The sequence below is a fragment of the Meriones unguiculatus genome, chromosome 15, assembly GCF_030254825.1.
Source record: "Meriones unguiculatus strain TT.TT164.6M chromosome 15, Bangor_MerUng_6.1, whole genome shotgun sequence".
In the NCBI taxonomy this organism is placed as follows: domain Eukaryota; kingdom Metazoa; phylum Chordata; class Mammalia; order Rodentia; family Muridae; genus Meriones; species Meriones unguiculatus.
The window spans coordinates 77,604,184-77,674,223 of NC_083362.1; the positions used below are offsets into that span (position 1 = coordinate 77,604,184).

Here is a 70,040-nt window from a genome sequence, read left to right on the forward strand (position 1 = left end):
CCCTTGGAGGTGGTGTGACAGGATCCTTTAAATCCCCAAAGGTGGAATGGACCAGCTCAGAGAGCTGGCAGAGATCATGCTTCATGCCATGAGCATGTCCCAAACATGGGTGGGCTTCAGTGCTTGTGTTTGTCAGGACATAGGCCTGGGATACACTCTCACCAAATCTCTACCACCTCCACACTGGCAGGAATCCCTCACAGCTCAAGGAAACAGAGTCTGCACATAGATTGTGGCTGTTCACCAGATTGGGAGCCAGAGCCACCGAGGTGAGGTCAAGAGTCCTGCAGGGGACGCTGGTACAGACTAAGCCTGGAGAGAGCTGTTTCTCTACATGAGTCCAGCCTAGAGATGACCAGATCACCTACCCCAGCTTCTGGGAGGTCAGCAGGTTCTCTTGTCCATTCTATGATCAGTGAGTATGATGGAAGGGCAGGATGGCATTTGGGGATGTCTTTAAGAATGGCACTGTTCAGGGGTGTCCCTGCAGAAGGAGGGCAAGCAACTCAGAGTCAAGTGTGGGGACACTGATATTGCTGTCTGCACCTGACAGTCACTCAGCTCAGAAACCCTCTCTGTATCCTCAGAGCCCAGCCCAGGCTTCTGCACAGACAAGTCTCCGCACCTCACCAGGAATTCATAAGTCAGACAAAATGTCTCCTTTGGTGTCACAGTGATCCAGGAGTTCCAGGCCTCCTGGGTTGTGGACAGAGTGTCAGTGATATACTTCATGGGACATAGGAATTTATAGGTGAGGACTGTCCCCACCCATGGCTACATCAGTCCACAGAAATGGAAGCCTCTCAGCAGTACCCTCACAAGGGTTTGTGCTGGTGGGGTTTGGGGGAGGCACAGAGACCCAGGCCCTGCTCTTTGCTGTCTTCCTGGTCCTGTATGTGGTGTCCATCCTGGGAAATCTCACCATGATTGTGCTCATCACCCTGGATGCCCGCCTGCACTGCCCCATGTACTTCTTCCTCAAGAACCTGTCCTTTGTTGACCTCTGCTACTCTTCTGTCATTGCCCCCCAAGCCATGGCCAACTTCTATTCTTCCAAAGCCATTGATGTTGCTGGTTGTGCTGCACAGTTGTTTTTCTTCTCCTTTCTGGGTACTAGTGAAGCTTTACTTCTGGCCGTGATGGCCTATGATCGCTTCATGGCCATCTGTAGTCCCCTGAGGTACCCTGTGACCATGTCCCCCGCCGTCTGTGCTTGCCTTGTGCTAGCTGCCTACTGCGGGGGTTGCCTTAACTCCATTGTGGAGACCAGCCTCACCTTTCAGCTTCCCTTCTGTAGCTCCAAGCACATTGACCATTTCTTCTGTGACGTGCCCCCACTGCTCCAGCTTGCCTGCACCAACACGTCTGTCAATGAGTTGGTGATGTTTGTCCTCTGTGGTTTCATTCTAATGGGGGCAACACTGCTCATCTTGATTTCCTATGGCTACATCGCCATGACCATCCTCAGCATGCGCTCAGGGACCGGGCGACACAAGGTCTTCTCCACCTGTGGCTCCCACCTGACAGCCGTGTCCTTGTTTTATGGAACTGGCATTGCTATCTATGGCCAGCCAGGTGGTTTGGCATCAAAAGAGCAGGGGAAGGTGGTCTCTATCTTCTACACCCTGGTCATCCCCATGCTCAACCCCCTCATCTACAGTCTGCGGAACAAGGATGTGAAGGACGCACTGAGGAGGCTGGGACAGAGACGTGCATCCATGTGAAGAAAGGTGGCCTTGGGGTGGGAGGATTGTGTGAAGACACACCTCATCACTGGGACAGTTTGTGCGTGTTTTGAATTTTATTTTATTTATTTATTTATTTATTTATTTATTTACTTATTTATTTATTTATTGCTGGCTTCGGGGTAGCTTCCTGCACATTTTCCTCTTTAAGGCGTTTGTGATTGTCTTCTTCTGTCACCTTGTATTCCAGGAACAACACAGTCTCATGGGGTAGACGCCACTGTTAGGACATTTACCCATGAGGAGGAGTATGCTCCTTGGAGCAGAAATAATCCCCTCCTGACAAAAAGCTTTTTCTTCAAACAGCAAGGGGTTTCTTTCTTTCTTTTTCTTTCTTCTTCTTTTTTTTTTTTTTACTTTTTAAAAATTCGTTATTAATTACACTTTATTCACTTTGTATCCCCCCTGTGGTTCCCTCCCATCCCAATCCCTCCCTCCCTCCACCCTCTGCATGCATGCCCCTCCCCAAGTCCACTGATAGGGGAGGTCTTCTTTTCCTTCCTTCTGATCCTAGTCAATTAGGTCTCATCAGGAGTGGCTGCGTTGTCCTCTGTGGCCTGGCATGCTGCTTCCCCCTCAGGGGCAGATGATCAAAGAGCAGGCCACTCTGTAGAACTAGAGCAGACCCATCACTAGACCCTAAATTTCCCTGTGATGAGCATGACCAGCCACACTGCACCACCAGTCCCTGCCTCAATTCTCATCCCATTTCAACTTAAAAATCATGTCAGTACCCACTAACACATTCATGTCCTCACTGGACCTTGCTCTTCACTCTCCACAGTGTAACTGCAATAATTAAACTTCTCTTCACTCCAGCTCTCACCTGACTCTGTAAGTGGCATATTGGGACAGGTGAGTAAGCCTATTACCTGGGGCTTTTGCCTTAAGACACCTGTTACATTATGAGCTAAAAAAAGAGGGGGGCTAATTTTATGTAAACTTTCACTCTTCCATCGATTTGAAGAAGGGTTTATTATGTAAACACCAGATCGCACATACCCACGGACGGCATCAGGGAACACACGCATTTGCAGGAACCTTTGAGTAGGACCCTTGGACACCACACTAACAGAGCAAAGCAGATTTTCCAACATCTGGAGGAACATTGAACCTAGGCCAATGACAGAGCAGAGTGAATTAGGATCAATTACTTATTTGTTTCGGTTCATTTGAAAACTCTTTGCTGTTGCTGCTGCACAACCTAAATAAAGCTTACTGATGTAAGATGTTTAAATATTGTCTTTCACATTTGCTTAATCCCAAGCCAGAATAAAACTGATTCTTGCATCCTAGGTAACTGTACTTTACCTAGCATGGGTTTGAGATGGCAATGTTAAATAGCTGGTTTTCTTAGAATAAACAGAAGAAAGGGAAAGGGAAAAAAAAAAACCCAGATAATTAGCCTGATGGGGGAAATCAAAACTCGGTATTAGTATCACACAGAAACATATATAAACAAGAACAGCAATTCAGAGACAAATACCAATAGCTAAATCAAATGGCATTTAAGGATCACATGAGACTTCACCCAAACTTCCCCTGCCCACCCTATCCTTGGCACCCACAGGTAAAGAGTCTCTGTGTCCAATCACTAGACCCAAAATTTCCCGGTCTGCCCAGCTCCCAGTGCTGTGAGAAAAGGAGCCCTCACATCCCACCACTGGGCCCAAACTTTGCTGTCTGCACAGTACCTGGTGCCAATGTGTAGGGGGTCCCAGGGGTTCTCCTCTAGACTTGCACAGTCCTAGCTCCTCTGCTGACCATCAGCTTCAGGCCCACAATTCTACTCAGTCAGCCAATCCCAGAGATTCAACTTCCAGTACAAAATAAGAAACAACTCCAAAATCTAAGACAACATGTCTCCTCCAATAATGACTAATCCTATAATAATGGACTTCGATGAGCATGTCTCAAAGGTCTTCCTGGCAGAGTTCAAAAGAACAATGACAACTACATTCAAACAACTCAAAGAAGACATGGCTCCACCCCAGGGAGACAGAACCGAAGGTGAGTGAAATAAGAAAGCCAATAAACATACGAAAACAAAGTTCAGCAAAGAGGTAGAGTTTCTGAAGAAAACACAAACTGAAGTGGTAGAAAAGTTGTGGCTGTTGCTGTTTTGTCTTGGGTTTTTGTTTGTTCTAAGAGAGAGAAAAACCATGAGGTTGAATGGATAGGGAAGGTCATGAGGATCTGGAAGGAGTTGGGAGAGGGGAAATAATATGATCAAAATATATTGTGTGAAATTCTCAATCAAACATAATATATGCTTTAAAAACAATTTTAAAATAAAAATTTACCCAGATATATATTTCAAGAGCTATTTTCTCAAGATGGGCAATACATGAAGGGTACTCCTCCATCTGCCTAGGAGCCTTTGAGCCCTGGAGCTTCAAGATATATTGTTTTATCAAAAAAGGGAACATGGTCAGGATGGCAAAACTGAGGCAAGTGATGGTTATGACCTTAGGCTCTTCCTCAAGGAGCCTTGAGGAAAACTGCCCAATATGGGGAACACTGTGTCAAGCAGAGGTTTCCCTCATGTTGAGTTCAGATATTCCATTACCATCATAGGAGTCATGGCAGAGCCTGGTTAACCCAGGATCTCTCTAAGCGCTGGAGTCAAGGACACAGCATTTCATGAGGAAAGGAGTTCTCAGAAACAGAAATGCGCACAACTGAGACACAGTGACAGGTGCGTCCCCGGGAGGTGAACACAAGTGCACCTTGTCTGCCAGACATGCTGCATGAAGGTGATGGAGAACATCCTTGTTTTGAGTGATGAGAAACCCAAGCATTTATGTACCATGCAGAGACATGCTCCATGTTTCAGCAGGATGACAGGAAACAGCACCCCTGTTGCTGACTGTTATATAATAGAAGATGCTCTCATAAGACATAAACGGCAGAAACACAGCAGAAGTGCATATGATCTATTCCTGAGGCCTTCCAGGCCAGCGTGGAAAGGATAAATCCCACCTGACTGTTGCTACAGGGACAAACAGACAGTACCCTTGTGACCCACAAAGAGAAGCTTGACAGAGGCATCAAACCCAGGTACCCGCCGAGAAATGACTTGTGGAGAACACTCCAAGATGTGGACATCGGCAAGAACTTCCTCAGGAAGATTCCAGCCCTTCAGGAGACAACATCGACAGTCAACAAATAGGACCTCATGAAATTAGAACAAATGGACAAAACAAAACCTGTACACCAAAGGGACACTGTTGATTAAATTAAGAGACAGGCACAGATTGGAGAAAATATTCTCGTTATAAATATAACAGAGGATTTACCTAGAATATAAGAAAAACTAAATCAAAAATCAAAGCATAAAACCTGAGCAATACTCCAGTAGATGGTCCCATACCCATGCACATACAGGCAGCACTAACTGGACTGAGTGAACGAGAGAGAGAGAGAAAGAGAGAGAGAGGTGGCAATTTGGAAATTTGAAAAATTGATAAATTGGAAACTCAAAGTGAAGGTAGGGATAGGGATAAGGACAGGGGAGCAGTTGGAGTGTAGATTTGATCAAAACACATTTTATTCATGTATGAAATTCCCAAACAATGAAAAAAGAAAATGTGTTTCAACAAAATCAAATAACCCAGACAATAAATGAAACAGTCATTTCCCAAAAGATCAAACACAAATGGCCAATAAACAAGAGGAAATTGGCTCTAATGGGAGCAGCAGACGTCATAAAGCTAGCACAGCTGCTTGACAACAATCCAGCGAAGCCGAGCTGCATGATGCAATCGCCACCGTGCCATCTTTTACTTTGGTCTTGATCACATGTTGCATGCTTCAGGGGCTTTTACTACTATTTGTACAGCTTAGGGATATTTGATTGATGGGAAATTTCTTATGAATCATTTATGCCTTCTCCCAAGAGTACTGTTTCTAAGCGTCTCCAGGAATGTCCTGAGCATGGCATCCCTCCCACTTTTAGGGAGATTTCCTTATCTGGCTTTGCTTGAAAGTCTTCCTTACTCCCTGGAGTTGTGACTCACATAAAGACACCAGAGATCTCTTTATGTGGTTCTGGCTCCAAGACACTCCTGGAGCATCTGTCCCTGTACTTACTCAAGAACAAGATAATCAGAACAAAGTAAACTTAGGGCAAACAAGACTCAGTGGGTTGAGAAAGCTGGCAGCAGATCAGATTAAAAACCTCTTTCTACTACACACTCAGGCAATTGTGTGGCCTATAAGATTGGGACAGCCTGTGTTATGCCCCTCAAGGAAAGGATACAGCCACAAAGTTCAATTGGCTGGAGTTATCTCTGCCCTACATAGGGGCTTATACTGATGGACAAAGAATGGTGTGGATAAATGATAAGAGAATGAAGTATTAAAACCCTCCCCCCTTTCCTAGAAAAGTTAGCTCATGTAGGGCCACTGTGGAGTCATAGGACCAAGGAACAAAAGAATACCATAGACATATAAATAAATTCTACAAAGATATCAACTATAAACATTGTATTATGCCAGAAATTGAATAGTAACTGCAGCAACTTTGGCCAAGACTTTTCTTGGGCATAATGACAATTGGCACTGTGATTATTGAAACTGATAATTCACTGCTTGGGACATGACAATCTTCTCAGGCTAGCTTGGAGATTTTTTTTTTCTGTCTAGTGAAGTTGAAACTGTAAGAGCTACCAGCCTGAGAACAGGCTGCCATGTATGGGCAAAGTATTTCTCTAGATTCCTAAAAGTTGGGTTGTGGGGTTGATGATGAAAAAAATGTAAGAGATAACTCTGTTCTGTCACAGTTTACCAATAGTGACCAAATTTATGACCAAGAGTAAGTTAAAACATGTTCAGGGACAAAAAAAAAAATGATATCATCTGTTTTAGAGCAACATGAATATATTCCTGCCTACTGAATTCTGTATAAATAAGCACTCTGACTGCCAGTCAGTCAGGCTGCAAGATTCCTCCTGGCCCAGCATGACTCATTCCTCCCTCGCAGATTCTCTGTCTCCTCTGTGGGACCTGGCCAGTGATGGGGCAGGAAATGTTCAGTTTCACTAGCCATGAGAGAGATGCAAACTAAGACTACAGGGGAGGGTTAGAGATGGTTCAGTGGTTAAAAACCCTTGAAATTCTCGCAGAGAAACCAGCACCACAGGCAGCTCGCTTGCTGCCGTCTGTAACTCCAGTTCCAGATGTAACACCTTCTCCCAGCTCTACGGGGCCTGCATACATGTGGTGCCCATACATACAGGCAAACAAATGCACTGAAATATAAATCTTAAATCTCAAGCTGGGGGGGGGGCATGGCTTAAATCACAGCATTTGAGAGGCAGAGGCAGTGGGATCTCTGAGTTTGAGGTCAGATTGGTCTAGAGAGTGAGTCATGGGACACCCAGGGCTACACAGAGAAATCCTGTCTCAGAAAAACTAACTAAACAAACAAATATTAAAAGAAAAAAAAACACTGAAATTTGATCTTCAGATTATGACAGTTTTGTTAGTGAAATGAAACTGTCTTAATGACAATCATTAAGAAAAAAACCACAACATTAAATGTTGGTGAGGACGTGGACCTAAGGGAACCACTCCACTCTGCTGGTGGGAATGTAAACTGGTCACCATGGAAGTCAGTGTGGAGGGTCAAAAATCAGCAGGTCCCTGGAGGAGCCAGAAGAAGCTCTTCTGTGTGTTCAAGGGCTCCAAGTCACCGCACCACAGAGACACCTGCACATCAGTCTTTGCTGCGGCGCCGTTTACAACAGCCGAGTCGCGCCATCAACCTGGGCGTCCGGCCACAGAGGGTGAGTAAAATGTAGCACGCACACACAATGGGCTTTTTGCCGACTACACGAAGAATCAAGTCATTTCATCTTCATGTTAACTTAACAGTGCCATGTTCTCTCTTATCTGTGGATCCTAGATCTTATAGAGATTTTTTTAAACCACAAAAAACATGTGTACATATGTCATGAAGGAGAAGTAAAACTTTCTGGGGCAAAGAGAAGCAACAAGGGAGTGAGTTAAATAAAGGATGGGTTTAGCGATGGGTTGAGTTAAATAAAGGATGGGTAAAGGATGGGTGAACATATGTTCAACATGTATGTGGCTTGAAAATTAAATTATTAAAAAAGCTGTGAACACTGAAACGTTATCAGGGAGAGTGTCAAGTGCATGACTAGTCAGTACTGTGACCCATTTGTATGGAGATGTCAACCAAAGCCAGAGGTATGCGGTCACCTGAGGGACACACGGTTAGCAGCCGGGGGCGGCCAGGGGTCACAGAGTCCGGAAGAAGCTCTTTCCCTTCACTTGGATGGCTGTTACCACTACTGGCTTGGATTTTTGAATCCCTTACAGTGGGAATTATATCGCTTAAAGGAAGTGAATTCTTTAAGCAAACAAGAACGGCAGAAGAAGGGCTGTGGCTGGGAGGGGAGGGGTGGCAAACTGCTCCTCCTAGGAGACTCTTCTAATGAGGGGCATTGGTCCTTCTGAGATGACTCTGCCATACTCCTGATGGTCCTTCCCCAAGTCTCTGAGGACCAAAGCTTTCTGCCAATAGAGCAAGAGAGGATGTGATGAGAAAGAGATTGGTCAGAGCCAATGCTACACCTCTAGAGCCCAGGGTTGGGGGCGAAGTTCCAGCAACACAGAGGACAGTGTCTTTCTAATTGGACACTAGAGGCCAAGAGTCCCAGCCCTGCCAGATGCAGAGAATCCTCCCAATCAAACACACACTGCCCATCTGAGATGAACCAGAGAGGAGCCAAGGCGAGGCAGGCAGGTGCCTTCCCTCGTTACAGGGCTCAGAGCCTAACACAGCAAGAACGTGCAGACCAGACCCTCACAGACACCCAGGTGCCCACTTCTGTCCATACTCACTTCACTCAACTCCATGAACAAGAAAGCCGTAAATGATCTTAAGAACAGACAGGAGCAACTGATGCCCATCTTCAAAAAAACGATCAGGCTTGCCAGCCTGAGGATGCTGGGATGTAGGTGCTGGCTGTGTGACCTTGCTGCAGACAGGACTTTCACTTAGATATGGTAAGTGTATCACCTGTCAGGACTACAAGTACAGGAGACTCAGCAGCTAAAGGGCAGCGGGGCTGGTATTCAGCAGGAAGAGATAGCTTGTCTTAGCAGCAGGAACTCTCCTGTCCTGAATAGACCTAGTCTTGGCCCTGTTCAGAGCTGGTAGGACTGGGGCCTCCACCCTAGGCTCAGCTTGTTAAACAGAAGCTGATTTGGCAGGCATGTGGCACAAAGCTCTGTGTCCGGCCAGCTCACAACAGGCAGTGATGGGGCAGGCTCAGGAGGGGCAGGGCTGAGGTGAGCATGCCCAGTTGCTCTTTCTGCTGATTCTGTGAGCACCCTGCACCCTTAGCAAACTGGAGAGATCGGGCTTGTCCTTGATCCAGCAGGGAGCAAAGGTCCAGATATGGCATGGGCAGTTTCATCACATTTACCACAAAGGAAACCTGTGTGGTCAGTACTGAGACCCCTGGTGGGTGTGTCAAAAGTGAGCACGAAGCCCCGTCTACCCTAAGACGAAGAGAAAATGACCATTTGAGCTTTCATTAGGAAATTGGGCTACATAGAAAATGATGGGCTCAATTGGGATCTTCCAGGATCCATGTCCCCTCTGTATGTGGTATGTGGAGGACAGCAGTGGTGAGCTTTGCAACAAGCGAGCCACCCCCCATTCAGAACTTCCTTGAGCCATGGGGTGATGTAGATGCCCACCACCATCTAGCCAACCTCCCAACTCCACTGTCTCTTGCATCCATCAGGGACCTACAGAGTGGTGGCCCATGGCCAGTCCCAAAAGGGTGCTCCTAGCCTACTGTTGTGGCCCCTAGAATGAAGAGAAAGTGACTGTGAATGTGCAGACGGCTTGAGGCAGAGGCCAGATGATCTGCTTTTCAAATTAGAAAGTGAAAAATATTATAAACCCCAGAAGATGAAGTGAACTAGTTAACAGAGATGACAGAGAGAGGGCAGCTTGGAAACCATGAACATGTCTCCAACATGCATGGGAACCAATCAAGCTCTTTCTCAGAACACGGGCCTGGACTGCCCAAACATCACATATAGATATTGACTGGCAGGAAGCCCTCCCATAAGCAAGCAAGCAGTCTCTGCATATTGATGGCAACAGAAGGCCCAGGCTTGGAGTCAGAGCTGCCTGGGTGAGATCAGAATCCTTCAGGGGACAGAGCCTCAGCCTCAGGGTGGTGAGAGCTTTTTTCTTACCCTGATTTCCTGAAAACGACAAGATCCCCCAACCCAGTTGCTGGGAGGTCAGTAGATCTTCATGTCCATTCTATGAACAGTGAGAAGACGGGTGGAGTTCAGGAGTGTCACTAAACTAGTGTCACTCAGGAATGTCCCTGGAGGTGAAGAACAAGCAGCCCAGAGGCAGCTGTAGGGTTACTGAAGGATGTTTCCTAGAGTCACTCGGCTCAGGAAGCCTCTTTGCATCCTCAGATGCATAGCTCAACTTCCTGGGCACAAAGGTCTCAGCACATCCTCATGAATAATAATAAAAAAAAGTCAAAGGAATTGTCTCCATTTAGGTCACCCCAGCACATCAAAGCAGCTAGTGAATTTTGCACAGTGGGCAGCATGTCACCAACAGGTTCCTGAAGGACCATCCAACTGCACTGGTGAGATCTGCTCCATCTCTCTGCTTCCACTGTCCTCTCTTCAGCTGACCACACTCATGGCCATACAAGTCTACAGAAATGGAAGCCTCTCGGCAGTGTCCTTGCAGGGGTTTGTGCTGGTGGGGTTTGGGGGAGGCACAGAGACCCAGGCCCTGCTCTTTGCTGTCTTCCTGGTCCTGTATGTGGCGACCGTCCTGGGAAACCTCACCATGATTGTGGTCATCACCCTGGATGCCCACCTGCACTCCCCCATGTACTTCTTCCTCAAGAACCTGTCCTTTGTCGACCTCTGCTACTCCTCTGTCATCGCCCCTAATGCCCTGGCCAACTTCCTCTCCTCCTCCAAAGTCATCAGCTTTGTAGGATGTGCCACCCAGCTCTTCTTTTTCTCCTTGTTGGCTACCACTGAGGCTTTCCTCTTAGCTGTGATGGCCTATGACCGTTTCATGGCCATCTGCAGTCCTCTGAGGTACCCTGTGACCATGTGTCCTATGACCTGTGCCAAGCTTGTTGTAGGTACCTACTGTGGAGGCTGCCTGAACTCCATCGTGCAGACCAGCCTCACGTTCCAGCTGCCCTTCTGCAGCTCGAACCATATTGACCACTTCTACTGTGACGTGCCCCCATTGCTCCAGCTGGCCTGTGCCAGCACAGCTCTCAATGAGCTCTTTCTGTTCGGCCTCTGTGGCTTCATCATTGTAAGCACCACCTTAGCTGTCCTGGTCTCCTATGGCTACATTGCTGTGACCATCCTCAGGATGCGCTCAGGGTCAGGGCGGCACAAGCTCTTCTCCACCTGTGGCTCTCATATGATGGCTGTGTCCTTGTTTTATGGCACTGTGTTTGTCATGTATGCACAGCCAGGAGCTGTGGTATCCATGGCACAGGGCAAGGTGATATCTGTCTTCTACACCCTGGTCATCCCCATGCTCAACCCCCTCATCTACAGTCTGCGCAACAAGGATGTGAAGGACGCCCTTTGGAGACTGGGGCAGAGACACAACTTAGTGAAGAAAGGAGGCAAGTAGGGATCAAATCATCATAATGGAAAGAAAACATCCTTGGGTGATACTAGGTGTCTTTATTTTGCTTTGTTTCTTTATTATCCTGCTTTTCTTTTTTGCTTTACTGTACTCTGGTTTTACTCCTTTCTTCTATCTTTTAATCCATTTACCCATCTTCAGCACCTTTCATGAGTGCATAATATTATCCAGGCATTTACAAAATGTGAATAAGGCATGTTTAATATGTTTAATATGGCATGTTTGCCATAATAAATCAAATGGTTCATTTAGTATCCTGGCTCCCCTTCACAGAAGGCAGAATGTTAAGACAAGAGTTTTTGAAGCAAGCGTGAGAACTATTGTCAACATCTCCCAGCAAAGCTACATGACAGCAGGTGTCCCCATGACCCTTTCATTTTCATTCATCACTGATCTAATGTCCCTCTGAGCCTCTACGACAGTGGCCCTTAGGAGCTGAATGCTGACCCATCCTTCCACTGATCTAGTATAAGGAGGGGCTAAGGAGGATAGCTCTACAGACTTCCTCCTAGGTTTACAATATTGTGAGCAGCAATACTGTAAAAGTTTACAGGTGTAAGAGCCTCCTGAGTCTGAAGACACTCAGGAGCACCAGGTTTTATTATAGAGACATGGATCCATGAGCAACACCCCTGAAGCTTCACTGAAGAGCCTGTGTTGAGAAGGGTCTGAGAAGGGCCCTTTCCAGCTATGTTTGCCAGGAATTTAATATTACATAGTCCCCTGGATGGCTCAAGTGGTTCAACAGAACATGGATGGCTCAATGTGCTCCAAAGTCTTTCCTCTCACACAGCAGAGAGCTCAGTGGTCCAAGGCTTAGTATACAAGTAAGACAAAAGCCCAATAGCTCCACAGAATGGAAACAGCTCAAAACTCCCCCCGCCCTGCAAAAAAAAAAAAAAAAAAAAAAAAAAGCAGTCACCAAATAGCAGCTACTAAAATAGATTTAAAAAAGAAAAAGAAAATTGCCCAAAAGAAGCAAAGCCTGTGAGCACTGACTACAGAGGAACTCACCAAGGACTGAGCTTTCTTGGGAGTCCAAAACAAAGCCCAGAAACTTGATTCTGATACCAGCAAAATAGCAGCTGATGCTGCCTGAAGTGCGGAGAGAGGACAAGTCCCTAGAATAAAGCGATCCCAGCAGCTGCGTGGGTTGTCAGTCTTTCTTCTTCCTCCAGTGTCAACTTGATTCAGGTAACTAACACCCTAAATGCATCTTTTCTCCTGGCCCTGCTCTCCAAAATTGTTACCAGAATTTTGAGAATCAGAGCCTGAGTTGTGGCAGCCCTAAAAACATACATTTGGTCACTTGTCCTCTTTAATGGGCCAACTAAAAGTACATTTGATGTGAAATCAGAAAAAGGAGATGCATTCATCTCTTCTTACCCTATGGCTAAGATCAAGTGCAGGAGATGCATTCAATGTGGCTACACTTAAAGAGGGACAAGGATACCTAGTGACTCCCCCCCACTCAATCCCACATCTAGGGTTCCAACATGAGGTTTAGCTTTCAACAGAAGGCATAACTAAGCAGTCTAGTCAAGGTGTGTTCTCATCCGTGATCAGGGTGACCTCAGGGAAAAGGCAAAGCTCTGCAGAAAGTAGAGAAGCAGGGGAGAGCAGGGTGGGCAGAGGGAGCCAGGGAAACGCTAGGTCACAGAACGACTGTGTCTCCTGTAGTGGCTGCATGCTACTACAATCAGTCCACAGCTGCAGAACATACAACTCTCGCCTGGACGACTCTTGCCTGCTAGTGTGACTCACCCACCACGGCACATCCCACTCTAGTGAAGGGCACTGACGATGGGGCTCCATGTGCAGGGACTCAGGACAAGTGAGTCCTCAGGACAAGTGGAACCTCTGTGCTTTCTGCTCAATATTGCTAGAAATCCACAACTGCTAGAAAAGGGGAAATTTGTATATTAAGAAGTGGACTTTGCTGTTCTTGTTCTTGCTCTTGTGGTTGTTGTTGCTGTCGTTTAGTAGGCTAGTCCAGACTTTCAGGTAATGTTGTAGGTTAGAAACCATGTATGGGTGCAGAGATGAGAACAGTTAAGAGACGCACAGGAGCAGGCCAAGCTGCTCCTGCTGCCACATCTCAGTGACCAACAGCATCTGCTCTTCGTCCCTGCATCCTTCTTCCACAACTTGAAACAGAATGCCTATTACTGCTGCCATCTCTGATGACCCAGCCAGCAGAGACACTCTGTGGATCAGCACTTCCCCCAGAAGCAGCACTGTTGAACCTCTAACACAGAGGGACCCCAATGACCTCGGCTGCTACTAGGACCGCCACCTAATCCACTTTAGCTGCAATTGTCATGGCCCTGACCATCAGGCCAGGGTCACCTCAACAACCCTGCAATCAGGCTCCTTGAGTGACACCAGGCATGGCAGAGAGAAAACCTGAGGAATGAAGATGGAGAGAAAAGGAACCAGGGTAAGCGTGGTGATGAGAAGGCATACATCAGACTACTGCTCAGAGAAAATCAGTCTCTCCTCCCACCTCTGCTGGAAGCGGTTACAAGACAGCTCTGTGTTCCGGACCCTGACATTCCACTACACACAGAGCTATTCAAGGAGGCTCTTCCACATCCTTCCATAATATGACTCATGGTGAGCCCTGATTTTGGAAAACTTGATCCCATCACAGGACATTGGATTGTGTACTGCTGAGGAGGCAAGAGGACCTAGAGGAAACTCTAGCAAAGAGAAGTCTGTATCTATGGACGTCCTTGTCTGAAATGGCACAAGACTTAATATGTGTAAACTGCTGAGCCTGGTGGTGCATCCCTCCACCTGTGCAGACTGGCAGAGAGAGGACATGGCGGTCCTTCTGTCCATCTGTGAAGACCGGCAGATAGAGGACATGGCGGTCCTTCTGTCCACCTTGCAGACCAGCAGATAGAGGACATGGTGGTCCTTCTGTCCATCTGTGAAGACCGGCAGATAGAGGACATGGCGGTCCTTCTGTCCACCTTGCAGACCAGCAGATAGAGGACATGGCGGTCCTTCTGTCCATCTGTGCAGACCGGCAGATGACATGGTGGTCATTCCGCCCACCTATACACCCTGGCAGTTGGAGGACACAGTGGTCATTCTGCCCACCTATATACCCTGACAGATGGAGGATACAGCGGTCATTCCACCCACCTGTGAACACTGGCCAATGGAGGACATGGTGGTCATTCCACCTGAACACCTGGGCCAACAACAGACTAAGTGGGGAGAAATCATATCATCCTCAGGGGAAATGTCAGACCTTTTTGCTCTGCCTTTTATTTCAGGTTCCTGCCCTCTTGTGTTTTTACGTATTTTAAAACATTTTGCTACATCATTTTCTATTCCTAATTGATTTTTGTTCTAATTTACAGTTTGGTATATTGACTGTCAGTTACTATGATCTAAATGCTGTCTCACCAGCAGCGACCACTATGACTGCCCTTTACCTTTCTATACAAATGGTCTTCACTGCATTTCTACCTCAATGACCTCTGCTCAACCTCTCAAACCTCCAATGCATGCACTCTCCTATCCATTCACACACGACCCCCTTCCTTCCTTTCTCCACCCCTGCCTCATTTTACTACTTAAATACTGGTACTCTTTGCTCTAAAACCATCTACAAACTATGCCTTCCACAGGCACCACCCCTGATGCCACTGTTTCTGAACCTTCAGGGGAAGCCAAGTGCACAGGGATCTCCTAAAGCTAGGGAGTTGAGACTGCTGATAAATTGATAGGGGCACAACTGTGCGCCCCAAGTAGTTTCAGGAAATGTAATTCATACGGAAAAGCCTTAGAAGAGCTCACAAGAAGCAAAACAAACAACTAAAACAAATGAGAGTGTAAAGACAGTGAAATGCTGTCTTCCAGACCTGACATGGCTGCTGTGCTCATGAACTAACACAAAGGTGTGACTACTTGCTCAGACTTGGGTCACTCAACACTGAGCATGGATGGGGAGGAGTTTATGAGGCCCCACCCTCCCCAGGAGATATCGGCTCTTTATAGTTGCTGGGGTGGGAAGTCATATTCACCAGTGGTAGAGTCATGGATAAGTTGCCCTTGATCAAGTAAATAACCCCAACCCACCTGTGCTCATGCAAGCAAGTCTAATGAAAGTCAGTGGAACACATCCACACACACTTGACAGGGAATGCACACACACACACGATGATGAAGGGAGAGAAGGTCTTGTTGGGAGGAGGGATTGAGAGGAAGTAGCAGGATCATGAGAGAGGAGGAACCCAGTGGAGGCATGAAACTCAGCCATCCCCCATGAAGTGTGGCCAAAGACAGCATCAAGTGCAGAATGAATGAGTATTGTGATCCACCCTCACAGAGACAGCAGCTGAAGTCTACAGGTGTGAAGGATGGGCAGGACGCATCGCTACCCACTAAGAGAGTGAGGAACAGAACAGAAGAGCTATCCCTTTAGTTTAGATCATTATTTATTGGGTTGAATTTTTAATCCCTTTAAGTTGGGTCTACATTAAATTGAAACAACAAAAACAAAGGGACAGAAAGAGAATTGAGACGATCTCCTGATAGTATTGAGGGGTCAATGCCCTGAAAAGGCTGATTCATGTTTCTGTGGGGAGCAGTGTGGACAGTCCCACACAGGGTACATACTCCTTTCCTCAGGTCAGTACAGTCAGAGGGCATAGGAGGAAAGGTTGCTGCCAGGAGGCCATTGATGCCCCATGCAGGCAATAGTTTTAATGAGGGACACTGAGCAAGGGTCTCTCTGAGTCATCTGCCATACTCTTGATAGGGCCTCCCTGAGGGCCACAAGCTTCACCAAGAAAGGGTGGCTATGAGGCAGAGATTGTCCAGGCCAGTTATACCTCTGGAGGCCAGTGAGTTTGAGTCCCAGATGACACAAAGGACAGTGTCTTAATTGGCCACTGGAGACTGCAAATCCCAGCTCTACCATGCAGAGCATCCTCCCCAACAGAATGAAGCCAAGTACAGACACCCACACACTGCCCCAGTAGCAGGTATGGGAGAGGAAGAAAGGCCAGGAAATCCAGACCTCACACTTCCCAAGACACAGAATTTGCCGCAGCCAGGATTTGCACACACAGACTCTCAGAGTCTTCAGGTCTACAGCTCTCCCATACCTACTTCACTCCATTTGCACGTATGTCTCTACGTGGATAACATCCTTGGCAAGCTAGAGATATGATGTGTCTTTGCACCAGCTGGAAGCATAGGACCAGTAGTGGCATGGTCCTATTTGTATACATCACGCTGAGCACAAAGGAAACCCATATAAGTACCTCAGCCCCTGGCAGGTGCATCAAGGGTGAGCGCAAAGGTTTATGCACACCTTTGAGCTTACAGTGGGAAAGCCAGCTGGGCAGTATATGGTGGGATTAGAGGGTCTAGATGCCATGTCCTCACTGTATGTCCTGTATGGTGGACAGAGCAACAACTGATTCCATACAGCTCCGGGACTTCCCTAAGGATGTCAGGATGATGTAAAACACGCATTACATTCCTCTGGCCAGGCTCATGACTCCAACAGCCTCCCATAGTCCTCCTGTGGATAAACAGTAGCAATCACAGACAGCCCACAGGGCATTTGTGTGTATTCCAGACTGTGTATATAATGAAATCAAAAATTAGCATGAGTGTCCTAAAGAAGCTGGACCAGGCAGCCTCACCGGCTTTCAATGGTAGAGGGTTAGCCCTTGTAAACCCTCAGTGCTGAAGTGGAGCAGGAAACAGAGCTGGCAATGATATCAGATTAGGGGACAGGAGCATGCCTTAAACTCGTCTGGGCCCTAGTCCTGGTGTTTCTCAGAGCATGGGTCTACCCCTCAACACAACCTCCAACATCTAGACATTGGCAGGAACCTGTCATATCACCCAAGCAGACTCAGCACATTGCTTGCCACTGTGTACCAAGGCCCTGAGTTCCGAGTCCCGTGGAGCAGACAGACACAGCCTCAGTCTGGGAAGAATGGTCTTCTGCTCCAATTCTGCCCTACAAAGGAAAGAATTGCCCAGCCCAATTTGTTGATGCACAGAGGGTCTTCATGAACAATTTTGAATCAGTAAGATGATTAACTGGGTGTTTAGTGGGACTTGGGAGACAGCTGCATCAATGGAGTGCTTGGGAGTATCCCCTGGAGTGAGAAGACAGGGCCCAGAGGCAGAATAAGGAAACTGGGAGGCCATCATACTCTGAGTCATTAGGGTCTGGCAGCCTCTTTGTACCCTCAGTGGGCAGCCCAGGCTTCCAGAGAAGGAGGGCTCAGCACAACCTCAGGAATTAACTAAATCTAAGGAAATGTCCCCTCTCAGGTCTTGCCAGCTCATCTGGAAGGAGATCAGAGCAGCTAGCGAGCTTCTGCACAGTGGACAGAATGTCAGCAACAGGTCCCTGCAGCCTGCGGCCCACTGACTGCACCAATGAGATCTGCATCCTCTCTGCCCCCACCCATGGCCACAGCAGTCCACAGAAATGCAAGCCTCATGGCCGTGTCCTTCCAGGGGTTCATGCTGGTGGGGTTTGGGGCAGGTGCACAGACCCAGACCCTGCTCTTTGCTGTCTTCCTGGCCCTGTATGTGGTGTCCGTCCTGGGAAACCTCACCATGATTGTGGTCGTCACCCTAGATTCCCACCTGCACTCCCCCATGTACTTCTTCCTCAAGAACCTGTCCTTTGTTGACCTGTGCCTCCCTTCTGTCATTGCCCCTAATGCCCTGGCCAACATCCAACATCAGCTTTGCAGGATGTGCTACTCAGTTCTTTTTTTTTCTCCCTGTTGGCTTCCACGGAGGCTTTCCTCTTAGCTGTGATGGTCTATGACCATTTCATGGCCATCTGCAGTCCCCTGAGGTACCCCGTAACCATGTGCCCTGTGCCCGACTGGTCCTGGGCACCTTCTGTATTGGCTGCCTGAACTCCATCGTGCAAACCAGTCTCACATCCAGCTGCCCTTCTGCAGGTCCAACCACATCGATTACTTCTTCCATGCCGTGCCCCCACTGCTCCCGCTGGCCTGTGCCAGCACAGCTCTCAGTGAGCTTGTCATGTTTGGCATCTGTGGGTTCGCCATTGTGTGCTGTTTTTGTGGTTGTCATCTCTATGGTTATGTCACAGTGACCATGCTCAGAATGCGCTCAGGGTCAGGGCGATACAAGGTCTTCTCTACCTGTGGCTCTCACATGACAGCCGTGGTCCTGTTTTATGGAACTGGCTTTGCTATATATGGCCAGCCAGAAGGTGTGACATCCATGGAGCAGGGCAAGGTGGTGTCCACCTTCTACACCCTGATCATCCCTGTGTTTAACCCCCTCAACAAGGATGTGAAGGACGCCCTGAGGAGGCTGGGGAAGAGACAGTCTGGTGAATGAGAGTGGCTGGTGTTGTCAGCATCAGGGACCATCCTAGCATCCTAGACAGGGTTCCTGGGAGACACTGTGTCTTTATTTTTATTTTATGTCTACCCATCCTGTTTTCCTTGTTCTCTTGATTCGTATTTTGATTCGTATTTTTTACCTTCCTGGGTTCCTTCCTCCCATCCATTCATCTCTCCATCCGCCCATGTTTCCTCAATACACCCGTCTGTTCGCTGTCTAGCCTGTCTTTCTTGAATGTATATTACTAACAAGGCATTTAAAAAGGTGAATAAGGCACAGTCTTTGTCACCAAATGCTCCATAGTTGGAAGAAGCCTGAATACCTTCCACTTTGGTTCAACACAAGGCAGGCGCTATGGCAAGAGGCAGGTTTGGAAACCAATGTCAACCTCTCCCAGAAGCTCTGTGGCAGCAGATTTCTCCATGACCCTTTACTCCTCTGTCCTTGCTGAAGTGGGAGCTTCTCCTGGGAGCACTCTAAGTCATAAGAAGCTGTGTGCTGACCCTTCCTTACATTCATTTAGTGTAAGGATAGACTGAAAAGGATAGCTCTGCAGAAACCCTCCTTAGTGTTACGCTGTTGCTGCTTTCCCACCTTCCTCTGCTCATGAAGCTCCATTCCGCATGGGGTATCAGAGTGCACTGCTGGAGATAAGAGGTGCCTGAATAAAAATTGGCTCCCAGCATATCCCTTCAACCTCCTGCCAGGGGTTATAGATGAAGCCACAGCTAGATTCCCAGTTCAGGAAACCTTTCAAATTTCACCTGGCAGCTTGTAAGTAATAGCCAGGTGCTACTTATCCTCACAGATGTCTCCAAGTGAGGATGAAGCCTTGATAGATTCCACTTTCCAATAGCCTGCTATCCTCTGCATATGGGGCCTGTTTGTGTCCGTGCCCTGTGTGTCTGTTCCCAGCCTTCAGCTCCATGCTGTTCCTGCCCAGGAGACTTGCATGGAAGGAAACAATCTCTAAGTATGGCTGAAGGCATCTGCAATTGGGAAGTAGAGTAGGTAGAAAGGAACCAGGAAGTAAAATCATCCCAGTTTCCCTCTCTGAACACCCTGCGGCTCTCCAGCGACTCCCTTTAGCCCTCTAGGCACAGCCTCCAGACCGAACGTCACTCTCTGCTTTCATGTTTAGCTGGCCAAAGTAGTCCCTTCTTTGAGCAGTTCTGGAACATTCTGCCCTGTGAGTGGCATGCATCTCAATTTCAGTGATATTTTCTCTGCTATCTTCTCTTCCTCTGTTTGCTTCAGTTCTCCATTGCACTATTTATTTTTTATTTTATTTTATTTTATTTTTGCCATCTTATGAATTTTTAGCAATTAAGAGGGAGCCGTCCAGGTGACGTCGTCCATGCTAACTCAGTGCTGGGAAAGAACTGTCTGTAGCATCTTTGTGCTCGCCCTTACTCACGTGTAGACGTGTCTCCACCTTGTAGACGTTAGTAGTGGAGAAAGTCAAGAATCTGCTTCCCGACTTCCTGTGAGAGCCTTACTCCTGGTCAGAATCCAGTTCGATATCAGGAAGGACACGAACTCCCGAACAGTAGAGAAGAACAAGACCTAGAAGCTTACCAGCAAGTTTCACCTGTACGCGAGTTGCATTAAGATGCTGGATGGCCACTGACGAAGGTACCAGGGCTTAGGTCTGGTCTGTCATAGATGAGACTTTTTCTTCAGCTGCAACAGGGATGCTGGTCATGAGACGGTTCTTCCCTCACAATTTGACTGCAGCTGCGACTGGTCTTGTTCCAGGGTGGTAGGACACATTGAGGAGGTAGCAGGCATTTTACACAGATGCTCGGAACTCAGGCTCAGGGCTCATTCTTGCTTGGCAAGCATTTTACCCACTGAGAAACCTATAGTTTCTTTTCTTGTTCTTGTAACATGAAGTACAACAGCAACTCAAGGTTTGTTTTGGCTTATAGGTGGGGGGGTGCATAGTCCAACAAGGCAGAGGAAGCACCGCAGCAGGAATAGGTCAGCAGGTCACATTGCATCTGCCCTTGGGAAGTAGCAAGCAGACAGGAAGGACCCAGGCTTTAAAATCTTAAGCTCTCCGCATAATGACCCACTTCTTCTAGAGAGGCTTCACACCCTAACAGTTCCAGAACCTTCACGACATCTCCAGCTGTGGGCCGAGTGCTTGAGCCTTTGTATGACACGTTCAACCACGACAACACTCTAAGGAGCCCTCCGTTTCCACCAGCACAGGGCTGAGCAAATCTCACACGTCCCCCATAACTTTGGACTGTGACACAAGGACATGAATATCGAAACATCGGGAATGTCAGGCTACTTTGTTTTCCCTCTTGTGAAATAGGCCTGCAGGGTTTTGTCTCAGCCTAAGGTTCCACTTTTAAACTGAGTTTCTCCACTTCCTAATTTATATTGATGCCAAACCATGTTATAGAAAAAGATCAATTTCTGCTTTCAACTACCTGCCTTTAAAATGACCTCAGTTGTGTAAATGAGGACTAATGTCAAGTCTCTAGAAATAGATGTTAGGTTCTGCAAAACTTTGTTTTGTCCCTGTGTTTGCTTGTTTCTCCAAAAGAATAGAGAAGCAAAAATAAAATAGTCAAAAAGAATCTTGAGACCTTTTCAAGGGCCCCTACTGCCCATCTGCATGGCACTGGCCTATCCTATACTGCCATCTACTGGCCACTGGATGTCCTCATCTGTCAGGGGATCAATTTTCCTCAGCTGTGCTGCAGATAACCGCCTACTCAGACCACCTCAAAGGTCTTTACTGTTAAGTAGTTGTTAAAGGCATTTTCCAATTCACAAGGCAGCCGAGTCCTTAGTCTTGTCAGATGAGACCTATGGAGTCTAAGCTGCCTGTTTCACTTTAAATACTATAGTTTGTGAGAAGGAAATGAAATGCCCATGGAAAGACAGTTTCACAGTGTTGTGGATTATCCTGTTAATGTCATAAATAGGAATAATTTAAAAGGGTAAATTAAAAAAAAAGATAGATAGATCTTAAATATTTTGCTCCACTGTTTGACGTTATGACCAGGAAGAGGAACTTCCTCCAGCTGTTTCCCCTTTGAACATCAGTGCCATACACAGAAGGAGTGTGCGTTCGTTGGTGTGCTCTCTCCTGGAGATGTTAACCTTATCCAACAGATGGTACCAATAAGAAAATGGCTGTGAACATAGTGGACATTTCCCTCCTGAGCTAAACCTACAAAGGACAGCAAGCGACAAATTAAAGTGTCCTGGTCCCACTCCCACAAAATGCCATTCAATCAGCACCTAGAAGTAGCAGCAAAAACGGGAGTCTGAGAAGGGGAAGTCTAAGGTTGCAATTGTAAAGCTGTGGGGTGGGGCCTGAAGAGAGTCTGGCCCAGCTCACTACACATGAGTCTGAGCTTTGCATAAAGCAATTAGCACAGGAGACTTGGTGTGCACAGGAATAAGACAAGAGGTTTCCATCTAAGTAAGGCTTCGATCTGAGAAGTGCTGAATGATGGGGTCAGCCCTTCCAGGCTACTCACCACAGTGGTGCTTTAGACAGCGCTCCTGACTTATCAAAGGCACGACAGTGGCTTGGGACATCTGTGGGTTCGTCTTTCAAGCGATGTGACTGTGCCATCTGCTCATGAAGAGAAGACAGAGTCTCTGTGGAGGTCTCCATCCCCAGCACTGCTTGCGTGCAGTAGATACCATGCAGGTCTCCAGCCAGAAAGGGGGCGGGGTGAAGAAATGACAGTAAAACAAGCCAGAAGGTAACTCTGAGCAGAAAGCCGCAGTCACAACAAACCTCACCATCAATACTTCAGAGGATCCCAGGCGCCTTGAGGAGGGCTGAGCAGTCTAAGGCTCCGGGTTCAGAGTGGTCCCCCTAAAGATGTCACTCACCGCAGGATATGTGACCCAACGCTGTCAGCCATGCACCACAGGTCCTTAGGGACCGCATTCAGGGGTAGCCAGTCCAGGTTGAGCTATGGTGAAGCAAACCTGGGTTCTACGAAGAAAAGCAAAATAAGCTGGGTGTAGCAGCCCTCAGCTTTGATCCCAGACTCGGGAGGCAGAAGCAGGTGGAGCTCTGTAAGTTCGGGGCCAGACTGGTCTACATGAGTCCCAGGACAGCCACAGCTGCATAGTGAGACCCTGTCTCAAAAAAGAAAAACATTTTTAAAAAGATAGAAAAGAAACATACACACTTGGAGCAGAGTGCTTATTTTGAATGTAGAAGTTAAGCGTGCGTATTTGAACACAGGAGTTCAGAAGGAGACACACTTAGTCTTTATTATAGCTGTAATTACAGCCATGTGTGATATGTGGCCTTTGAAGGCATGGTGCTCAAAGGACATGCCTCACTAGTGGGTGCAAGAATTAAGCAAAGTTTAAAACCTAAGTGAAAACTGTGATCTGGTTTGCTTATTTCTCTAAAGAATTTTGTTGTATAAATGAGATTGTAAACTGGCTGATGAGGCCCATGGCTCAGGCTTCGGGGTGAGAACAGCTTCATGCTGAAGCTAAAATGAAAGGTCATGAAGATGTAAGGCGTGTATTTGGCTGTAGGCAAGGTTTATCCATCGTGTTACTATTCTTGTTTGACGTGTGTCTCAGAAAGAGCCTCTAGGCATTGTCCAGTCAGTTTCTGTGCAGTATTCTTGCTGGAATCCGAACCAACCAGGAAGACATGAAGCCAGACCCCGGAGGGCAGTTCAGATCAATGAATTCACCTGCAAGCATTGGGTTTCTGGTGGGGCTCTCATTGGGGTTCCCGGTTGCTGTGAGTCAGGGAGGACAGGTCTACCCACCTGCTTGTGTTCTGCCCTGAGGAAGGGCTGTGGCTGCTGAGGGCAGACCCTGTCTACATTAGGCGTCTGTTGTTGCGCTCTTAGTGGGCTTTATGTCGTCTGTCGGTTTTCTTGTTTTGTTCATTTCCGAGAGAGATGTGATAAAATGTTAGCTGTGACCTACGGGTGCTTTTTTTCTTTAAATGTAAGCTTTGCTGGTGTATATTTTATTTTTTTCTCTTGTGTATCTTATCAAAGTTTATCAGTGTATACTAGTTACACATCCTTAGGTCTGCACACAATGGATTTTGGTTATAATTTCCCATTGCCCTCTCTTCTCCCTCCCATTTCTGTTGTTCTTCTTTCCCTTCTTATCCCCACTTCTAATTCTAATTTTATGTCTTCTTTTTAAGGTGGTAGACAAATGAGTTTAACTAGAATTACTACAGGAGCATGAGTAAGGGGTTATTTGCAGGAACATGGCCAACTTATCAAAGGTTACACCACTGGAGACAACCTCTGGCCTCCCCCAGAACTGATGACCTGCCTATAATCTATGAACATAAGCATAAATGTTTGTAGGTCAGCTTGACAGGCTCTTCATGTGCAGTGGACCGTGGTTATTGCAAAGATAGCATAACAAGTCCTAAGAATAAACAACTGTTTGATGCTCATCCCAAAATGTGACATCTCTATTACCCTTCTCTAAGGCTCCAGAGACATTATAGAAAAGGAGAAAAATTAATGTAAGTGAAGAGCTTAAGATAGCCTGAATATAACTCCATTTTGAAATAAAGATCTTGACTGGGAACTGAATTCAGGTACCGGGAAATATCACAGAATGTACACCTGGCAGAAAACAAAGTTAACTCTCCTAGCAACAGCCTCCAGGAAATATAACAGAATAAATGCTTCATAGAAAATAGAGACAAACTCCCTGGCAATAATCAATGGGAATCGGTTGAGAATCGGGTGGAAAAATTCTCCCCAATGTTTCAGATATGGTTTAGAAAAATAGCCATTGTGATTATATGCCTTAGCCATTGTGATTATGTGCCTCAGAAAAGGTCACCCCACCCTGCTAAACTTCACCCAATTCTGTAATGCCAAGGCTTGTGCCCCCCTGCTTGCTGCCATGGAAACTCCCTGCTCACAGACTTTCCCTTTAAAAATCCTGTTCATTCAGAGCTTGAGGTCCCACTTCTCTACTGCTGCGCCGGTGAGACTTGGGTCCCGAGTTCGATCGCTCTCGTAATAAAGCTCTCTTGCAATTGCATCGAGTCGTCTCCTGGTGGTCTCTGAGGGTCCCGTGAACCTGGCATAACATAAGATCCAGGAGATGGGGTCTTGTGGAATGCTGCCTTCATGCACAGCATGGCCAGCGCATGTTGAATCTCTGCCTCTGTGATTCTCTTCGTAGGGCTGGTATGAGGTGGGTTTGGGTAGGTTTACAGTCTCCGATGTGAATTCCCTTCTGTAGAATGGGCCACAGATCCAATCAGAATGTGGTTGGTTTCTCAATAGCATCCATGCCACCATCGCACCGTTGGGCTCATCTCCCCGGTAGATCAGTAAGCTTGTGGTGCTCACTACTGAGTAAAACTATGGACGACAGTTCTCCTCGAGCAGCCTGGGCAACGCTCTTTGCCACTGTATGTCCTGGTAGCGGGAACGAGGCTTCCAGCTCTGTTCTGGCTCGATTTCTCTACGGCCACAACCAAACCACGTGATATCTTCAGCCATCCTCTCTGTATGTTTTAAGCCATTCTTTAATATAGACAAAATAGTTTTTCACCTGTTCAGCTTGATCAAACAGTTTCATCTTTGTATGTTAACATCTTTTCTTAATCTCCATTTAAATAGTTATATCAGAGTTTTTATGGGTTAACAATTTCAGGCATTTTACTTTCATACTTTCTAAATATTCACAGGAAAGTTTTCTCTCTTCTGTACTGATTTGGCTCTTACATCCCAGTTAACAAAACTCTGGGTCACTGCTGGGCTTTTGTTGGTTTGTGTTTGCTTCTGAGACAGGGTCTCACTAGTAGGTCACGCTGACTTCAGGCACGTGACCCTCGGGATGCAGCCCATCTTCCCCTGCAGTTCTGGGATCACAGGTATAGGCCACCATGCATAGCCTGATCCTTTGCATCAACCCACACACATTAACCCACATCATTCTATTTTGTTTATTATAAAACCAAGTAAAGTGAGTCCCAATAGGCAAAGAAGAGACACTTTCAGCACAAGTAAAGGCACAACCACGATAGAGTAAAATCAAGACCTGCTCTTGAGTTCTTGCTGACACAGAAAGTAGTGACCACTAGAGGGTGCTAATGAACAAACTTGCCATTTTGAAATAGTCTCTAAGAGATAGATGGACATCAGAAGAAGAAAACAGGAAACAACCTAGGAACCTTCTACAGAGGGCTTCTGAAAGCCAGAAGAAGAAAACAGGAAACAAACTAGGAACCTACCACAGAGGGCCTCTGAAAGGCTCTGCCCTGCAGACTATCAAAGCAGATGCTGAGCCTGATGGTCAACTGTTGGGCAGAGTGAATGGAATTTTATGTAAGAAGTGGGAAATAGCAAGAGCTGGAGAGGACAGGGTCTCCACAAGGAGAGCAACAAAACAAGAAAATTTGAACACAGGGAACTTCCCAGAGACTCATCCTCCAACCAAGGACTATTCATGGAGATAACCTAGAACCCCTGCACAGATGTAGCCCATGGCAGTTCAGTGCCCAAGTGGGTTACATAGTAATGGGAAGAGGGACTGCCTCTGACATAATCTGATTGGCCTGCTCTTTGATCACCTCCCCCTAAGGGGGGAGCAGCCTTACCAGGCCACAGTAGAGGACAATGCAGCCACTTCTGATGTGAACTGATAGACTAAGATCAGAAAGGAGAGGAGAACCTCCCCTATCAGTGGACTTGGGGAGTGGCATGCATGCAGAAAGGGCAGGGAGGGTGGGATCGGGAGGGGAGGAGGGAAGGGCTTATGGGGGGATACAAAATGAATAAAGTGTAATTAATAAAATATAAAATAAAATAAAGAGATAGATGGAGCCAAAATTTCTCAGACATTTCCCATATAACTGAACATATGAAGACATCGTGGCCGAGATTAAATGTATATTCTTTTCTAAGGCCCAAAGACAACCCAGAGGTGGTTTCTGGGTTGTCTTTGGGCCACCTGCACAGCAAATGTTAATGTCACAGAAGCACTAAAGTTGTCACCATTTTGGAAGCCTCACTGAATTGATGCACCTGGGCAGTGGCTGTTTCCACACAGGAGAGGAAAGCTAGGTACATTTCTTCTGAGAGAAGAGCCCCATGCTGCCAACTCCCAACCATGCAGTCAGGTCAGCGATGCCCAGATGGTGATGGTAACAACAGGAGTCCAGTCAAGCTCCAGACTCAACTGGCGAGAGACATGCAGAGTGGAGGAGCCTCCCAGAGCACTCACGGAATGACTCCATCAAGCTCGATCCACGGGAAATTCTACACACCTGTTTTCAAAATGAAAGCAAGCAGCATCCTCTGCTTCTTCATAAACACTAGCAATAAAACAAAGGGACAGGAGGAACCTGCATATGTAGAAGGCATCAGGGATCTGAGAGAACTTTTTTTTAGCTTATTTGAATGGCTAAACAAAAATCACATTATACAATGGGGCTGGGGCATGTGTGGATGATGATGGATACTTGATGACATTAGGGAATTATTTTTCACTAGGGAATGGAAATGCTACTGGGCACGTTTCTAAAAATAAATGCCTTGCATTTTAAAGATGTGTAGAAAATACATGTGGAAGAAATTATAGGATGTTTGCAACTTGTTTTGAAATACTGCAAGGCTCTGGGTGCTGGGCAAGGAAAGACCCCAAGCTGACTGAGCTGATTCCTATTGAAGATGAATGAGTGGAACACAGAGCTCACTTTGCCATTCTGAATGTGTGCATATTCTAAATTACCATAACCGTAGCTGGCAGAATGTCTCTCCTAATTTTTTTTTTCCTGTGAAGGGGAAGCCTCTTGTGTAGCTCAGGCTGGTTCCTCTGCTCTGCCTTCCAAGGGGAACTTCGGGCACTCCTGCGGCTCACACTGGCACATTTCGGTGTCGGATGCTCTCCATTCTTTCCCTTCCAACCTAAATTGCTCTTCAACCAGCCCATTAGCTGTTCTTCCTCAAAACTCATTTCTCTCTCTGCGACCTCATCTCTGTAGGGCCATAGGCCTGTGAAATGAGAGTTGGAGTCGGATATGGGTCATGCATTCATTTGTTTCATTTTTGGCCAAATTAAAAAATAATGTTGCAAGATGCTAAAATGTTAGAAAACTGAATATAAAATAAATCTGCTTACAATGTTGCCTTAGTTTGTTCTGTTGCTGTGATCAAACACTGATCATCGCCAACCTTGGCAGGGGTGTCTTATCTTGCTTTCTATTGCTGTGATAAAGATCATTCCCAAAGGCAACTTGGGGAGAAAAGGGTCTATTTGGTTTACACATCCTGAGTCACAGGCTATTGAGAGAAGCCACAGCAGGAACTCCAGGCAAGAGCCTGGGGGCCGAAAGCTGAGGCAACCGCCATGGAGGAATACTGCTTTACTGGTTTGCTCTCTGTAACTTGCTCAACCTGCTTCCTTACAGACTCGGGACCATCTGCCCAGATGGCACTGCCCTCGGTGGAATAGGCTATTCCACTTGTCATCAGTCAAGAGAAAAAGCCCACAGGACAATCTGGAGGAAGCATTTTCTCAGTTGAGGTTTCCTTATCTCAAGTTTCCTTATCTCTAACTTGTCAAGTTGACCATGACAAAACAAAACCAAACCACCCAGGACAAAACTCAGAGGTGTGGACGGCTTGTAATACATAGATACGATATAAGTGGTTAAGCAGATCCCAACCCAGAAGCAAGCAGAGTGAGCAAACGTGGGCTGTGGCCTGACAGAAACCCCTGGCCACTTGGATCTAGGATGACTTTCAAGGTGGCCACCACAGCCTGGGCTCAAAGAGGATCTTCATTAGCTGAACTAGAGTTAAAACTGTATGATCCAGGGACGAACTCACAGATTTTTCAGTCTGTGGCCTAGTGGGCTGATGGGTCCATAGGAGAAAGAAAATTGCATATCCTTGTAGGAAGTTCTGTTTGGAACCACAGCCCTGACCAGAAGGTTGGACAGACATGTATCTAGCTGTGTTGTACTCCCAGATATATACAACTTGCTTTGGAGAATTGTTAGCAAAAATACACGAGGTCCATTCCAGGTCAAGATGTGGTCACATAGAAATGATGTTCAGAAAGCAGAGTTAAACTTTCAACCTCTTCCCCATGAAAGAATTTTACTCATGTGGTTAAAACAACGAAAGAAGAAAGAGAATTGAAGTCATCTACCTAGACTCCTATAGTGCTGAGGGGAGCCAAGTAATGTCTCGGAAGGAGTGGGAAGACCCAGGCCAGGCCAGGCTCTCCACACATCCTCCTCACATCAGCATGGCCACAGGGATCGGCAGCAGCAAGGGCGATGCCATGGGGGCTTATCATCCCTACCCAGGGGTATGACTGCTCTGTTGAGGTATGCTGATTGTGGGGTCCCTCTGAGTTACTTCTGCTGAGGACTGCAGGCTTCCTGCCAACCCACCACAGAGAGTAGCAATGAGGCATAATATCTAAAGAAATTCCATTTTATGTTTGCCATCCATCTTGGTATCCACTAGCCATTTGTCCCTGACTCCAGTCCCTGGAAGGTATGTTCCCAGTAACCCTGACTCAGTGACCCCACCCACCCACTTCTTAGAATGTGACTAACTGGTTTGGGGGAAGGGGTTATGTAACTTTTGTAGATACCCAAAGACTGTTTTTGAGCCACTTACCTTGGCAGAAAAGACAAATTTTTGCTTGCTTTCAAGGATACTAAAGGCCTTCTTGTGGATTTTCCCTTTACAAATCCTTCTTTCAACCCCTTCTTATGACACTCTCAAGTTTGGCTCAGAAATATTTCATCCTGCTAGCAGCTAATCAATAAATCTCTTTTAATTACAATTGGATTGAGTCTATGGTTCTTTCCCATGGGTCAGAAAATCCACAACAGAGGCAGAGAGTGGCACAGGCAGGCTGTAGCTCTAAAGCCCAGGGAATTAGAATCCCAGCTGCCAGAGCCAGCACCTCCCTAATTAGCCTCTGGAGGCTACAAGTCCCTGCTCTACCAGGCACAGAGAATTGTCTCAAGCAGGGTGACCCTGAGGGCAGGCACCTCCTCACACTGCCCAGCTAATGGGGACAAGAGAGGAGCCAAAACCTCCATCCCTCTTCAGAAGAGCTGCATCTAGTATAGCCAGAACCTACACACCTAAACTCTCACAGGGGCCCTGTGCCCATGCTTACTCTACCTCACTGCCCAGAAAGCCATAGCTGAAAAAGAGACAGGAGCAACAGATGTTCAAGAGAGACCAGGCTCAGCAGTACAGCTGGAAACACGGATGATGGCTGTGTGACCTTGGAGTAGCCCCGACCCTCCTCGAGGAGAGGTAAGTCCAGCATCCCACCTGTGGGGAGTAGGAGACTTAGCGTATAGGTAGAGAGTGGAAAGACAGAGTGAGAGCAGTATGCACTCAGGGGCTGCCTGAGTGAGCTGACACCTTGTCCTGGTCATCCCTGGCTTTTGCACAGGTCAAGAGTGTACCATTTGGGGATGGGGGACTCCACCCTTGTTCAATTCTCTAGACATAGGCTGCATCTAACCACAGGAGACAGTGGTGCTGCTGGATCAGGAGGCCAGGGCCAAGAGAAACAGAAGCTGTACCTTCGCAGAGTCAGCCTGTCACAGGGGAAGCGTCCTCAGCCCTTGGACAGCCACCATTTCCATTGATTCCAAGGATCAGCTTGGCAAGCTGAGAGGTCAGGCTTGTCCTTGCTCCAGCAGAAAGCAAGGGGAGGCCCTGACATTGGCACTCCTTGGCAGCTCACACTTACTTTGAAGGGAAATGTGATCTACCAGTTGTTGCGGGTGGAGGGACTGTAAGAATCTCTGAGAATCTGAGTTTAATATCCTTACACCTTTGACCTGGTGGCAGGGTAGTCAGTTCCACTGTGCAAGGTTGTCTCAAATAGGTTCCTCCAGCCCACCCATTCCCTGGACCATGGAGCAGAGTAGTGGGTACATCACCGGGTTCATCCAGTCCAGGTCTCTGAGCCACCTGAGCCGTCCCAGGACAATGGAGGAGATGCAGGCCTCTCCCTAGCCCAGCTCCTCAGCAATGCAGCCTCCTGCATCCCTTCTAGGAACTGACAGAAAAGTGACAGCCAGCCTCACAGAGGACACTCCTGTGTTGTCAGTACTGTGATCACCATGAATAAGAGAAAGTGATCATGAACGGCCTGAGGACACTGGGAAGGGACCAGTTCTGTCTAGTTGTCAGTGGTAAAGAATAAAATCTTATAAGCCGCCAGAGCTGAGGGGGAGCAAAGAGAAGAGCTGCCAGTGAGATGTACTTGGATGCCAGATCCGTTTCCCAAACATGTCTGAGTCCCAGACCTGGATCCTCAGTTCGTGGTACTATACCCTCACCACAGTCTCCAACACCTAGACATTAGCAGGAACTCATCACAGTCAGTCAAACAGAGTCTGACTGTCACTCTGGATCAAGCTGGAGCCAGAGCTACGGAGATCTGGTCAGCACACTGCAAAGCCATAAAGTCGTACAGCTTCCATGGAAGGAGGGCTCAGCATACAAATGGAAAGTCAACCAGCATAAGGCTTGAAGGGCAGGCGGACCTTGTAAACCTTCTTTAGTAAGGTGAAGCCCGGGAAGTGTGGTCTCGTAGCCATGCGTGCCACAGGCACTGCTAGCATCCTTCTCCACAGAGCAGAGAAAGCAACTCAGATGCAGTGCCGGGATGCTGAAAGGCTGTTTGTAACCTGGGAATCACTGGGATCTAGATGCCTCTTTAAACCTGTAGAGCACAGCTCAGGCCCATTCTCAGGGAAAGCTTGGCACAAATTAAATAAACTAGAGGAAATGTCCCCTTTCAGGCCATGGCAGCTCATCTGGAAGGAGATCAGAGCAGCTGGTGAACTTCTGCACAGTGGACAGAATGTCAGCAAAAGGTCCCTGCAGCCTGCGGCCCACCCGCCTACACCAGTGAGATCTGCGCCCCCTCCCCTCTGCCTCCATCTTCCTTCCTGCATCTCTCCCCACCCATGGCCACACCAGTCCACAGAAATGGAAGCCTCACAGCAGTATCCTTGCATTTGTTTGTGCTGGTGGGGTTTGGGGGAAGCACAGAGACCCAGGCCCTGCTCTTTGCTGTCTTCCTGGTCCTGTATGTGGTGACCGTCCTGGGAAACCTCACCATGATTGTGGTCATCACCCTGGATGCCCGCCTGCACTCCCCCATGTACTTCTTCCTCAAGAACCTGTCCTTTGTTGACCTCTGCTACTCCTCTGTCATCGCCCCTAATGCCCTGACCAACTTCCTCTCCTCCTCCAAAGTCATCAGCTTTGAGGCTTGTGCCACTCAGTTCTTCTTTTTCTCCTTGTTGGCTACCACTGAGACTTTCCTCTTAGCTGTGATGGCCTATGACCGTTTCATGGCCATCTGTAGTCCCCTGAGGTACCATGTGACCATGGGTCCTATGACCTGTACCCGACTGGTTCTGGGTACCTTTTGTGCGGGCTGCCTGAACTCCATCGTGCAGACCAGCCTCACATTCCAGCTGCCCTTCTGCAGCTCGAACCATATTGACCACTTCTACTGTGACGTGCCCCCATTGCTCCAGCTGGCCTGTGCCAGCACAGCTCTCAATGAGCTCTTTCTGTTCGGCCTCTGTGGCTTCATCATTGTAAGCACCACCTTAGCTGTCCTGGTCTCCTATGGCTACATCGCTGTGACCATCCTCAGGATGCGCTCAGGGTCAGGGCGGCACAAGCTCTTCTCCACCTGTGGCTCTCACCTGACAGCTGTGTCCTTGTTTTACGGGACTCTGTTTGTCATGTATGCACAGCCAGGAGCTGTGGCATCCATGGAGCAGGGCAAAGTGGTCTCCATCTTCTATACCCTGGTCATCCCCATGCTCAACCCCCTCATCTACAGTCTGCGCAACAAGGATGTGAAGGATGCTCTGTGGAGGCTGGGGCAGAGACACAGCCTTGTGAGGGATGGTGGGCAGTGAGGAGCTGTCCTGAGGTTAAAGGAAAGGGTTCTGTGTGGATAACTGAGCAGTGAAAAACTGTCCTTCCGGTCTTCACAATGGAAGTGAGTATGTGTGAATTCATTCACCCATTGATACTTTGTTTTCTTTTAAACTATTTCATGTATACAACATTGACCTAGTATGAGCTACAATAACTAGAAAAGTTTACTCTGTCTGTAGAACCCTAAAGACTGAAAGGAGTGAGGGCTCCAGTGGCTTCAGCTATCCCCAAGTCAAAGCTGGCCAGGCTCTTCCATCCACTGCTTCTCAGCTTCTCTGGGCCATGTGCTGGCCTCCCTCTATAGAGGAAATGCTATGCACTCTTTGTGTCTTGATCAAGTTTGTCAGTAAGCAAATTTTTATATCCAATTCACCCCCCAACACCATGCCTGGCTCAGGTGGCCATTTGTGACAGTTGACTCAAAACTGCCTCTGTCCTCTTCTGTTACTTTTCAGAGCAGATTCCACACCACTGCCAAGAGATCTTTTAACACAATAGTTAAGTCAATGGCCAAGGCTCTCTGGCAGAGTGAAGCTGCTGTCAGGAAGAAGTAGTTTGGACAGGGCAGTCTTATAACTAACAAATGATACCTCTTTTAAGAAAGAGCTCAGTGGTGAGGAGTGCAAGTTCTCCCAGAGGACCTGAGTCCACCACCAATGTCAGTTGGCTCACAACTGAGTTGTCACGTGGGTGCTGACAGGATGTCTGCCCTCTGACCTCCTTGGGCTCCTGAATGCATGTAAACATACCCCCATGCAGACACACATATACACACACAATGAAAACAAACATGAAAAAGGATCCTAGTTAGAAGTCTGTGGGTGGCTGGGTGTTTCCACTCATCCTAGACCTTCATCAGGTTCCTGCTCCAACCCAACTCTGAGAGACAAATCCACAGAGGACCAAGCTTCTCAAAGTATTGTGTGAGGAAGTGGAGGCCTTCATTTCATATGTAAACACATTTGTACACAGTATACATACATAGCGATATGTACAAATATAAATAAATATAGACGTGACAGTATAGAAGAATACACATGGATCATATCTGCAGCTTGGCAAGGTCAATACAGCTAGGCCAAGAGAAAGAATCATACAGTCCTCACACACTTCCCAACATTGCCTGGCAAGGTTAACTCTCATTCTGAATCTAACACGGACTCGTTTTGCACACTTCCATGTCACATAGCTAGCTGTGAATAGAAGCTTGCACCCTTCTTCCTCTGCAACTGGCTTTTGTGGCTCAATCATACCTTTCTAAGGCCAATGCATGTGATGGCATATACAACACCATACTGTTTTTTTTTCCTGTACAAGATTATTTTATTATATTGACTCCATCACAGATATTTCTTGGTTTAACAAAACTATGCATCCTGATAAAACCATCACAAGTTTTAAATGTCATACATTGAAACTGCATCTAATAGCTCTGACTTGGCAAATATTTAGCTCATCAATGTCTACCTTATAAACTGATCAAAACTACCTAACTTAACACAAAGCCTACTTTTTAGTGGAATGCTGAGTGTCTCAATACTGTACTAAATATGGAAAGTGTAACTGTTGGAGAAAGTTGAACCTTTGTAAGCTCTGGAGATCATCTGATATGGTATTAACATCATAGCTTCATTAATTCTCTGACACGAACATTTATTTAGTTTGCTTCCATTTGTCAATTTTGAATTGTTTAGCTTTATGTCTTTTTTAATTTTGATAAGCATAAAAAAACAGGCTTGGCCCATTTGATTCATGACATCTGTTAGAGTCATTGTTTCTTTGTTTAATTTCTGTTTTGTTGACCTGTCATTTGTTGAGAGTACACATGCTGGAGAGGATTGGAAAAGGAGAACCCTCCTCCATTGCTGGTGGGAATGTAAAATTGTACAACCATTTTGGAAATCAATCTGGTGCTTTCTCAGATAATTAGGAATAGTGCTATCTCAAGATCCAGCTATTCCACTCCTAGGTATATATCCAAAATATGCTCAAGTACAAAAGGACATTTGCTCAACCATGCTTGTAGCAGCTTTATTGGCAATAGCCAGAATCTGGAAACAACCCAGATGTCCCTCAACTACAGAATGGATACAGAAATTGTGTTACATTTACACAATGGAATACTGCTCAGCAATTAAAAACAAAGACTTCATGAAATTTGCAGGCAAGTGGTGGGAACTTGAAAAGATCATCCTGAGTGAGATATCCCAGATGCAGAAAGACACACACGGTATATATTCACTTATAAGTGGATATTAGACATATAATAGAAGATAAACATACTAAAATGTGTATACCCAAAGAAGCCAAGCAAGAAGGAGGACCTTGGGTAAGATGCTCAATCCTCATTCAGAAAGGCAAATGAGATGGACATCAAATGAGGAAGAAAACAGAGAACATGACAGGAACCTACCACAAAGGGCCTCTGAAATGTGTATCAAAACAGTGTATCAAAACAGATTCTGAGACTCATAGCCAAGCTTTGGGTAGAGTGTAGGAAATCTTATGAAAGAAGGGGGAGGTAGAAATACCTGGAAGGTTCTGGAGCTCCACAAGGAGACCAACAGAACCAAAAAATCTGGGCCTAGGGATCTTTTCTGAGACTGATACTCCAACAAAGGACCATTTGTGGAGATAACCTAGACCCCCTGCACAGAGGTAGCCCGTGGTAGCTCAGTCTCCAAATGGGCTCCCTAGTAAGGGGAACAGGGGCAGTCTCTGACATGAACTCAGTGGCTTGCTCTTTGATCACCTCCCCCTAAGGTGGGAGCAGCCTAACCAAGCCACAGAGGAAGACTATGAAAGACAGTCCTCATTAGACCTGATAGGCTAGGGTCAGGTGGAAGGGGAGGAGGTCCTCCACTATCAGTGGACTGGGAAAGGGGCATGGGGGGGGGAGATGAGGAGGGAGGGAGGGTGGGGTTGGGAGAGATAAGGTAGGGGCCACAGCTGGGATACAAAGTGAATAAACTGTAATAAATAAAAAATTATATTAAAACTGTCTGCTCTATTTGTGTGCTTATTGAGTAGATGGATTTTTGGAGTTTTTATAGACTCTAGATATTAATCCTCTATAGGATGTTCACGTTGACACAAAATTTTCTTTCATTCTTTAGTGATCTCTTCACTCTGCTGATTGTTTGGCTGTGCAAGGGCTTTTTAATTTCATCAAATCCCATTTATCAATTATTGGGGTTATTTCCTTTGCTATTGAAGTTCTTTTAGTCCATGCCTTCATCTTGAAGCATCTCCCCAGTCTCTTTTCTAGTGGTTTTGAAGTTTCTTACATTAATATTGTTGATTCATTTTTACTTGATTTAGATACCATATGGGACATATCATGATTTTGTCCTTCTATGTGTGGGTGTCCAGTTTTTTCTGGTACCATTTGTCGAAGAGGCTGTCTTTAGATAAATATATGTGTGGACTTCTTTGTTAAAGATCGGGTGGTGTAGCTGATGGGATTTATTTCTGGGTCCTGTATTCTGTTCCGTTGGTTCATCTGTCTGTTTTTGTGCCAGCATCACACTGAGTTTGTTACTGTGGCTTGTTGTGTATTTTGATATCAGGAACTGTGTTGGGTCCAGCACTGCTCTCTGCTTAGCATGACTTTGACTGTTCAAGGTCTTTATGCCTGCCACATGGGTAGAACTGCCAGTCTCTTTGCCAAGGCCACTGCTTTCCCTCATCCTCCAGGAAGCCTCCAGGCTGAACTGTGCTCTGCTTACCTTTCTTCTCTGTGTATATCTGCCTTATTTCTTCACACTGTTCAGCTTGTCCATCACCCCTTCTGTTACCAACCCTGATCTTTTACCTCTTCTTAGAATCCAGCATGTATTTTTCTTCTTTCACTGAGTCACACAGTGACAACTTATGGTAGTTTGCCATCTCACTAATACCCCAATTCTACATTCTTTTCCTGTGTGTGTGTGTGTGTGTGTGTGTATGAAACAGATTCCTGCAGCAAATTCCTGTTGGGCATTGTTTGTCTTTGAATCATTCCAAACAGCTCTTTGAAATTGTGAAGCAGTTTTTGTCCAGTGAATAGTTTTGTGTTATGTGCCACTGTGAACAAGCACACTCTCTTGTCTGCTCAATAAGCTCCATCCAGTCCAGTGCACAGTGGGCAAATCACGATGCTAACTGTCCTTTCTCTCACAGTCCGTGAGTTTAAACAGCTTTTCACAGATCTGTAGACATTCAGATACCGGAGCCACACAGTTTTTTCTGTTTATACTGGGGAGTGTGTGTGTGTGGTGGTGGGGGGGTATGAGCGGCATGTCCACCTTCCTACTGTATTGCTTTTCTTTTTTATATTTATTGTCAAAACTCTTTACATTCTGAATATAAGCCCTTTATTGGTTATAGAACTTGATAACCTTTCTCTAACTTTACAGCTTTCAGATCAATACTAGGCTGTTGGGTTTTTTGTTTGTTTGAGTCAATCTAATTCCTTGAACTCACTTTCTCATCTTTTCCTCCAAGGTTACTGAATTCTGACATCTTGAGTGTTTCTACATCTTGTTTCTATTGGATCTCAAGGAATGCTTTTTATACTCTATGTTTTCTTTGCTCACACTTTCATGTTGGCATCTATATACTTAGAGTTGATTTTATTTGTTTTGTTGTCTTTGTCTATCTGTAAGGAGTAAGCCATCCTGAACCATGACTCCTGTCCCCATGCACTTGTCCAGCCCAGTATAAACAGATAAAACTGTGTGGCTCCACAACGCAGAAGCTGGTGCTTGTGGTTCCAGGGTCATCCTGGGCTAAGTCACCTTATTTGCAGCTGAACACCCTGGGAACGTCTCTGTGGGGCATATATTCTTCATTTCTCTTGAGAAAATACCTAAAAGTGGAATTTGGGTAAAAGTGTTCTGTAGACTACATAATTTAAGCATCTGAGTTTTCTCAACGTGGTTAAGTCGTATGAAATTCCTACCAGCCATGATGCTCAAGGGTGCCTCCATCATCTTGATAATGGTGCCATCTTTTAAATTTACTCTTAGGTTGTTGAAATCAATGTGGACTAGACCTTCAGTGTCAATTCAGTTTGCATTTAGCTGATGGCTGACGGGTCTGGGCACAACTTAGGAGCTCCCTGGCCATTTAGATGAAGTTATAAATATAAATGAGCTATACACAAAACATCTTTTGCCATGTTTTCATTAGCTTGGACATGCTTACTCTTGATTTACAGTTCCTGACATAGACAAACTGTTCTTAACAAGCAGGTCAGATATGTGGACTGTGAACAGTCTTAGCTTGACAGTTTCCTCGAGTGCACAGCTGGGCAGAACGTCAGTGTCGTGAGCTCTGTATTGCAGTCATGGCCTCAGTGCAGACACCCTGCCCCCGGTCGCTGAGAGCAGACCCTGTGTCTTCCAGAGAGGATGCTGCAGCCAAAATTAAAGCCTACTCTGCTGCTCCCTCAGCACTAGGCTGGGTGCCATCTTGTGAGCTCCGGCTTGCCCATCTACAAAGTGAGCCCACGGTGCCCTTCCTCAGAATGTTCTCAAGGTAGGGTCAACACTGGCTTGCAATGAATGACATCTTTTGGAACTGTGAGCATCAGTAAGATGCTAAATAAGTAAATATATAATTGCCCCAAATGTTTCTTTCACGGTGGGTCTTGCAGTTTTCCTGCCTTAGCAAGAGCTCTCAGGCTTCTCCAACACTTATGCAACTGCACTGGGCACAGCTGGGGACACAAGGTTTCCATAAACAGCATAAATTACATGTCAGCAAAATAAAATCTGAAGTTAGAATAGACAAGAGAAAAACTAAGCAAAACAAAACACCCAACCAAAGACTAGTGACCACAACAAATATCACAGGTCCTGCACATAGCAAGTTCTAATCAGTGGACCTGCTGTTTAGAAATTCATGTCTACAGTGTCACAATATGGCCAGAGCAGATAATGAGTACAGGGAAGGCTCCAGAAGAGTCTCCTACACCTGCTTTTCCGAGGAAATCCTCTGTGAATCCCTTCCAGGGCAATAGCCAGATCATCCAGACACAATTGGCTAGGAAAACGGACATGCATGCTTGCAGAGCAAATGTGCCTGCTCAAAAGTAACTCAAGTTCCAGTGAGTGCCGAGCCATGAAGTCACCCACTCTTTCGAAGGATACAGTTAACAGACTTGTTCCTGATGGTCAACCTACCTTTTTTTGTTTCAGCTATAAATAGAAGTGAAAAAAAAATGGAGTAAAACCCCAGCCTGGGCCTAGGAAGAAAGGCATCCAGGTGCCAACCTCTCCTAGGCACACCCCATGTGGCTCCCCACCTTGGCTTTCCATCCCTCTCCCTCCCTCTGGGCTAAGCACCTTCTCCTAAGGCTCCTCTCTCCTACTTTCATGGGGCCCCTGCAATAGCTCCATCCCAGGTGGGGCCTGCATCTGTCCCTGCTCTCTGAGCTCCCTTACACCGGGCACATTGGATTTGCACATGCTTCCTTGTAGGGCTGAAAGCATCCTTTGGGGAACATATAATCATGCATGGAGGTACTGCGGTCACAGCCCATGCACTCACAAGTACAGGTGAGGAGTTTTGTACACGTGTACACCACATGTACTCGCCCAAAAAGGCAGATACATTTACAATGTGGGTTTTTTGCACGTGTAAAAATGTCATTTAATGTATTTCCGTCTGTATCTCACTTCCCCACCCATAGGCCCTGGGGAGGCCCTCTGGTAAGGGGAGAGGTCCAGCTCACTGTTCATTGGGTACAGGGTGCTGTGGGGTGGCCACAGATCACCTCCCCAGCTACTGAACGTTCATTTTGGTCCCACAATCCTGTTATGTAAACACTCTGGAAGAAATGGCCCTTCACCGCACTGCTGTGTCAACGGCACATACACCTTTGGGGTCCCCTGTTGCTACTCGGCGTCCACACAGACCAACAGAAGACACTTCTCTCAGCGCGGGGAGGAGGGATGTGTCCACTGCTGTTGCCCGGGGATGCCCTGTGCATGCCTCTCGGGTGTGTCGCTCTAAGTTGGCTTTCCTTACTGATTTTATCCAGATAATTCAGCCACCTGTGATAGGAAAATTGTGGGTCACGACCCCTTTGAGGGGGGTCATGTAGCAGACATCCTGTGTATCAGACATTTACATTATGATTCTTAGCAGTAGCAAAATTATAGTTATGAAGTAGCAGCAAAAATAATTTTATGGTTGGGTTCACCATAACACCATAACCAGTGTTAAGGGTTCGCAGCATTAGGAGGGTGGAACCGCTGGACTAGAGTGACTTGCCATCAGAGTATCCATGTCCCTTTCTCCCCTCTGAGCTTCCAGTGTTCGGGTGCTGGGTGTGGACTCATGCCATCATCTTCCTGTTTCCCCTCTCACCATCAACAGTGGATGGGGGTCTCATCTTCTTAAGTTTACATCTTGTTAGCTTGACTGACATTTTACCAGCTGTTTTTAAGCACTTGCCATATACACAGGCTGTTCTGTAAACTCCTTTTTACACTTTTCAGTGCCATTCTAAGACTACTTTTCTAGGGAATATTGCACGTTGGCTCTGTCCTGCTTCCAACCATCATCTGACCTTGCTGAGGGCCTCTGAGGAAAGAACATAGCCTGGTGCCTGGCACTTCAGAATCCTGGACAGCCTGGGCCAAACTCAAGTCAGGGAGAAAGGACAGGAATTCCACAGGGTTCAGGAGTTGACAGGGGAGCAAGGGTGAACACAGAGTTCTTGAAACCCATAAACGGAAGTGTGCTAAAAGCAACTGCTATTGCACAGCACTTGGCAAGAGGCTGCTGGATGTTACCTGAGAAATCTCCCGACTCCCCTTGTAGCCACAAGGAAGATGGTATTGCTGCCTATGGCTCAGGGAACAGGCCAGCTTCAGACCACTGAGGCAGTCAGGCTTTGACAGGGGCACTGAGCTTCAGGATCCTGTTAACAGGTCTTTCCCTCTTCCTCCTGCCCCATCCCCTCACACACCTACCCTGGACCAGGCAGCACACTTCACGTGTGTTTGGGTTCCTTGTCCCGTTTAGGGTGGTGTCAGGCTGTGCAGCTCCGGCTCCCGTCTGCACACTCTCCAATTCCAAGGTGTGCTGTCTGCCATTGTGCTCCACCCCCACTCCACTCACACTGATGTGCTCCACCCACACCCACCCAAGATGTATGAGGAGGCAGAGCCTTTGGGAGGTGACCTAAGCAGAGCTTCCACAGATGAAATCAGAGCTTTTGCTGAGATAAGGCTCGGCATCTCTCTCCTGCTTAGGACCTGGAATGTGGTTTGCAAATCCCGGGGATCCACAGGGCATCCCTCATCCCTGAAAATCTCGGGGATGCCACTGTTTGGTTCCATTGAGCAGACATGTGTTGAGAACCTACCATGTGTCAGATGGTCAGCTGATGCTGGGGACATGGGGACAGGGTCATCCTCCCTCAAATACAGTGACTGTTGCAGGACTTCCCTGCTGCTGCCCTTGCTTGGGGTGACAGCACAGAGCACTGACTCTCCTCAAAGTGGCCATGCAGCCATTATAACTGTATCTGGTTCATCAAGTAACCACTATTCATACAGAGCCTAGGGTGTAGCCCAAAAAACCTACAACAGGTGGCCCAGGGCTGGATGCACCTGACACAGGGCCCACGCCTCATGGGACCTGATCCTGCTCCCTGGGAAGGAGTGTGGATAAAGCATGAAGCTCAGCTGACCTTGGCTGAGGCCTGGCGCCTGTGGGTCATGGTGGATAAAGGACAGCACAGCTCCTGAATGCCCAGCATTAGCCCCTGGAGGACAAAGGGCTTTTTTGAGTTTTTTTTCAGCATCTTCTCTTGGCTCCCAGCAGTAATCACAGAAGCCAAATTTCTAAAACCAGTAGAGACCCTTTTTCTAAAAGCATGGCTTATGTTGGTAGAGCAGCTCAGCTTGGTTTGCCACAAATGCGGATGCTTGCTGGATGTGGTGGCACGCAGCTTTAGGCCCACTGCTCAGGAGGTGGATCTCTGAATTTGAGGCCAGCCTTGTCTACACAGCAAGTTCCAGGACAGCTAGGCACACAGAGAAACCCTGCCTCAAAAACAGAACAAACAAAAGCTAACCAACAAAACAACAACAACAACAAAAACAAAACCCAAAACCAAACTGAGGCTTGTCTTCCCTCCCTGGTACTTTCTGTATCTTGTTAACGTGTTGGTCTTTCCACTCACATGGCTGGCGGAAATCCTGATTCGAAGACCACAGGGAGACAGGTGCTTTCACCCAACCCAGGAAGAAACATGCAATCAGGAAGGAAGCACCTCCTCCAAAGCCCTTACAAGCAGCCTGAGCCACCGAACAAGTTCCTCTCCACTTCTGTTTCAAAGGCCACAGGACTTCCCTAGCACCCTCCCTTCAGAGCCAGGGGCTGAACAAAACTGTTGGTTAGCAGAAAACATTCTCAAAAATGAAAAAAAAAAAAAAAAAAGGCTGTCACTATGTGGGGTGACCACTGCTCCCTGCCTGGGTTAGAAAAGGTCCTCTCATAGAATGCTGGCACGTCCCTCTCTCACAGCAGAAGCATGGCCACTGTTGTTTAGCTGTGACTCGACAGAAGGCAGGACAATCAGAAATGTCCCCTAGTGATCCCCAGAGGCATAACCTCCTTGATAGTGTGTTACTGGAAAGAGAAGAAGCCAGCAGGCAGGACATAAGCTAAAGTTACTTTCACCTGGAGTTGACTCTGACAGGTCAGAGGTGAGGGCACTCCCTCTCCTCCCTGGTACTGAAGGAGCTGCAAGGGTTCTGTGAAGGGACAGATGGACGCCACAGGGCACACACAGGTGTGCAGCTCGTCCTCCTGATACAGCAATGGGGTTCCCAGCTCTAGTCTCTGGGCCACACCGTGTCCTTACAAGGCTCTTTCACAGTGAGGCGTTGCTGCACAGCTGACTTTCCTTCACGTCAGGTCTTTCCCACCTGACTGGGGATCCCAAAGCCAGACGACACCTCAGATACTGGCATCCTAGCCTATCAGTAAGGAAACAGAACAGCCTTTGCTGTGAGAGGGATCAAAAATCCTAACTGTCTCAGCCATTTTTGACTTTGGCTAGTAAGTCTGTCTCCTACAGACTCTGCACCCTCCTTTGAGAAGAAGCCCATGCATGTCCCTTGGAGAAGGCGCCTCCTTCAAAGCCACTACCCTAATTCTTTCCACCTGGCGTCTTCCAACAGCAGCAGCTCTCATAAGGAGGCTGGAGAAAAATGCTCACCCAATGTAGTGTGCACTGTTTATCCATCCACAGGGCACAGGCACCTTTAGTCGGGTCTTCAAAGTGCTCTGGCAAACATCTGCACAGGCCTGAACAGCCCACGGCTGACCCGGACAGAACCTCCCAAGTCACTGCACACTGAAAGCAGCATGGGTCTGTGGGCTTATGCCTGTGTTCACATACACCGGGGAGAGGGGACTGCAACATTCATCCAAAACCCACAGGAATGAAAAGTACCCGGCATGCTCTAGTGCTCTTTTTTAATTTAAACAAGGACAAAGGGCTGGTATTCTCAGAGACATCAGCATCCAGCTGCTTCAGACAGTGCCCCTCCCTTGGCTGACCAAGTCCTGATTTCTAGTGATCTTCGCAAGGTCTCTACAGTCAACTGACCCTGTCCTGAGACATTCGAGGAGTGTCGCAATGTGGGGCATATGTGAGTGGACGGCCTCACTGGACATCATCGTCATCAAAGAGATCTTCGAAATCTAGGGAAGCAAATAAAAATTAACACGTTAGTGGGTACAGGAAAAGCAAGTGAGGAAACTACTTCAAATGAATATGATAGCCCAAAAGGCGGAAATAGTGGTGAACAGTGCAGCCTGGTGAAGGGCTCCCGAGACAGACTCAACTTTATCCAGCTGGCCTGTTCACAGTGCATTCTTAATCACATTTTACCCTAGAAGGCACTTTCTTATAAATCACATGGGGCGCTGTGGACACATGGACAGCCACTTGGCAACTCAGCGACCACAATGAGCACGAGGACACCTGGCCATACCTGTGCCAGGAGAGTGGGAGTGTGAAGAGAAAAGCAGCAGGACTGAACCCGAGATGACTCCCTTAGAAAGCCTGGGCAAGCCAGGGTCCAGACACAGCTACAGCCTGTTGTAGCACCGTTTTTCAGTCAGCATTCGAACAGGCCATCGGTGCCCACAGCCCACCCATTCTTCTGCTCACACACCTTCCGAGTTCCCACACTTTCAGGACAGGCAAGGAGCTACGCCCACCCATATGTGTGGGGTCCATCTCCCCTGTGGTCAAAGTTGAGTGGAAAGACGCCTCCCTCCCTCCAGACCTTTGTGTGCAAAGGTGTCATCCACAGGGCAGAAGGCTGTTCCACTGTAGCTGCCTCCTGACCCTGTGTGAAATCAAGGGTGATTGCTCTCCTGACGCCATTCCCCTCACCCAGGGAAGCCTCTCTATGACAGTGCTCCAGATGTCACACTGCCCAGCCTGTCAGGGCCCTTGCCTGCTGTCTGCAGCCTTGTCTAGATCTTCTGCTACTACAAACCACAGTAAGGGAAGAAAGTGTCCGACCCAACACCTCAGACAAGAGCTCCAGACTCCATCTCTTGGAGCTGAAAGGCCTTGGTGGAAGCCTAGGCAATCTCATGGGCCTCTCACAACAAATGGCTCCTAAGCACTGGGTTTGGCACTGACGGTAGACAGCACGCACTCTCCTGAACTCGGGCAGTGAGCAGGCAGGAGTGGAGACAGGGAGCCTGCACGTCCATCCCCTGTCCAACATGGCTCAGTGGGAGAGAGGTGTGTGCTGACAGTACAGGCCAGGCCAATGCTGCCTATGAAATGGCCGTGAATGAACACAGCGCACATCGGTCCCACAGGATGAGCTGACGCAGATGAAAGGGAAGGACTGAGGCTACTTCAACAGTACCAGCCCCCCGGGTAGCGCCCTGCACAGCCAGGTGCCTCCCGAGGTGCCACAGGCCGAGCTGGGAAGCACTCAGCAGCCCTGCACCTTCTATCCCTGGAACAGAATTTGGAGAAATGACTTCAAAGGCTACAGTGTTACACCCCCACCTCACTGACACCAGCTGGGAGAAGCAGGGTCCCCAGGCAGGAATACGCCCGTCTGACAGATGGCTTCCCACACATGCATCAGCCACATGCCAATGAGCACCAACACCCATCTGGGCCCGGAACTTCAGGGGCCCCTAGTAAGTTAGAAATCAACATGGCATGATTAGTCACTGGAGAGTCATGCACCACAGTCTAGGTGGGTGAAAGGGGAGAAAAATACTACTACCGTCTGAGGGGGCTTATCCTGAATTTCCACTTACCATCTGAACCCAATGTAAGGGTTAAAGAGTAGGAGCAGGGCCTTCAGAAATGAAAAGAACAAGAGGTACCCAACATGCCCTGTCACATGCCTGGAGATTGTGCCATCAGCTTCTATTGGTAAACAGTCTAGCCAAGAACACTCTTAGCTATGAGACAGAAGTCCTGACATCATTCAGTGTGAGCCAAAGCAGAGCACAGCTGTTACTCTGCAAAGGCAGCAGAGGCCATGAGAGGCCAGGTGGGCAAACAGGTGTGACAGGGAAAGAGCCTGCCATCAGGAAAGAGTAAAGAGAACACAGAGGCAAACAGCTCTCTACGCCTAGGTCTGCGACAGACCATAATCAATGTGTCCACTGCACATGCTATCCATGCCAGTGCTCAAATTCAACTAGGCAGAGATTCATTTCCTGTTTTTCCCCTCAGACAGGGCTGACAGCCAGAGCTAACTGCCAGGGTGATCACTCCATACTGTATGGCACTGAGCCGGGCACAAGGTCTGAGCTACAATGTTCCATGATCCAAATTACCCACAGCACAAAGCGGCCCACTGCAGAGGAAACTCAGATCAAGCCTGGCACCCAATCCTGCCATACTCACCATTAAAAAAGTCTGCATGAACTGCCTTTTCATTGGCTGCCAAGTCCATCAAGAGCCCAGTGCTGCCTCCAGCCTGGAGAATCAAAGGTAAGGTTAATCCATGTGTTTGTTTTCCAGAAGCAGGTGGTAGATTCATTACCATACCCATCCCACCTCCCTGGAACAAACACTGAGTGACAGGAAGAATGCTCAAGTTGGAGCCAGAATTTTCCAGACAAAGAAAGTAGTGTGAATGGGGAAGTCAAGCAAATTATTTTAAAGGTCTCTCAAGGTCCCATGTTGCTTGAGTTTTCCTTGGCATTGCCTTGTGGCACTCTTCTGCTGGAGTCTTCAATCCCCTCACAATGCCAGAGGACACAGCTTGATTTCTGCTCTACTCCCTCCCCGTTCTGAGAATGCAGCATTCCCCCTGGGAAGCTGACCATCCCAGCACCAAGGTCAGGGATGCTGCTCTTGGGAGGATCCTCCAGGGCAACCACTGTGTGGTGGTGGTAAAACCAGGCCACACCCAATCCGTGAGATATGATGCTCTTGGAAGTTTAATCACCTGGGATGGAGAAAGCAGAGGCCTGTGGTGGTAGCACAATGGACAGCTGGTCCAGGCCCCTTTCTGCCCCGGCCCCACTTAATCCCAGGCTGTTGGTTCAACCTTCCTCTGGTTGTCAAATAGCTGAGAACCACCTGTATTCCCTTTCGAGAATGCTCTCTGGACTCTGCCTCCCCAGCCCCATCACCACAGTAAGCCATGCTGCTCTGAAATCCTAGCCCAGCTCCTCCCACCTTCCCTACCTCACTCAGAACCTCTTCAAGTCTTCACTCTTCCTGTTTCTATTTCTCTGTCTCCCTACAAACCGGAGCTCCAAACCCTTCACAGGACCAACACCCACAGGAAGTCAGCCTGTCTCTCCTTACTGTGATGCCCTCACACCACCTGCTATGGCACTAAGGTGTGGAGGTTGCAGGCAATCGCCTCAGCAGCGGCTCACAGAGCCCACACATTCATTCTGCAGGCTTCATGATGTGGCCCTACCTGATCCTGCCCCTTGTGTTCAACTAAATACTGGCTGCTTTTGTGTGTCAATTTGACACAAGCTAGGGTCATCAAAAAGGAAGGAGCCTCAGCTGAGGAAATGCCTCCGTGAGATCCAGCTGTAAGGCATTTTCTCAGTTAGTGATCTATAGGGGAGGGTCTAGCTCATTGTGGGTGAAGCCATCCCTGGGCTGGTGGTCCTGGGTTCTATAAAAAAGCAGACTGAGCAAGCCCTGGGGAGGCACCCTCCATGGCCTCTGCATCAGCCCGCATGTTCCAGTTCTACTTGACTTCCTCCAATGGTGATCTGGAAGTGTAAGGCAAATAAACCCTTTCCTCCCCAACCTGTTTTTTGGTCATGGTGTTTCGTTGAAGCGACAGAAACCCTAACTAAGACAAACTACACGGCATTCCCTTCCTGCACTGGGCCAGAGAGCATCACTCTTGCAGAGCTCTGTTCCCACGGCTCTCTTCATTTATAGCCCGATGACAACAGATTACATCTCTCACCATTTGGCTCCGGGGAAGCTCCTCTTTGGAGCCTAACAAAACCCCCATGAATATTTCTGTAGGGTACCCACCCACCCTTGCTTAGGGTTTGCAATCGGCCTCTTCTGGCCACACCTGCCCTCTGTTGGGACAAGGGGCTGCATTCGAGCATCTCCTTACTCGCTGAGCTTTGAGAAGGGGAAGCTCTGACCTACAGGAGCTGGCTGTCACTCCTGAGCACCGGAAGATTCATCAGGAGCCCCAGTCAGATAACTGTCTGCGAGGAAACCCTACTTCCTCGCAGCAGTTCTCGTAAGAATCTCCAGCCCCGCCACTGTCAACGCTAGCTCCCGCTTCCCCAGCCTCTGCTAACTTGTGAATCCCTCGAGGGCTTGGACTCCGCGCTTGTTTGGGGGCTGTGCTCCCACCCACACGTCCCGATCCACGCTACCGCCGCCCCACCTCATCCAGGTCCACGTAGGGCCCCGCGCCCTCGGGAAACATCTCATCCACGGCCGGCTTCATCTCGAAACTGTGGCTTTGCGCTCACTTCCGACCAGTCCGGTCTACTTCCGGTGTTCCTCCGGGCAGGTCTAGACGCCGGAGGACCGCGCGTCGGTGGCTCCCCGCCAGCCTGGTTGCTGGGTACCTGAGCTGTCTCTCTCTGAGCAGCCTAGGATAGCAGATTTAAGGGACACCAACCCCCCCAGGAGCACGAGTGGTTGGCGGAGAAAGGAGACTGTCCATTTCCCAGCAGGGATGCAGTTCAAAACCATCAGAAGGGCTACTGTGCCCAAACCGCAGGCGGTAATGTGTTGGCTCGAAGGTGGGGGGATTGGCCCCTTCAGGCGCTGCGAGGGTAGCAGAAATCCAAAAGTAGTGCGTGCGCGCAGTGGCCGCGCGCAGGATCACCTTAGCCAAGAGGAGGAAGCAGTCCAGTACGCACGGCTGGGTGAACGCAAACAAGACGGACTTCATCCACACGGTGGGATATTTGGAGTCTTAACTAAGAAGGGATCCCTAACCTACGGGCATGGGCAAGCCCACGAAATAAAAACAAACACTGTAACTCCACTCATATGAGGTCCCTAGAGCAGCCAAACTCCTAGAAATGCTTCGGTGAAATGGTGGAGGCAGGCTTGGGGGCGACAGTTGTTCAGGGAACACAATTTCGGATCTGTAAAGTGAAGAAGTGTTGGGTTGTGGAGGGTGTCCATTATATCACTGAGCTGTCTGCTGAGAGGTGGCTAGGGCCGTTCACTTTAGGGTGCTGTAACATACCATGGTTTTAAAAGAATGAATGAAAGATGAGGAAGGGATGGAGAAGGGGGCGCATTGGGGGAGAGCCCCTGAGACACTCTGACCGTCTACACTATACTATCGAGGCCCCTGGATGTTCCTGGATGTTCTCTGTGCACCATCTTGTAAAATCCAGATTTAACAAGTAGTCCTTCGAAGACACTAGCAAGAAGCCTGAAATCCACTGATACCTGCCTGCTCTCTATGTCTGACAGGGCTTTTCACCCACCATTATCCCCAGTCTGTGTCATCTGATCCTGCCTTCAGCAAAACCTATGTTACCCCTGGGTCATTTCCCAGCCACCTTACTCCTTGATTCTCAGCCCCTGTTTGATGGTGGGGTGAGCCAAGTCTCTCCCCTGAAGTACAAGTTCCTGTACCTGTCAGGGGGGTTTTGGATGGTTCCCTACTCTGCTTTCATGGTGTTCAGGGAGTGGTTGGTTGGTTGGTTGGTTTGGTTTGGGTGTTTTGTTTTAACAACTTTGAGAAGTCAAGGGCTTGGGGTCTGGGCTGCTAGAGAGAATGGGGTCCAGAGAAAGAACAGCTCCAGGGAAGCTGACTCAGCCAAGATATAATGGAAATTGTGGCCTGGGCAGTCGATCCCCTCCCCCCACAAGCTTGCGTGAACTGTGCAGGATCGGAGAGAAGCAAGCTATGACTTACTTCTCAAATGCCAGGGCCGTGTCAGCCTGAGATGCCCAAGTGAAGGCCAAACTAAGGAAGCCGAGGCAGGCTGGCTGCCAAGAGATGTCTCCTGTTCAGTGTCCCTCCCATCTGGTGTGGGGGGCATTAACCAGTGTTTTCTTGGCTTGCATGTCAGGGAAGCTTACTGCCTGTCTCAGTCTGTGCCTGCACTATGCCACGCTCTATTCACATCCTTCCACAACCAGAGGACTGCCCAGGGTACCTGTCCCTTCTCCCAGCAGACTCAGCCTGGAACCTTACCCTCAAATACTAAGCGTGGGCTGTGGCTCTCCCTCGCAGACAGGGATCTGACTTCATGATTCTTCTGCTCCCAGGAACACACTGTGTACCGAGTGTGGGTGCCCTGGTCCCCGTGTGACAGTGGTTCATCTGGTAGCCAGGGGAAGGGCCACCGGGATGTGTCTGGCTTGCTTCACTAGGCACATGGCCTTAACAAGTCAAGCTGTACTGCTGTCTTTGTTTCAGCTCCTTTACCTGCAACCCGGGGCCACGCTGGCCCACCCCCAGGCCATTATGAGAACAGACAAGCCCTGGTTGACACCCCTACAGATAGAGATCATGCATGTGTTTATTCAAGGTGTGCTCGGTGTTCATCAGAATGAAGCCCAGCTAATCCACAGAGTGATACAGCACATACCGGCTCCTTGGAAGAAACTCACAGGGGTGTTATGCATCTTCAGCGGGAGTTTATTGAGCATGAGCCCCCCGCCCCGCCCACCGCTGTGTCCCTGGACCTCCTTGGGCCCAGGCAGCCAGGCGGGCAGCAGACTGCGCACTGCTCAGTCCTCCTGGTAGGGGACGTGGAAGCCCAGGGTGCTCCCCAGGGGGAAGTGTGCAAAGAACGTTCTGGCCATGTCCTCAATCTGTGGGTAGGCGCCCTGGCTCTGGAAATACTGCACATAGTTCCAGAAGTCAGAGGTGGAGAAAGGCCAGTAGGGCATGGCTGGTGGCTGTGTGTAGGGATCTGAAAGACACAAGTACCATCCTCGGGGCCTGTCCCGTTGTCCCTGCCAGAAAAGCATAGTCTATACAGCCAGGGCCGTGGGTGATGTCCCAGTGCCTGCATAGCCTATACAGCCAGGGCCGTGGGTGATGCCCCAGTGCCTGCTACAGCATGACAACCTTCCCAGCCAGGGGTGGAGTCTGGGTCATTTTGACTATCCCTCTTGACCATTAGGGTATCTGGTCTGGAGGAAATAGGAGAAAGGGAAGAAAGAAGATCAAAATGGGGCCTTATCCTTGTCTGGGGAGATGCTGGGCAAAGAGGCAGCTGGATAGTGGGTGCAGGGGCTCAGGCAGCATGCTGATGAGGCTTCAAAGAACACAGCACCTGTCTAGAGCACAAGACAGGCCACTTTGGTGGCACTGGACTGAGTTGGGACTCCTAAGAGGGCCCAGGGCCTGAGCCCAGGCTGAGGGTAGGACCCTGAGAACTCATCCATCTCCCTTCTGCTTGGGTGCTTCCACATGGTGGAAGACAAGGCTAAGTTGATGCTGTCCTGGATCCCTCTACATGCACAGCTCCCTGCTGACAACAGGACCTGCACTGCCATGCCAACTGGAGAGCATGTTCTGTGTCTGCCAGAGATAAGCAACCTCTGCTCCCTTACCCACCTGCGCGCAGCAGTACCCTAGGGCAGTGAAAGGAAAGACATCAAAAGTGTACCTGCTTCCTCTGGCATTGGCTTGGCTCCTGCAAAAGGAAAGAAGAGCCGTCATCTAGGGCAACCCTCCAGTAACCACTGCAGACCAGGACAGGGACAGTTAGAAGGAGACACATGGAAAGGCAAGGGAGTCATGGCTCCATGCAATCCCAGGTGGCCCTCACCTGCAGGGATGCCCAGTAGGATGCTGAGGGCCAGCCACGACAACACCTGGGTTTGCATCCTCACCAAGGTGCAAGTCAATATTCTCAGGGCCACCTGCAGCAGGAGGAACCAAGGATGGTGATGATGTCCGTCCTGCCACTCTGAAGTGGACCACCCTTAGAGGCACTAGCATTTTCACGGATGCTTCTGCTTCTGTTTTCTACGCCGTTATTCTGCTGTAGGATCTTATCAGCTTTGCCTAAGAGATCAATCCTCCACTCCTACCCCCATCACACACACACACACACACACACCAGGTTCACGCCGTCTGTAGAGAGAGCAGTCCAAGCCCTCCCAGAGGGTACCTTGTTGCTGGTCTCTTTAGCCCAGTCTGCAGCGTTATGGGGCCTCTGCCAAAGCTGAGTCTTCTCTTTATAGAAGGACTTGGACAAGGAAGGAAGTGTCACCCTCCTGAGCCATCAAACTGAATATTTCATCCTCGGGCAGAGGACTGTAGGTCTCTGTTTCTCTGCTGGTGGGAGGAGCTGTGGGTGCAGCTGGGAAGCCGGATCACAGACCAAACCTGCCACCAATTTTCAAAGCTGAGTTCAGCAGAGGTGCGTGTAGTACCCTTCCTTCTAAGCCTGATGCGAGGCTGCTGAGACAGCTACAGGTCCCTGTGGATCCCATGGCCTCTTCGGTAAGCCTGAGTGAGTGAGACACTTTCTCACTCAAGACATCACACCCGTAGAGCAGCCATGGACAGTAAGTGTGGGCCAAGCTGGGCACTTCCCCCATGCCAGAGCTTTCCTCCAAGTCTCTAATGGGGAAGGCCAGTGGGTAGATACCGGTAGCCAACAGGAGCCCTTTAGCTTAGGCCACTGTGATTATCTCTTGCTAAAACCTGTGCCCACCTGTCTGAGCAAGTGTAGCCTCGGGTCTCAACAGCTTGATGGATGCAGGTCCTATGCCCAGGTTGGTGATCTCCATTTTGCCCTGCTGGGGTCCTAGCACCCTGCTGGATACAGGGCCTGTGTCCAGGATAACGGGCTCCATTGTTTTTTATCATCCCTCGAGGATTCTGGTACCCTGTTTTGAGGTTGTGTGGCCTAGCGGTCCCAGCTTCACTGTTATTGCTCCTCAAGTTCCCATCCAAACAATTCATGTTTTCACAAATAACAGCCCAATTCTAACCGGAAACCCAGAGAGGGAGCATGGTCCAGAAGTACTGGCATGCAGCCATGTAGCAGAGAGCCTCTGGGTTTGGTTTTCAGAACCACTGGGGCAGGGTCGCCGAACCACCTCCAGATATATGAGAACAGCCAGGTTGGGCCACCTGCACTCAGAGCAGCAATGCACCACACGGGCGCAAAGGGAAAGGGGTCTAGCCAGACCCCACGGAGCAGAACCCTGAGCCTGAGCGTCTGGTCATCAGAGGTCTCTGGGGTGTGGCAGCTGACTGTCTGCCCCCGACGAGCTCATACCTGACGGTAACATGAAAACACATGTAGTAGAAACACAGCATAAAAGAGAACATGAGGCACCTTTAGAGCTGGCTTCCTGACGCGGGACCAGACATAGGAAAGTCTGGATAAGCCAGGATGATGGGTCTAGGAGGGGAGACTACAGTCTCCATCTGCTTTCTCCCCTTTCTGGGTGTGCTTTTCCTCAATTTGCCACTTGCATTAAGAACATTTTAAATAATACAGCCACCAGCCACTCTCTTACTTATGCTGGCTTATAGGGGCCGGTCAGTCTCCCAGGTCCTCCCCATCACATCTCCACCCCTGCACACTTTCTCTCTAAGGACTTTCCTTCCGACTCCTCATTTGACTGGTCTGGACAGACCTCCCCACCCCACCTGGAGGGCCACTGCCACCCAGAACACATTTCCTCTGCACCTCACCCATCCCTCTCTATCTCACTGTTCTCCTGCAGACCACTCTGACTTCAAGAGGGACTGTAAAATGGCTCAGCAGGTAGAAGTGATTGCTGCTAAGCCTGATAGCCTGAGTTTGGTCCCCCATGACCCACGTTGCATTTTTAAAAAATATTAAATGCCTACCAGGGACCTTGTATACCCACACTTGGTGGGACTCCCCAAACGTCCTTTCATTCTTCAATAATAGCTAGGGTTCCTTCTAAAAATTCAACACTGGGGCCAGGGAGGGCTCTGTATCCTCACAAGCCAATGTCATATAGGGTGGGCAAGTTTGAAACCTGCCCAGTGATTGCTCTGAAGCCTGAATGGTATCCAGTGTCTGGGAGACAGTCCCTGCTTCCCTCCCCACCTCCCACTCCACACAGGACCTCCAGAGGAGACATCCAAAGCCACAGGTTGCAAGGACTGCCAGGATTGAGACTATTCAGCGGTATCTGGCGCCCCCTGCTGTCCATCCTAAGACACCACATGCGGCTGTTGGTTAGTCCCTGGGCCTGGCCTGTATTATATTCCAACCCACCTCTATCTTTCTAGAAGGCAGAGCCCAGAGTAGCTGGCCACCATCCTTTGATCTGTTCCAACTTGGGCACAGGCACTTGCTCATAATTCAAAGTCTTGAGGCCACAGTTCATCACATCACTGAGCCTCCTTCATTCCTCTCCCCACCAGCCTGTCTGCGTTCTGAATACTTTGACGCTGTTCACACTGCCCTGCGCTCCAAGCCTCAGGAGCGGCTTTTAACTAATCCTGTGGTCATTTCCTGCTTCCTAAACCCCAGCATAAGCACTGGGGTTGGGGTGCGGTGGCTCACAGCCTGCCTTCCCCAGCTGGGAACCTTGCCTCCCCTGTCACAGCCTTGGCTTCCCCTTTCATCCCCCAGCTGCCCTGAGTCCTCCATCCCAAAAGTAACATTGTCCTCCTGCTTGTGTCATGTTGTTGGGCACCTGCAGAGTACCTGGGCCTCCCAGGGACTGAGGAGTGTCTAACTGACAGACAGGGCTGGGGAGTCTTCTGGCTGGACTCACAGGCCAGGGGGGTCTCGCATCACCTGACTACACAGTGCAGGGATTCAGAGGCTCTGGAAGGCAGCCATGCTGTCCCTTGTCCCTCTAAACATGGACTGGCAGACATGCTTCCCTCAGGAAGGGCTCTTCCTGCTCCTACAAAGGGAGGGACAACCTAATGTCACCTACATTTGCACTCAAATCCACAGATTTGTATTGGAGTTGCTATTTTAATGAAAGAGCTTAATTAAACACCTTGGATGTGAAAAGGGAGACCTTTGGAGAGTGCTGAGCTGACTTGGAAAAGCCTGCCAACCAAGGTGGAAGTCCCTCCAGGCCATCACAGCTGATGCGGTGTGACAGCTGTAAGAGACAAGAAACACCGTAGCAATCTAGAAGGGCCTGACTGAGACAGCAGCTCTCAGGCTGTTGGGAGTACAGAAAACCAAACTAGGACTTGGAGTAGCAAGTTTCTCAGATGGACTCCAGGGGGCGCCATGCTCACAGAATGCGTGTGTGTAGCTGGCCCCCAAGACAGGATTCGCGTCCTCAGAGGATCAAAGCCTCCTTCCATGTCATAAGACTGATTGCTCACAGATCTGAAGCTGAAATGTGCAAGCATGTGATCACCTTCCTTTTAAATACTTCCCTGATCTGACCATAAACATCTCTGAACAGGTTCCAGGTCAACCCCAGAGAGGACCCCTCCAGAAACAAACATGGGTTGTGTGAGAGCCGTCTCTCTGTTGGGGGTCACAGCTGAATGTGTACTGCTGGGAACCCTACCCCACCTGTCAGGGAGACAGCTGTCAGCTGTTACTCAGTTGTGGCAAACTGAGCAACTCCCTAGTGAGATGGCTGATTCAGTTAGCCTGACCTGCTAGGGGGAGATGAGGGTGGGGCATCCTAGGGACCCCAGGGGGGCCGAGAGAGAGACAGGAAGCTCCAAGGTTAAGTGGTAGCTTTGCAGTGACACAGGGGTTAACCGAGCCAGGCATCTCACTAGGAAGTGACTCCATTTGCCACAGCTGAGTAACAGCTGAAGCTGCCTCCCTGGCACATGCATTAGGGTTCCAGCAGTGGATATTTAGCTGTCTTCAGCTGTGACCCCCAACAGAGAGACGGCTCTCACACAGCCCATGTTTGCTCACAGGAGTCTTTAGCCTCTGCATTTCTCTGCCTATGGAAAAATAGTCCCAGGGACCCAGGAAGGTGCTGATCCCGAGCTGTGAAGGATGCCCCCTGAGACATTTCCTCTAAGGGCTTCACCAAGCTGGACATGCTGACACAGGATCTACCACAGACTCCAGTCAGGGGACAGGACCCCGAGACACAGAGAGCAGCAGCAGTAGGCATGTCTCCAACCTGGTGCTGTGCAGGGCCGTTTACTTAAAGTAGTCCCTGGGCAGGCCTAACCCTCCCACCTCAGGCTGCTGAAGAGTACGGACCTGCTTGTCACAACCCAGCCTTTCCCCAGCTCCTTGACCTGCAAGTGGCTCACCTGGTTTCTAATACAACGGGGAAGGTTAAATGTTGTCTAGAGCCTGCCAAGAAGGTCCCCAGGGCTTGGTGGGGTAGGCTGTAGGAGTCCCAGAAGCAGGAAGGCCCTGGAGTAGCCTGGAGGGGTGCAGGGGAAGGACCTTCCAGCTTAGAATCTGACCCAGGAGGGATGTAAATGGGTCTATCCAGTTTCTGGGTGAAAGATTTTCCTGTCACCAGGGATGACATGAACTTAGGGGCCCTTACCAGCTGGAGGGCAGAGCAGCAGCTTCTGGCCTGCAGGTCACTGCCTTTCTCACATACAGGCTGGGTGACTGGCTGGTTTTGTGTCAGCTTGACACAAGCTAGAGCCATCAGAGAGCAAGGAGCCTCAGTTGAGGAAAAGCCTCCATGAGATCCAGCTGTGAGGTGTTTTCTCATTAGTGATTGATGGGGGAGGCCCAGCCCATTGTGAGTGGGGCCATCCCTGAGCTGATGGTCCTGGTTCGGTAAGGAGGGGGGCTGAGCAAACCGTGGGGAGCAAGCCATGTGAGCAGCACCCCTCCATGGCCTCTGCATCAGCTCCTGTCTCCAGGTTCCAGTCCTGCTTGAGTTCCTGTCCTGACTTCTGCCAGTGAAAGACTATGACCTAAAAATATAAGCCAAATAAACCCTTTCCTCCCCAATTTCCTTTTAGTCATGGTTTTGTTGCAGCAATAGAAACCCTGACTAAGACAACTGGTTACCTGTTCAGGGTCACATTATGCACTTTTCCTGGTGATGAGTGTTCCAGGCCTCACTTTTTAACCAATGCCACACCTAGCCGTGCCTGCCTGCTCACTGGTGGGCTTTTCTTTGTGGTTGCCTACAGAAGGCACACTTGATTGAGGGACGCCTCCCTTTCTTGGTCTCACTTGGAAGAAGGGCTGCCAGGCCTAGATCTTCAGGATGTGACCTTCTGGAGTAGGGACCCAAATGCACCTGACAACAGAACCAGGAGAGGGCAGCCAGCACCACCAGACTGCAGATTCAGCCCTCTGTGGTCCATTCCTGGGTTCTCCATGCCTGCAGTGAGGGCTGGCTACACAGGAGTAGAAACAGACAAGTCACGGTGTGCTTTGGGGCTGGGAGGGTTTCTCTCCTTGGGGGATATGACCCCACACGATGGGGCAAATATACAGTGGTCACCTTCAGCCACATCCTCCTGTGACTAAGATGGGCCTGCCCAGCCGCAGACCCCAGGACTGAGCACATAAAATCAGTGCCATTTGGCTTCCTGAGGCTCTGGGCAGGCCCAGGGTTCCAGAGCCACTCTCCTGAGCCTCCTAACTGCAAGAGGAGCCCCAGGCTGGGCCAGTTCTCTGTGGCCTGAAATAGATCCATTGTTTGTCCTATTCAGTACCACATGAAAGCCGGATTTATGGGAACCGGGGCCCAGCGTGTTTCTCAGCCCAGTGAGGCATCTGGGCAGCGTGGTCAGTCCTGTTGCCCTTGGGGGCCCCTAGACTCGGCCTCTGCAGGTCTAGGCTGGAGTTGGCAGCATTCTCCAGGCTTCCTGCTGACCACCCACTGTGCTCCTTTCTGACTTTTTGGCTCTTTTTTTCCTGATGCTGGTGGAATCAGGGAGATGAAAGAGCAGGTCTCCCATCTTGCTTTGGCTAACTGTCCTAGATTTTCGATCTGTTGATTCATCCAAGAAGCAGGTATTATGAGCCCACAGCATGGGGCATCAGGAGGCTCATTCTGGGCAGAGCCCTGCTAAGCCGAGGCCCATGTCTGAGAATTAAAGGGCTGGATGTGCTTTGAAGCATGTGCTAAATCTGTCTCTGCGGAGGGCCAGGAGGCTCCTGTCCAGCCCACAGCCTTGAAAGCAGAATGCTTCCCATTTTGCTCCCAGGGAGACATAGCTTCTGGCCTTAGAAGCAGGCTGAGGGGTGTGTGCATACTGCAAACGCAGAAGTCTTTGTAACGCGAAAAGAAGACATGCATCCATAGCCTACCACGTCCCCTGTCTGAATGGTGCTGACCTTCTCCATCCTTCTGGGCTGTGCGCTCTGCGCATGACCAGGCTCAGCTACAGCCTTCCCTCGCGATGGCATGCCTCACTGTCTCCCTTTAGACTCACTCTTCCTGACAGTGGCCGTGTCTCATTGCAGTGTTCCAGTGGCGAGTGGAGCCCGTTGGTGGGCAGGTCGTCGGGGGAGGGATTGCCTTGTGCACTGCAGGGTGTCGGCTGTTCTGGCCGGGATGTCGTGGGGTCCCCTCAGTCACAAGCCTGCATATCTCAGATGTTGTCCACAGCACTGGGGGCACACTGAGGTCAGCATCACTGCCCACTGTACACACAGACACTGAGGTCAGCATCACTGCCCCCCCCCGTGCACACCAGCCACTGAGGTCAGCATCACTGCCCCCCACCACTGTGCACACGGCACACTGAGGTCAGCATCACTGCCCCTCCCCGTGCACACAGCCACTGAGGTTAGAAACACTGCCCCCCCTGCACACAGCCACTGAGGTCAGCACCACTGCCCCACCGTGCACACAGACACTGAGGTCAGCATCACTGCCCCCCCCACCGTGCACATGGCACACTGAGGTCAGCATTACTGCCCCCCCCGTGTACACAGCCACTGAGGTCAGCATCACTGCCCCCCCCCGTGCACACAGCCACTGAGGTCAGCATCACTGCCCCACCGTGCACACGGCACACTTTCTCAGCTGACCCTGTAGGTGGGCGCCATCTCACTGCTCTGAGTAGGATGCCATGGTCAGCATGAAGTGTGTCTTGGTTTTCCTTTGCGTGGCCAGTTTCCTGAAATGGGATGAGTAGGGACACGGGTATCACCCTGACCTTGTGAGACACAAGCCTCTGGGGGCCACCTAATGCTCTAGAAAGGCATGAAGTATGCTCATGAGCCACACATGGTTTTGTAAAAATTTTAAAACAAAACCAAGAAGTCCTGGCAAGACCAAATCTTGGTACTTAAGAGGACCCAGCCCCTTGACTCACCGTCCTGTCCTCATTTTATGCATTAAATGCTAGTGTGGGCCTCTGGGGTAGATGGTCCCTTTTGTGTGGATTTGGGGAACTCGTTTACAGGTTTGTGGCCATGCTTGGCAGAGCTGGCTTAGAGGGAGCTGGCTTGGGGTAAGAGTGAGCCGCCATCGCTCCTGTGGATCAGGGCCTGAAGTTATTTCACTTTACAAAGGCAACCAGTAGCTCACAGCAGACTTGGGTAGGAAGGGACAGGGTTATACACAGGGCCTGGAAACTCCGGAAAGTAGCTGAAAGTCTATGTAGAGGTCATTTATATGTCCGCCAAGGCAAGCTACGTCTGCATGCCACAGGCCAGCTCATGACTAGAAGCCTTTAACTTTGTAAATTATGGGGAATACGAGACATGGAAGCACAGAATCCCTGTTTGGAGACGAGGGAAGTGTTCCTCCAGAGGCAAAGGCATGTGTGAAAGCTGATGTCTGCCCACTAAAGTGTCACACCTCTGAACCGCTGATATATCTCATCCTAACATTCCCAGACTCCAGGGTATGGATTTCATAATGAGCTATGAGAGCCCTGAGTCTTCTTGGAGAGCTCAGAAAAAGCAGATATTAGCTTTAAAAATAAAAGCGTGAAAGGAATGCAAACCAGGGACCCTTAACCCCGTTTCTACCCCCAGTGCCATGGAATGGTCAGGTGTGGATGCCATTGTCCATTGTCTGAGCCTGTGTATCTTCTGACCCAGCATGACATCTGGAGGGCCCTTGGGTAGCCTGGTTCTCTTGTGTCCTTGACGTCGTCCTGTGGGACAGGGCAAACCACAGGCCTAAATGTCACTTCATGGTCCATGGGAGCCTCTGGACTCTTCTGCCCTGTGTTAATTCCAGCAGCAAATTCAGTATATCCTAGGATCTTGGTTCAGATCCTACCTGGGGTCTTAGACAATTTTAGGACAGTTTTAAGTTTTCGGTTTAAGTGAGCAGTGGTCTTCTCCCACCCTGGGAGAGAGGTGAGGCTGAGGCAGAGCAAGGAGGAGGCCTCTGAACAGCCATACCATCCAGTTGCAGTCTAGATGTCCTTCAGGCAGCTTGCTGGGGCAGACAGATGACAGCATGGCTACCACTAGGCCAGCATGGTCAAGAGGAAGTCGAGCCTATACCTGGCGCTCTTTCTGTAGGCCTGGATCAAAGTCACCTTCCGTTCAGTGACCCTATTCTTCTTCCAACTATGAAAAATTCTGGGATACCTGTGTCCTGCCAGATGTGTTTTGTGTGTACTAATAGACCTACCAAACTGTGTGTTCCCACTGACCTCTGACTGCTAAGTCCCCACAGGCCTCGGAACAGTAGAACCGTCTCTCGTGTCATAAACATTTGGAGTGGTTATGAGTCCTGATGTCCTCCTCCACAGCCCTGCCCGACTGAGAATCTGCTTTTCTGAATGCCTCTGTTTTTACCCAAGGGGACCAACAAGCCTGGCACATTCTGCTCAGGCCAGTAGATAGACTGCCCAGCACTAGATGAGCCTGTGAGGGGACCCTAAGGTCATTGGGGAGTCACTCAGGGCGAGGAGGTCACTGAGTTCAGGGTCAAATGAGCCTTTGCATGGAGGTTGAGGGTATGGTCCTCAAGAACCTGGTACAGCAAGCCCTCAAAGGACTGTGTTTGCTGTGGCTTTGGGAACCCTGGGGGTGCTGAGTTGGGGTCAGCATCATGAGTGCTCCCCACCCGCATCCTGGTGGGTTTCTGACCTGGATCCTCAGAACATCCTCTGCCACCCACTAACTAGTCCCACACTAGGCTCCACACGCAAGGTCCAAAGCTTGGGGTTCAGGGCTTGCACCCCTAGTCTACTTGGCTTTTCTCCACATAGGCTTCCTGCTGGCTTTGATTTTGCAGCCTCTTTCAGAGCCCTTCTGGCTAGCAGTGTCCAGGAAGAAAAGCCACAGGAATGTGACACCACAGCGCTGCTGCTGGCTGCCAAGCCAGCTCAGGCCGTTCCTTCCTTGTCTATAACAAGAAAAGCTGAGCTTCTGTCATAACAATGGAACACAACAAGATGGTCTCCTCAGCACTGATCCGTGCGACTGGGACATCTCTGCCACAGGGAAGCAGCTTGCTCCAGAATGGCCTTGCCTTGGAGTGTGCATAAGCGCACACACATGCGGGGACACCTGCTCTGCACACATATGCATGTGCACACATATGCACACACACACTCGTATACTTCCCATCATAGAAGTGCGAGTTCCTGAGCTGTATGACTCAGAGCTGGACCTTTTCCCGCCCTATTGATCTGCCCATTAGTAATGCTGTGGTGTTTGCCCTTCACTCACAATGTGCACAGATCTCTTTTTAGGGGAAGAGACAAAACAAAAGCTTTGTTCTGCTCAGTGAAACCCAGGCAGGGTCCAGCCACAGTCTCCTGCATGAGCAAAGCCCACCCAGAGTGAGTCTCTGCTCAAGGAACAGGGCCAACCCTCAGAACGCGGGGCTACCCCCGCAGAAGCCAGGCTCCCTCTGGACAACAGCTGTGCAATCAGGACGGGCTACTTGGAGTGGACATTCTCCACCCAGGTACTGGCTGTGGTTTCAGGTCCTGGGACCTCAAACACATGTCACAGGTGGAATGTCACAGAACAGGGGAGAGGTCTCAGGCGTTGGGGACAAGATTCATCGTCATTTGCCATGCTTGCTTTCTCAAACAGCTCCCCAGAAACCCCGTATCTCACTCTGCTTAAGGTTTCAATCCCCTGAGGCTTGATGCCATGCTTGAGGCAGCTCAGGAGAGCATTCTGAGGCTTTGCATGCAGCTCTGCCTATGGCTATGCTAGCCTGGGCTGCATGGCTGAGCTGAATGGGCACCCAGAGAAGGCTCTCTGCTGACCTGTGCTGCAGCTGCTGCAGCCTGCACAGCCTGGAAGGAGGACTGAGGCTGTCCACGTTCTCTCCTTGTGGAGGTGCACAGAGCTAGACCATGTTCCGAGCCCCAGCTCTGTTTGGGGAGGTGCTTTTGCTGGAGACTAGCTTGATACAGAAGAGATTGGATGGATACCTCGGACTTGAGAGGAACTGGGCTGTTGGGTGCAGGCACATCTTTCCTAGGAGGGGTGGAAGCTGGGTGGTCTGCTGCAGGACCCACCAGGGAGTCTGTGTGGGTTTGGACAGATAGACACAAAATCCAGGAAAGAAATGCTATGTGTCTGGGCCCTGGGCAGCTCACAGTGATGGAGGAGACCCCAGGGATAAGAGGGGACAGAGAATGGACTGGTCTGGGATGGGCCTCTGAACAAAAGGGCCGGAAGACATGGCGTCGATGCCATGGCATTCTCCTCTAGGCTCTCAGCAACGTTTTCCAGGTAGAAACCCTGCGCCAAGCAGGCCCTTGCCCTGGCTTCCGGCTGGGGGCGGGGACCTCTTTTTAGATCATCTTTCTTCCTTCCCATCATCGCTAATTGGGCCACCCCCACTGCGCAGAGCAACAGAGGAGGCCTCCAGGGGCTCCTGCTCATCACTCATTTGACCATCAGCAAGGTGTCTTTTAGAAAATTGATTTTGGGCCAATTTGTTCAGGCTCAATGGCTGGTGTGGTGACTGATGGGCTCATTCCACATGAAGTATGAGGCTAGCCTCCTCCCAAGAGCTGGGCAGCAGTGAGAAACAGGCAGTGCTATGGCATCCATGCAGACAGGGCTCACCTATCCTGAATGCCACAGGAGCCCCCATGCTCAGCCCACCCCAAAAGTTCTGTGCACTTGTTCTGGTGTGAGTCATTAGAGAATCCAGGCTGAGCATGGCAAGGGAAAGAGCTGTAACAGATGAGGCCACGGGGTCCATTAAAGCTGTGCAGGGTGGACATGAAGGCCGGAAGGAAGCTGCGGAGGGCAGAGTGGTAAAGGGTGCTACAGCAAGGTTACAGACAGAGCCTCTAGAAGTAGAGACATTGGCTGGAACCTTCTAGACATGGCTAGGAAGGGGATGGTGAGGAAAGTGCCTGGGACCAGAAGAGCTCAGGTTCCTGAGCTGAGAGCTTGCCTCTTTGCAGCCCTCAGTGGAAACCTTCGTTCAAGACGGCACTGGTGGAAATGGATATGGGATTGTGAGCTTCACATGTTGTCCAGGCCAAGAACTTGCCTCAACCTGGATGTCCTGAAGGCCTTGGTCAGGAAGTAAACAAGCAGAATCAAGCGTGAAATAGGAAGATAGTGCCTCCTTGATGTGGGTTAAATTGTGTCCCCCCCCCAAAAAAAAAACCTTTGAAGTTCAAGCCCTCCAACCAGCATTTCCTATCTAGTCTCTCTCTGCTCTCTGACCTGCCCGAAGTGAACAATCTCTGCTGTTCCAGCCTTGAATCCCTTCTACACCCACAATAGACTCGACTCCACCCTCAAGTCAGGAGCTTGAATAAATCCTTTCTCTCTAAAGTTGCTTCCTCAGGTGTTTGGTCACAGTGACAGGGACAGTAAACAACACAGGGGCATCTGCAAGCTTCATCACTCCAAGGTTCAGATGGGAGCAATGTGTGTGCATCGGGGTCCTGATCCAGTGACTCCCTGTGGTGAGGTCACCCCATAATTAGTGCTGCTCTCAGAGGGGAGATCAAGAGTGCAGGACCTGTCCAACCCTTGTACCCACAACCTCTCCTGCGGGCTCCACAGATGGGTAAAGGGGCAGCCACCTGCCGGGCAAGAGGAAGGAAGGTCAGCCCTGAAGCATGGTGGCAGCCATAGCATGCGCACAGGGGAGCTCTGCTGAAGCACAGGTAAATGTGCAGAAAGGATCCCGTGCACATCAAGTTGGGAGGAAGCTTTCTGGTCTCCAGTGTCCACATGTCCAAGACAGACCATTTTCCACAAGCGTCAGCTGCCTGGGCTGCCCACTCCCCATTCCACCATGGGAGGACTTTCTATCAGGGCTCCTGAGTTTGCCAGGCTCTGTGGATGGCCCTGGAGCAGGAGTGAGTTAATGGCAGCAGCCCTCTCTCTCCCTAGCTGCCCTCCCAAGCTGCCACTACAGCCTTGACAAATGCAGTCACGGTGAAATTGCTCTTGTGGCCTGGGGCCAGCAGAGGGAGGAGAGCCATAAATCCCAGGTGGAGACCACTGTAGGAGGATGAGGACAGCTCTCCACTGATGGCATGCGCAGCCCAGTGCCACGTGTCACTCCAGCCCCCATGGCTGAGGGGCCCACGGTGAGAGATGAGTGTCAAGCCCCATTGGTGGTGATTGATGAAGGGCTGGCAGGGACCACACAGAGCAGCATTCTGTGTGGTGGCTTTGCTCCTCAAGCAGCTTCTCCGGCAAGGACGTCCACCAGAGACCATGGCACCCAAGGGCCAGCCTTTCATTTCTCCAGGGTGCCTGTCGTCCCATGCAAGACACATTGGAGATAGAGCATAGTGGCCTTGAGTCCCCAGACAACAGCCCAGGCTTTCCCTATATACACACATGCTAGAGGTGAAACTGAATTTTGCATATACACCCAGAGTGCCCCACAACCCCCATTCAGCAGGTGCCATCCATGCCTGAGAAATGAGAAGCTACACCTCTTCAAATGAGGAAATGCCGGAACACCTGTAGGTCAAGTGCAACAGGAGAAGGGTTGAAGCCGACTCGAAGTTCCCCAGAAGCTCTGAGGGTGGGTGGGGGTGAACATGGAAAACAGGTCAGAGGAGATAGTCAAAGCCAGCCCCACCCGAGATGTCCTCCTCTGGTCCCAGCTTAGCTGTGAGTCCAGAGCTCTTATCCTTCTCAGAGGTTCCGACTCACCGCGTCGGGAGCAACGCCTCGGGGCATACAAACAGCAACAAGAAGGGCATTCCCAACCAGCAGGGCTGGCCCACCTGTAGGCAGCCTCCAGAATGAGGTCTTGGGTGTAGCACAGGCTATACCTCCTATGATAGGATCTCAGTGGACATGGACCCAGGACACCAGAACGAGGGTGTCACAGAAGCTAAGCCCGATGAGGTGAGCCATGAGTAGTACAACCTCGGGCACCTCACTTCACCTCATGGAGCCTGACCATCCTCGTGGAGCTCAAGACCATCCTGCAGGGCCAGTGCGGCTGTGGTGAGGCGTACGGAGCCCAGGAACTTGGCAAACAGTGAGTGAGCCCCTTCCTGGTATAAGCCAGTATGGGGCAACAGGGCCCAAGGCAAACCAGGGCTCTCTCTGGGTCCTGGCATCGCAAAGGGAGGACCCACAAGTGCACAGCAGAGTCTCTTGAGATTGCAGTGTCAAAGGCAGCAGCTCTCTTCCTCTTACCCCCTCCTGGGTCTTAGTTCAGGGTGGTCACAAAAAATGAACAACAAACTAACAAGCAAACAAAAAACACTGAGTAAAAACAGTAGAAATCCATTTCTCACAGAGCTAGAGTCCAGAAAGCACCAGACCCAGGATAGATGAGGGCCAGCTTCCTGGTTCACAGCCGGTATCTCCTTACTGACCCTACACCAGGTCCTCAGCTTGGTTCTCAGGCGGCACACCTCACTACAGCCTCACCCTGGTTCACAGGTGGTAAGTTCCTCCTCACTGCTTCCTCATGTGGTAGGAGGGATATGGCGAGCTTCGGAGTCACCTCTGTAAGGGCCTAATGCCATGCTGAGGGTTGCCACTCACAACCTAATCACCCTTCAGCGTCCCTATCTCCTGCGCTGTCATACAGTGCTTGTTTTAAACGCTATTTTATTTGGGGTATTTAAGCCTCAACCCTAGCTAAGAGAGAAAAGGTTAGTGAGGAGAGGGGGTTCAGACCCCTTTACTTCTCCCAGCTGTTTAGGGTGGAGGGGTTTTGTTGGGGCTATACCAATCTCTGTCAACAGCAAATACAGCAAGCAGTCTCCTCCAAGCCATTGCTTTGAAATGTTTCTCTCAGTCTGTCTCTGATCTCTTTAAACTGACACACCTTCTCTTTCCGGGCTCTTGTATTTATATCCTTCAGAGTCCTTCTCCATGCTGCACAAGGTAGGCCTTTACCAGCTGGCAAAGACCACACCCTGCAGGAAGCAATTATCAGCTGTGGACAAACTAAAGCCCAAACTAAAATCCCACATTTAGGATTAAAACAAAAACATATTTACATAGCATAACTGAGTTTTTAAAGAAACCAAAACTTCCATTACAGACACAGCTATTCATGGGCCCAAGAACTGTCTCTGGCCTCTACTTCTCTGTATTTCTTCACTCCAATTAGACCCGAGGACCTGGGAACAGGGCCCCATTACTCCAGAAAGGAGCCAGCCTCAGCCCTTTGCTGATATACTCCACCATGGGCACTGGTTAATTATACAGGAGGTCCTGGGGACCAGAAAGAGGGATCAGCCATGCTCAATAGCCTCAAACCTGCTTCTGCCCCTGTACTGAGACCAGGCTGCTTCTAACACAGCCGCAGCAGGAACACAGGACGGAGGCAGAGGCTCCAACAGTGTGGCCCTTCACTGGCCTGTGAAAGGCAGGCATGCCTCTGCCTCCACAGCAGACTGAAGGCTGTAGGCTAGCCTGTTCACTAAGGGTCGCTCCTCACTTTCAAAGCTGTGTTGGTCATTTGGGTGACAGTTACGTAGTATCTCTGAGGCCTGGGGATATGGGACTTGGCTGTGATGGTCATGTAAGGGACCAGAATTCAACTGAGTCATTCCTGACCTTGAAGCCTTGGGCAGGATAAGAGCCAAGCTTCCCTCAAGTCCATGTCTAGGTTCTTCCAGGGCTACTGCACCCACACAAGGAACCTGAGGGTAAATGGCCCAGGGCCAGCCTGAGGTCAGTGTGTTAGCAGGGGCCACATATCTTCCTTCTGCTCCGAACTGAACTGCAGAGAGATTACAGGGATTTTCTTAAAATGCCAAATGTTTTATTTTCTTCAGTCTTAAGTGGAAAGTGGTAAGAATGTGATTTCAAGACTGCTTATTAAGCTGAGATACATTTCGGCATTTTATTGTATCAACAGTATTGAGTCAGCTGAGAATTTGATTTTCAGAGCCAAGGAAGCAGTTATTTATATAACTAAGTTAATTATATTTTTCAATGTGTATTTGTGGTTAACACATTTTCATTAACTCAGGTCAGGTTAAAGATTAAAGACTCTTGAGTGATCAAACTTTGGTTTGGTGACTGGCCTGGGCTTGCCAAGTACCTCCCTGCATCTGGCCACTGAATCCCGCCATGTTAAATCCCATCTTAGTGCTTCATTTGAGTTGCAGGATGCAAATGATCCTGATTGATCTCACGTAAAACAATGAGTCTGTTCTCATTTATTGAACAGTCATCTCTGGTGGCCCTGTCTTGTGTAGAGAACATACAGGCTTCAGGCTCCCAGGCCATGCTCATGGGGACCCAGATAGATCAACCAAGAGGGGCCAGTCTATGACTCCATAACATTTCTGACCTATGTAGGTCAATGGCAAGATTGTCCTGTGGCTATGGACTTTCCAGCCAATAAATAGGTCTCTGGCTCCAGCGGGTAGAGGCCTGAGCCTTACACATCACACAATCAGGGGTGACATCTCATCACCTGTGGCACAGCGAACCACCTAGGAACACCTAGACACGATCTTCACTTTCCACCGTCCACAGTGAGGAGGGATGCCAGGGCTGTGTTAGCTCACCATGTGGCTCCCTAGCCTACCAAACGCAGAGAAGGAAGAGCCTTTGGTAAAATTAGGGGGTATTTGCAGCCAGAGTAAGAGGGGATATGAACTTTTTATTGTTTTAATCTTAGGTGTGTCATGGGGGGCTGATTCAGATGATCCACAGCAGCAAACTATTTGCCTCATGCAGGCTCTGAGAGGAGCTTTTTGCCAGCTGCGGATGGTTTAAATCTGAGGACTCTGGAGGGAGAATAAATGCCAGAGCCCAGAGAGTGTTGGGGAGCTACGAGAAAGAACAAGGCCACTCCTGCTTCCCCACTGCAGTTCCTGGTTGCTGTCCTTTCAGTGAGTCAAGAAGTTGGAGACCTACTGAAAGGAGGCTGGGACTGGCTCCAAGGAACTCAACAACCCTACGCAGCAGGAAGCAGCTGAGAGAGCTACACCCCCTCCCCCCTAACCCTTTTTCCTACCTGGCAATGGGGTATTGGAAGGGATGGGGGAGGGGGAGAGAGAAAGAAATATAAGAAATGTAAATACAAGAATTTAAAAGGTACGCCAACAGGGCGCATCGAGGGCCATGGTCTGCAGGGCAGGGGAGTTGGCGCTAAAGGTTCTGATGTGGTACCAGGTTGAAGAATTTAAATGTCATCTTAGGAGTAGTGGGAGGTACTCACAGATTTAAACAGGGCTGTTTGTTTATTTCCAGCGCTGGGGATTGAACCCGGGACCTTGCATATGACCTACACTACAGCCTTTCGATTTTTGAGCAGAGTGTCATCAAGTGCTCCAGGTTGGCTTTGAACTTCTGGCTGTTCTGCCTCAGCCTCCCAAAGGCTTGCAGGCATACACCAGCATGTGTGGATTTTTTGCTTGTTTGGTACATTATTATGTAGAGAAGTGTGAATGGGAACTTTCGTCACGACTTGACATCCTCTTTTGCTTATAACACTGCATGAAGGCATTTCCACCCTCTCCCACCTCCACTGTGACAGGGCAGCTACGGGCTACCACTGCTCTGGTTGGGATCTTGGGAATAATCAGGTAGGGGTAGGGCCCAAAGCTCAGGGAGATGAGCCAGTCAGACCCAGCTGCCGAACCCGGACCCTCTGAGACAGTGATCAGCTGACCCGAGAAGCTTCCCACGTCACAGGCCTCCGGATGTGCCCTAGCTCGCAGCCCGCCAGAGTCTCACACGCACACTCTACCTGCCACTTACCGCACCCTGCATCAGCCTCCCCAACAAGAACAACTCCCATCAACAAATGGGGCGGAAGGACGTCCCCGGATAAGGTCACCGCAATCACGTTTTCCTCTGGGACCCGCATGGAAGAGGTCCGGCTTCCCTTCATCCTGCACTCTTTGTATAGATTTGTCACTCCTGACTGGAGCCCTGTAACTGTGTTTACCAAGGGCAAGTCAGACAAACTGAAGTGGGGGTTCAATATGTATATTTCAAACATTCTGAGACACTCTGAAGAGGCTTAATACACAGGAGTCTTCTACTTCAATGAAAAGGTGTGTGTGTGGGTGCTTTGCCTTCATGTGTATCTTTGTACCTTGTGCATCTCTGCATCAGAGGTTCAGCTTCTGGGCCAGGACAGGGCAGTGAATGCCCTGGAACTGGAGTTACAGAAGGTTACAACCCACCATGTAGGTTCTAGGAATCCAACCTGAGTCCTCTAGAAGAGCAGCCAGTGTCCTTCGCACTCAGCCATTTCTCCAGTCCCGTCTTCTGCTTCTTGCCTTATTCATACGGTTGCCTCCTCAGGCTGTTTGGAAGGTCCAGAATAATTATATTTGGTTTCTTCCTTCATTTAGCTTCTGGGAATTTTTATCCTTATAGGGGAAAATTGATTACTCAGTGACTGTAAATGTAACAAATGCCTCACATTTGTTGAATATGTAATGTTGAGTGTGTAATAAAAAAATGGAAGTCCTCTTCAACCCCATCCTTGTCTGGAAAACCACACGAACACTTGCCAAGATATTCTTTTGTGCATGTATAATTTATTTTATGTAACAGAACTCCTGATCTCCATATTTGTAGCTTTAAGCAGTGCTTTAAGACTCTATCTGGGGGCCAGCAAGAGGGCTCAGTGGGTAAAGGTGCTTGCCGCTAGGGTTGATGACCTAAGTACAATCCCAGAGACCCACACGGTGCAATAAAAAACTGATTTCCACCAGCCAGTTGTCCTCTGACCTCTACAAGTGCTCCTAGGAATTAAGAGCCTCTTTGGGGATTAACTGAGAGCTTAAATAAAAATCAGGGAAGAGCAGCTGGAGAGATGGCTCAGCAGTTAAGACCACATGCTGCTCTTGCAGCGGATCTGAGTTCGGTTCCCAGCACCCACATCGGGTAGTACACAACATTCTGTAACTCCAGCTCCAGGGAATCCAATGCCTCTGAATTCCATGGTACCTGCAGTCATGTGCATCTTCCCACATACACAGAATTAAAATAACTCTTTAAAAATTAGGGGAATCGGGGTTGGAGTATGGCTGAGAACAGAACTCCTGTTTACTGTGTGTGAGGCCCTGGGTTCATTACCCAGAACTACTAAAACGAGGCAGGAAATAGATGTTTAACCTGAGGGGAAACTGTTTTACTTTGTTTTTTTACTAATGGATGTGACTTGAAAGTTAAGCCATAATAATTCTCCGCGTTATTAAACTTTTCTTGTTTTTTTTCAAAGATCAGCGGAACCTACCTTGATGATCGATCCACCCACTTCCATATTCCCTGCCCTGCTTCTGATCTGTTATCTTCAGGTGGAAAGAGGTTCTGCTGCTGGGGTTGGGCTTCGGCAGGAAGCAAGGCCAGCCCTCTGCATTGCAGATACGGCCCTAAAACTCTGCTCTTTGTCTGGACACTGGGGTGACATCACTAGAGTTCAAACCCTGAGCACAGACTGGGGCTGTCAGTAGAGGCTGGTGGGAGCTGTTCATAGAAGGGACAAAGCCCCCCCCCGCCTCCTCCCGCAGATCTAAGGGGTCAGTGTGGGTACTGTGGGGGAAG

General features: G+C 49.1%; 5 protein-coding genes and 1 pseudogene across 5 annotated transcripts; 4 read left to right on the top strand and 2 right to left on the bottom strand.

Annotated features, from left to right (window-relative positions):
• The first annotated feature begins 770 nt into the window (after positions 1–770).
• On the top strand, positions 771–1,724 carry LOC110545755 (olfactory receptor 9S13-like). The gene has a single exon (XM_021632085.1). The coding sequence runs from the start codon at positions 771–773 to the stop codon at positions 1,722–1,724; it is 954 nt and encodes a 317-aa protein (XP_021487760.1).
• Positions 1,725–10,435: 8,711 nt separating this feature from the next.
• On the top strand, positions 10,436–11,430 carry LOC110545752 (olfactory receptor 9S13-like). The gene has a single exon (XM_021632083.2). The coding sequence runs from the start codon at positions 10,459–10,461 to the stop codon at positions 11,428–11,430; it is 972 nt and encodes a 323-aa protein (XP_021487758.1). The 5' UTR covers positions 10,436–10,458.
• A 6,468-nt stretch (positions 11,431–17,898) lies between these two features.
• On the top strand, positions 17,899–18,816 carry LOC110545726 (olfactory receptor 9S13-like; annotated as a pseudogene).
• Positions 18,817–31,786: 12,970 nt separating this feature from the next.
• Positions 31,787–32,758, top strand: LOC110545751 (olfactory receptor 9S13). The gene has a single exon (XM_021632081.2). The coding sequence runs from the start codon at positions 31,787–31,789 to the stop codon at positions 32,756–32,758; it is 972 nt and encodes a 323-aa protein (XP_021487756.1).
• A 10,490-nt stretch (positions 32,759–43,248) lies between these two features.
• On the bottom strand, positions 43,249–47,813 carry Cops9 (COP9 signalosome subunit 9). Its single transcript, XM_021632076.2, has 3 exons — positions 47,666–47,813; positions 45,685–45,757; positions 43,249–43,490 (listed from the first exon to the last, which is right to left on the bottom strand). Exons 1-3 carry the CDS (start codon positions 47,726–47,728, stop codon positions 43,453–43,455), a joined length of 174 nt encoding a protein of 57 aa, XP_021487751.1. The 5' UTR covers positions 47,729–47,813; the 3' UTR covers positions 43,249–43,452.
• A 2,054-nt stretch (positions 47,814–49,867) lies between these two features.
• Positions 49,868–51,487, bottom strand: Otos (otospiralin). Its single transcript, XM_021632026.2, has 4 exons — positions 51,381–51,487; positions 51,036–51,129; positions 50,874–50,900; positions 49,868–50,171 (listed from the first exon to the last, which is right to left on the bottom strand). Exons 2-4 carry the CDS (start codon positions 51,091–51,093, stop codon positions 49,987–49,989), a joined length of 270 nt encoding a protein of 89 aa, XP_021487701.1. The 5' UTR covers positions 51,094–51,129; positions 51,381–51,487; the 3' UTR covers positions 49,868–49,986.
• Positions 51,488–70,040: the final 18,553 nt, after the last annotated feature.

Bases quoted from the DNA above. Each gene is read 5' to 3' on its own strand.
- LOC110545751 (XM_021632081.2), top strand. From the start codon at position 31,787: ATGGCCACACCAGTCCACAGAAATGGAAGCCTCACAGCAGTATCCTTG.
- Otos (XM_021632026.2), bottom strand. From the start codon at position 51,093: ATGCAAACCCAGGTGTTGTCGTGGCTGGCCCTCAGCATCCTACTGGGC. The intron at 50,901-51,035 runs GTGAGGGCCACC...TTCCTTTTGCAG, and splicing joins CCTACTGGGCATCCCTGCAG to GAGCCAAGCCAATGCCAGAG. The intron at 50,172-50,873 runs GTACACTTTTGA...TGTGTCTTTCAG, and splicing joins GCCAATGCCAGAGGAAGCAG to ATCCCTACACACAGCCACCA.
- LOC110545755 (XM_021632085.1), top strand. From the start codon at position 771: ATGGCTACATCAGTCCACAGAAATGGAAGCCTCTCAGCAGTACCCTCA.
- LOC110545752 (XM_021632083.2), top strand. From the start codon at position 10,459: ATGGCCATACAAGTCTACAGAAATGGAAGCCTCTCGGCAGTGTCCTTG.
- Cops9 (XM_021632076.2), bottom strand. From the start codon at position 47,728: ATGAAGCCGGCCGTGGATGAGATGTTTCCCGAGGGCGCGGGGCCCTAC. The intron at 45,758-47,665 runs GTGGGGCGGCGG...TTGATTCTCCAG, and splicing joins CCTACGTGGACCTGGATGAG to GCTGGAGGCAGCACTGGGCT. The intron at 43,491-45,684 runs GTGAGTATGGCA...TTGCTTCCCTAG, and splicing joins TCATGCAGACTTTTTTAATG to ATTTCGAAGATCTCTTTGAT.